At 39.2% G+C, this 72,089-nt stretch overlaps 3 protein-coding genes across 8 annotated transcripts in view; 1 reads left to right on the top strand and 2 right to left on the bottom strand.

Moving 5' to 3' along the window:
* Window positions 1-1,391: 1,391 nt before the first annotated feature.
* Window positions 1,392-6,497, bottom strand: LOC131243614 (protein SOSEKI 5). Of its 2 annotated transcripts, XM_058243097.1 has the most exons (5): window positions 6,330-6,497; window positions 5,989-6,215; window positions 5,611-5,680; window positions 4,675-5,535; window positions 1,392-1,798 (listed from the first exon to the last, which is right to left on the bottom strand). In XM_058243097.1, the coding sequence occupies exons 1-5, from the start codon at window positions 6,470-6,472 to the stop codon at window positions 1,645-1,647; spliced, it is 1,455 nt and encodes a 484-aa protein (XP_058099080.1). In that variant the 5' UTR covers window positions 6,473-6,497; the 3' UTR covers window positions 1,392-1,644. The 2 variants fall into 2 exon arrangements, with proteins under 2 accessions (XP_058099080.1, XP_058099079.1); XM_058243096.1 differs by having other exon boundaries at window positions 5,989-6,496.
* Window positions 6,498-31,905: 25,408 nt separating this feature from the next.
* Window positions 31,906-47,601, bottom strand: LOC131243612 (phragmoplastin interacting protein 1). Of its 3 annotated transcripts, XM_058243094.1 has the most exons (6): window positions 47,012-47,601; window positions 38,019-38,057; window positions 37,737-37,908; window positions 33,380-33,426; window positions 32,448-32,977; window positions 31,906-32,317 (listed from the first exon to the last, which is right to left on the bottom strand). In XM_058243094.1, the coding sequence occupies exons 1-5, from the start codon at window positions 47,491-47,493 to the stop codon at window positions 32,464-32,466; spliced, it is 1,254 nt and encodes a 417-aa protein (XP_058099077.1). In that variant the 5' UTR covers window positions 47,494-47,601; the 3' UTR covers window positions 31,906-32,317; window positions 32,448-32,463. The 3 variants fall into 3 exon arrangements, with proteins under 3 accessions (XP_058099077.1, XP_058099076.1, XP_058099078.1); XM_058243093.1 differs by having other exon boundaries at window positions 31,906-32,977; XM_058243095.1 differs by lacking the exon at window positions 38,019-38,057 and having other exon boundaries at window positions 31,906-32,977; window positions 47,012-47,600.
* Window positions 47,602-67,347: 19,746 nt separating this feature from the next.
* LOC131243611 (uncharacterized) overlaps window positions 67,348-72,089 on the top strand; it is an 8,449-nt gene continuing 3,707 nt past the window's right edge. For all 3 annotated transcript variants that reach the window (XM_058243091.1, XM_058243090.1, XM_058243092.1), the window contains exons 1-5: window positions 67,348-67,500; window positions 67,579-67,664; window positions 67,818-67,865; window positions 70,295-70,383; window positions 72,057-72,089. The exon at window positions 72,057-72,089 is cut by the window's right edge and continues 21 nt beyond it. In XM_058243091.1, coding sequence (XP_058099074.1) covers window positions 67,442-67,500; window positions 67,579-67,664; window positions 67,818-67,865; window positions 70,295-70,383; window positions 72,057-72,089 — 315 coding nt within the window. In that variant the 5' untranslated portion in view covers window positions 67,348-67,441. The remainder of the gene's footprint in view (window positions 67,501-67,578; window positions 67,665-67,817; window positions 67,866-70,294; window positions 70,384-72,056) is intronic.

Genomic DNA, 72,089 nt, shown 5'->3' with positions numbered 1-72,089 from the left:
GATGATGCCGTGCATCGTCCACTTCAATAACATTCAAAGACCGACATGCTTCCTTTGCCAAGGTCATGGACTCGCACTCCAAAAACCCACCGACTCGCTTTCATTTTCTTTAATCCAGACCCACCAAAAAGGTCAAAAGGTACACATAACGCCTAATTAGAGGTATCATTTAATACTACTCTGACGGAGAGTGATGTGCCATGCTCACGCAGACGGAAAGTGCAGGTTACCTCAAGGAACACCTCCGCAACAGTTTGACAGGCTGCAGATGTAGAAGAGCCCCAAAATCAGATTGATTAGAGGATCCCAGTCTCAAAGTAATGCACATTCGTTTGTTGAATCTGGACCGTTGATTTTATTTTTTTCAACCTCGATCATCCATCACATGTCCGCCAATCAGGCAGATTAAGACCAAATGTTCCGTGGACTTTCAGTGTCATGACCCATCTATAGTTGGGCCATTTTCTGGACGGTGTAATCAGCACGTGGGTAATGAAGCACACACTCCGTCAGCATCCCAGCATTTAGCTTTAGATGTGTATGATCGAGTGGGCCCCCACCCACAAAGTCTAAGTTCCTAGTTCAGATACAACCACAATATTATATGGGCAGAGTTCCAAAATCCATGAAAATCCGTGAAACCAACGCGCTTAAACTAGGAAATGGGAGTATGTGAATCACTAAAATAACCCAGAAGGGCCCTTTCTCGAAGGGAAGGAGACGCTCGATACGTTAAAAAAGCTCTCGTCACACGCCCATAAGAAAATTACATTCCGTATTTCCGTGTATGCAAGCATCACTCGGGAGAAGGAAAAACACTCATTTTTATCCCGCTCGCGATAACAACGTGCCGTGGACTGTAAGGCACCGCGCATTGTAGCACCGTGCATTTCTCCTACGCGCCTCGAATAGAAAACAGAGAAACGCTTTTGGACGATTCGCGCAAGGAGGGATTGAAGATGTGATCCAGGACATTCATCAGTCAGTGGGCGCCACATCAAGAAGGCCAGGGACGAATATAGGACTGGTACTGTAACACTGGCACGCTCATGAAGTGGGTCCACGTGTGTGCAAGAAAAAAAAAGAACGTCTGCATGCAACTAGTCGCGTATGGAGCCATTGTGTTGTGTGGTCCAACAGGGTTCGCCCAGCATGAAAATAGGTCAAACAAAAAAATCAGGCCAACCCAACAATCTGGTGGGCCCATGTGAGTTTGAAAGTTCACGGACCTGATCTATTGGATTGGCCTGATTATGAGGCGTCTAATGAAATTTCATAGTGTAATTACCCTAATGAGACTGTTTGGGTGCCATGCCACACCATGGTGGGCCCCACACTCTGCTAGTTGCATGATTTTCTCGTCTACAGGATAGAGTGTGAGAAAAACAGTTAAAAAATGACCAAGGGTTTGGATTGAAGGTACAATTCTATGCCATCTGATATTGGACCATCTAACTACGACGGGATAATGCAGGCGGTGGACCCCACACCTGATGACATAAATCGCCTCTTCAATCTCTCCTCGAGTGAATCGCTTCAACATTAATCATTGAAAAAACACCTGAAGAAAAGTTCTCTCCTTTTCTGTTTCTTAGCTTGGTTAGACGTGATTTTTTGGTCGTAATCTATCCAAAATACGGACTCTTATTTCACAGGTTCTCCGCTTGTTCTCTTACTCCCGGGAACGCTCCGTGAGATGGTATCGGTTTCTTTCTTCGCGGGCGTTTTCGGTTTCCTCGGTATGCATTTCGCACGGACGCCATCGATCTCCTTCTCGATCAAATCCAGCTTTGAGCACCTGCAATCAAAACTCCCAATGTAAATATTCCAATTCGTGGGGCCCACCGTAGATGGGGCATGACCCGAAAATTAATTTGATTGGATGATCATAACCTTGAACATTTGCGAGTTGACATTTGGGAATTAGCCGTGGCTCTTTTTTTTTTTCAACCGCTAATGTGATGGAATCCAATTGGACCATCGTGGTGGACCTACTATTTTCACAACTTGAAGTGATGAAGTGAGAAACATGTAACCATCTATAAAGTGGTTTTGTGCGTGTATGAATTAGTTATACTCGGCTAGAGCAGCAGGAGTATAAATATATCTCAATCTAAACTGCCTATCTTATGGGTCCACCATAGATGGCCCACGACCCAAACATCACAGCGAACGAAATGATCCCAATCAGCTAAATTATCGGCATCTAATGCACAATCGAGAAGGAAAGATATTATATGATCAGAATTCAACAGACAACTAGTTTATCAATCAGCTGTTAGCATAGTCGTCCAATCAATCTGATTTTGGATCTAGATACATCGGTGTAAAATGTCTGAGCGGACGCCCATGAATCATCGTACTAACAAACAACTCCGTCAAAGCAGTTGGTGGTCCCTACAGGTGACAGCTATTCTTCGGTGGAGAGTACACTGAAGCAAGAGCCGGACCCGGAAGAAGGGAGCGGATGAGGTGCGGCACTGACTATGGGCCCACCTTGATGTATGTTTGGTATATGGCGCCGTACATTCGTTTTTCAACATAATTTTAAGCTGTGAAACAAAAAAATTGAAGCAGATCCCAATCTCAGGTTGACCATTCTACAGGAAAATGTGATGATTGTCCATTAAAGCCTTTTGTCGGCCACAAAAGAATTGGATCAAGGTGATATTTTTTTTCCCTTCATCCATGTCTACGTGACCTTATCAACCGGTTGGATGGCAAATAAACATTTGGGTGGGCCCTAGGAAGTTTTTAGTGATGGACTTCAATCACCACTGTTTCTTGTAATGCGGTCCACCTGAGATCTGTATCAACTTCATTTTTGGCCACGCCCTAAAATAAGTGGAAAGACATTGTGGATATATTACATATACATCAAGGTGGCCCCACTCTGGGGGTCGCACCGTATTGGGAGACGCCAGTGCCGCACCTAATCCGCTCCCCAAGAAGAAGCATCACTACGAAAGACTCCGTAAACTGATGAGCCGTCCCTCGAGATGCTGGAGCCCACAACAGAAACGGATGGGTCCCATGGTTGCAATCAGAAGAGAGAATTAGGTTGAAGTGATGGATCCCACGATTGGGGTGGAGATAAGGCCAGTGTCATTATGTCCATGACTTCGGCGAGAACGTGACCTAGTGAGAGAGTGAAAAAAAAAACTAGGATTTTGACCCCAACGCAGCCCAGGACCTTTTTGGTGACGGAAATGGCTAAGCCATTGCGTGGCATTTTCTTAAAAAAGGGAAGAGTCGATGAATCACGGGGCCCTCGTGGTGCGTCTATGTCATCCAACCTGTCCAACAGGTCCAGCCCACCATGCTGATCATATGAACCAAAAACCAGGCCGAAACAACCTTTGGGTGGGCTTTATATATATATCATTCAAAGACCTCCAAAATCATGTGTGGCCCACCTGATTAGATCGGCCTGATGATTGTGTAGCATGCTCATTGTGATGGGATGCTCCTTTTGGACTGGATGGAGCCATTTCACTGTCCAGAAAGCACCTTTCCACTTTCTTTCTTTCAAAAAATAACAATAATAATAATAGAAAGTTAAACAATTGAAATCAGATTTCTTGAACTTTGCTGAAAAGTATCAGCTTCCTCAAATCCCGCATTACTGGACTTGATTGGTCGTAACGATGAAGGGGTGGATCTTATGCTCCACTGATATGCAACTCACCACATGGTACGGATTGCATTTCAATCTAAAATATGAGCAACATTGTAAAGCATGCTAGAAAATAAGACTGAATGGACAATCCGAACCGCCCAACTAGTAATCTCAAATGGACGGTTATAGAGAGATTGGCAGTATTCCAGAGTCAACGGAGGAAAGTGGATGCTCAGACTGTCCTATCAGTGTGACTTCCAGCTCACCACGCACCTTCCACAATGCAATGAGTTTGACGAGATTGACTACAGAAAAGCAAGGTCCACAAGCTAACGTAGCCTACATATTCGCACAGTATGGGCATTGTTTTCAACTACGAGAAGTGAGGGTCGTGGTCGGGAAATCCAGACTATTGGTCTGGTGTGTCCCACCGTTCGGATTGACAAAGCCCAAAAAATTTCGCAGAGACCAGTATCAGCAACTTCTTGATTTGAATGGGAAGGTTGTTATGATCCCACAAATTGAACGGTTATGATTTTCCTAATAACAAGATTTTTAAACCATGGTCCATCGACTATGGGCATAAACAGGTCAATCATCTGGACTAACAAACGATGGACCCCACCTGCGAGAATTAAAAAAATAAAAATGCATGTTGTGCTGAGATGCAGGCCGGGGTTGTATAGTTCCCTCACTGATGATAGGCCCACCATTGAAGGTCCAGATGGCAACAGTTAAAAGTGGACTTCCACCACTTCAATTTCAAAAAGGGCAAAGCTATTTGCTGCCGAGCATTTCACGCGCCAGCAAGATCAAGGCTGTTCATCATACGGGCCCACTGTAACTGTTTTAGCCCAAAAACGGAGCAAAGTCAAATCATCAAATGGGCCACATGTGTACGAAAAATACACGATCAGAAAGTTTTGATGAACGTCCCATTTTTATGCTAGCAAGCAATCACTGACGGGCCATCATGATGAACGTTCCTGATTTTGCCGCAATGAAGTGTGGGCCCGCGTACGGAGAAGAAAAAGCTGAAAGCAGAAGATCAGTACCTGTCCGCATTGTAAGACGACGAACGCTTCAAACCCGAAAATTCCGCGACACCGTCCTCACGCCCTTTCTTCGTCTCGATCAAGCTTCCACTAAAGTACTCCTTATCTTCTAATCTCAACCCTCCAAATCCGGGGTTCTCCATTAGCCCGTCCATCTCCTTCGAAACCACCCGATTCGGTGCTCCGCGCGGCAGCCTCCCTCTATAATGCGAGATCAACGAGAATCCGTGATCCTTCACCGAGATCGAACCGCACGAGATCAACTGCATCAGAACCGCAGAAGCCTTGACCTTCCCTCCTTGATTACTATTAAGCGTCCGATCGCGATCTACCTCTGCTTCCTCGATGCTGATCGGGGCGTTGAGCGCGCGGCGATCTGCTTTGATAAGCGACTCCAGCGTTTCTGGACTGGGGGATGATTGCGGAGGTGAGATCTCTTCTCTGCTTAGCTCCGTAGTCGGATTTTCTTCGACGGCAGGGATCTGTTCTTCTTCCTCTTGCTCTTGTTCTTCTCTGATAGCTCTTCTTCGCCTCCGCTTATCGTCCGTCTGCGTCGATGCATCAGCGGCCTTTCCGGCAATCTCAGCCGTCGATTCAGCCTTGTAGACTTTATATTCATTGAGATCAAGTGAGCTCCACGACTGGTTCCTCCTCCGAATGATCGGGAAATCCGAATCATCGGATTTCGGCAATTCCAGAGGCTTATCGGAATTGCTGGACGAGGAAACAGTATCTTGAGATCCGGAGCTCCGAGAAGCTTCCAGAAGCTCAGATCCTTTGAGGACATATTCCTGGCCGTGGGCTGGATAGATGAAATCGTTTTCAGAGAGATCGTGCCATACGAATCCGTTCTTGTAGCTCCTGTGAAGGTCATCAGAGATTAAGATCTGAATTTAACGAATCAATGGAGATCGAGATTGACAGATAGAAATTTACCGCTTCGATGACCACGAATACATGCTGGCCAAGCCTTTCCCTCGCAGAAAATTGAGGCGATTGAGAACATCTGAGAAATCAATTTAGAAGAATTAGAGATGGATTTTAATTTTTTTTTTTTTTTTCCTGAAAAATGAGCAAAACCATATGTATTTTTCTACCCAAAATCCCCTGATTTTTAAGTTCTAGACCAAAACCCATCTACAATGATGCTGAACTGATGAACTCTCCACATAACCATGTTCAGTACTGACCTAACTCCAAAAGACAGGGCTTTTGTAATTAGGGAGTTATCGGAATGAATTAACAGAGCAGGGAGGTAGTTCATGGTCCTGATACTGAAAACACGGGTGTTTTGGTAATTTCTTTGGTTTTTACCTCTGAGGTAGAGACCGTCGGTAGAAGAGAGAGGAACCTCCATGAAATGAGGATGTTCAAGATGGCCGTTCCTGCAGAGATAGTAAACGACTGCGACTTTCCTTTCGATCTTCTTCGGCTTTGGCTCCGTCCACACCTTCGTCCTTTCAGGACTCGTCTCTTCCCTTTCTTTCCATTTCTTCGTAAATGGAAGCTCTGTTCTTCCTTTGGAAGAAACCGCCATTTCTCTGCCGAAAGGATTTGAAAAGAAAATCTCAGAAAGAGATGGTGATAGTTGCAAGAGAGGAAAATCGGAGGGGAGTTTTTGGTAAAAGCAAATGGCTGGGATTGTAAATAGGTACCTGGTTTGAGGATTGCAATGAGAGGAAGATTCCAAGATCTCTGAGAGAGAGAGAGAGAGAGAGAGAGAGAGAGGAGTGGAATGGTATATATAGGGTTGTTGGGGGTTGAAGAGGGGAGAGGTGTGGAAGGAGGGAGAGCGCATTCAAATGGATGCTGCAGACAACAGCATACGAACAAAAATACGGTCATGAGATTTCTCGCAGTAGAAAATAAAAAAAATAAAATAAAAAAGTCTTCTCAGTACTAAATAAATGAGGTCTACCGACGGCAATCTCGCTCAATCTGCTCGCCCCTTTTGCCCCACAAAACGGTGATCGAGGCCGTTCATCTAGAATTTCTGGTAGTAGATGGTCATTGTCAGAAGTATCTCGCCGATCGGAGATCACGGGCGTTCAATCAGCTATTCTGGTACCCTACCCTTTCTCGTGCTTGATCGTTCCACGCCCTTAGTCGCATCCATGATGTGGACCCACATCGCTCTAGGTCCAGCCGATGTGAGGGACCCGGTTTGCCTAGTGACCACATAACTAGCCAGCTAGCTGGTGTGAAACAGTGAAAGCTATATAAGCCCCCCTGTTGTATGTATTGTACCCATGTCGTGTATTCATTTTGCCAGCTTGTTTTAAGACAAGGCACAAAAAATGACGTAGGTCCAATTTTTCAGGCGAACCACACTAGGAAATTAATGAGGTATGATCACCTACTCATAAAACTTTTTGGGTGCCACATTAGTTTTGTATTAAGTTAATATTTTAATGGCAACTAATTATTCAATAGGTGTTAGCAGGCATTGAATGGTGGAAATCCAATCAAAACTGTTAGCAGGCATTGGATCTAAGTGTATTAGTGTTTTAATGCATACATTTTTCTATAAATTAGGACCTTATGCTCCTTGTATGGAAAATTTCCCTACTTTGCAAGTGTTAGTTGTAGCGCCTTCTGAGATCGTCGGCAGAGCTTGTCAGACAAGGCTGAGCTTTGGGTCTATAGTTTAATGACATTTTGCGGTAGACCTTTCGAAATTGTGTGTTTGGGTGAGTTGGGTCTGCTTTCAATGCATAGGTTGAACTAATCTATATAATACCATGCTGGTTATAGAAACGAGACTTCGGCAGCAATTGTGCTTCAGGTTGTTTCCAAGTTGCCGAGCTGCTGCGTAGGTCCTGCTTGATCATCCGAACCTAGATGTCAGCCCGGGAATACTGTTCTGTTATGCTAGTCACGTTAGTTCAGTCCATTTTTACGCAACAGCAGTAAACATAAAATCCTTATTTATTACAAACAGAGGATCGGATTTCTTTGAGAGTTGTTTGGTGCACTCCAACAGGTCTGAACATCTTAGCCGGGCCTAATGATTTGTTTAGCCTCAGATAAGACGGGAATGCCCTCAACAATCATCCAGATGGTAAGATCCTTACCATTGGCATTTAACGTTCCCCATCCACGTAGGGTCCTTAAGATTAAGGGTCTGGATCAATGAATAATGATCCCTACCTGGATGAACTGGTGCACCAGGGACACTATTCATGTCCTGATGCATCAAGACCCTATAATTACTGCCGTATATAAGCCTCCCTCCGAAGGCTGATAATTACATGGAATTGATTCTTCCATCAATGTGACATTTTACGGCTGCAATCCAGATGGATGGCTCGGATCATCCGTCCGTGCAGCCAAGTTGCAGCCCCCGACGCGGATTGGGTACTACCCCTCCTGTCCCCAAGGTTGTGGCTCTGAGGGCCACCGTGATGTGTGAGGTTTATCACACCATTCATCCATTTTTGTTTTTTTCATATCAATTTAGTTCATGAGCCCAAAATGAGATAGATCCAAGGCTCAAGTGGACCACACCGTGGGTATTGAATATCTAATGTTGAAAATTTCTTGGGAGCCACAGCAGCTTAGGATCAAGCTGATATTTTTTGTGTCCTTCGTCCATGTCCATGGGACCTTATGAACAGGTTGAATGGCCCTTGGAAGGTTTCAACGGTGGCCAACATTATCACTTCTGCTTCTATAGTGTGGTTCACCTGAACCATTGATCTGTCTCATTTTTTGGATTATAGCCTAAAATGATATAGAAAAATTGATGTACAGTGTGGATGAAACTCATAAATCACACGGTGGCTCCTCAAAGCCCCAGCCCATGCGAGTTCGGGACAGGCGGGGTGTCCACGTGCTGCAGCCGGATAGGCGACGCAGTTGACTGTACAGCTAACCAACACACGCCTATGCAGCACGAGGAAAACGGACGCAAATTCCTTTGTGACCTGGAAGCGGATTGCGCACCAAGTAACTCAGTACTCTAAACTATGTGGGACCCAACATGATGTATGTATCTTATCTCTCACACGCGTGCGCATCGTTGCCACGTGTGAGGCATATCACTCAAGCCAGCTTACGGCAAGCGTCTGCCCATGCGGACTTCAAATCGTCTAAAACAACTAGTCCAAATCAAACGAAAAGAGGAAGGTCTCATGCTCTGCGTCTGCGGGAAAAAAGACTGACAGTACCCTTTTGATATCATGTTCATCCCTCGCAAAGGAGGGATATTTTTGTCTTTTCGGAGCTTGCGGGAATCTTATGGGTACGGAGTATTGATTATGGAATAAAGGGCAGCGAAGGACCGAGTTATTTGATAATCTGGCTGAGCATGACACTTGATACACAGTCACTTAGAAATTGTATACATAAAACTGTAATAATTCAAATTAAACCAACTAAATTGTGGAGATCACTTCTTCCAAGTTGTAGAAAATAAATCATATTTGTAAAAAAATACTAACCCTTGATCCATGGACACTAGTTTGTTGAAATAGGACCATGGAAACTTCTCAGTTTAACCGTCCAATAAAGTCCACCAATCTGATGGTCAGATCATCATATAAGATTTATTTTCTATTCATGAAAGGAAAAAACTTTGATCCATGATTTGGAAAGTTTTATTTTACTTATATGCCAAGAAGACAATTTCTAAGTGCGTGCGTATCATCAATCACACTGTGCCCGAGTATCGAAGTTTTTTCTCCTCAACCGCAGATATTGACTTTGGATAAGTCTCCAGATAATGGTTTAAGTGTTTCGGACCTATTGTTTAAGTAGTGGTGTCTAATCCTCCGCACATGTGGTGCACGTGCTCTGAAATCTTGGCCTACCAGACATGGAATCTATCCCAAAATTTGAAACGATGGACAGGTCCTAAACAATGATTTCGACCTCTTGCCATTGTAATTTATCTGCCCCATGCGAAAATTAAAGTTTGGATGGTGAGGATCATATAATCAGTGGGATCTTGACGGCCGGCGTTTGGATGGTTTGGATTACGTTGGATGAGACCCCGTGACTTAAAAAAGTGATAAACTATCATTTTTGACTTGCAGGCGACCTCTGACCATGGTGTACACCGACAGAGGTCGAAACCGAGCGGAAACGAATTGTGTGGCGTGCCATACACCACCGACCTAGGTGGTGTGTTGACGTTATCAAGTTTTGTGGGCCCACCACGAGGTATGTATTGTATCCAAACAGTCCGTTCATTTGGGGAGATTGTTATAAGACTTGAACCCAAAAATTGAGCAGATCTAAGGCTCCAGTGGACCACAATGCAGAAAGCACTGGGATTAAATGTCTATCATTGAAAGCTTTCAGGAGTTATAGAAGCTTTGGATCAATCTAATATTTGATTTTTTCCGTTCGTACAGGTCTTTGCGACCTTATGAATAGATTAGATGGCAGAGAAACATCATGTTGTGCCATAGAAATATTTTAACCGTGAGAATCTATCCCCACTGCTTGTCGTGGTATGGTTCACTTGAACTTTGGATATGACTCATTTTTAAGCTTATGGACTAAAATAATCCCGCCAAGTGAATGGAAGGTTTGGATATAATAAATACATCATGGTGGAGGTCAAAGAACTTTGATCCTCTTCAATGGTTACTACTTTCCAGTGCTCGAGTAACCGACTGTCTGACACCACATCAGGTGCACACACCACTGAGGTCAGTGGTGTGCAGCACACCACGCAATCCGCTTCAAGCCTAGCCATCTACACCCTACATAGACCCCATCGCGATTATCGGAACTGTTTATATTAATTGCGTCCCTGGATGACAGTGACTTGCTAACCGATGGCTTCCAGGAAAGCAGCGATTACATAGGACGTGTCATGATCCATTGGACATGAGAAAGGATTTACAGGATCCTCTTCATATACTCAGTTTTTCAGTTCTCACCAGTGGACCCCACGTTCAGTAACCTATATCATTGGTCTGTCGTCTACGAACCTGGATGGACTATTCCCTGATAATCTACTTGATGGAAACAATCCTGAACAGTTGATTTATGGCCTATAAATAAATGGTTAGTGGTATAAATACAAAAAAGGTCCACATTAAACTGAAAAAGGCTCTTAAGGCCCACTTTGACGCATGTGCCTTATATCCACACAGTCCATCCATTTTAACCGCTCATAATAGGGCATGCCCCCAGGAGAATGAAGCAAATCCAAATCTTAGGTGAACCATTTTTGACAGCCCATATTAGGACATGGTCCCAAAAAGTGAAGCAGATCAAGATCTTAGGTGGACCATGCCATAGGAAAATGTCACGATTGAATCCCCACCATTAAAAACTCTATGGGTCATTGGTAATGTTTATTTGCCATCCACCTTGTACAAGGTCGAGACCTGGACGAAGAGACTGCACAAATATCAACTTGATTCAAAACTTTTGTAGCTAATGGTAAGTTTTTCACAAATATTATGGTCCACCTGAGATACGGATTTGTTTCATTTTTTGGATTGTAAATTAAAATGAGTTTTCAGAACGGATGGACGGCGTGGATATAAGCACTCATGTCAAGGTGGGCCTCACGGTCAAGGATCCCACCCAAGCTGCGCTCGAAAACCCGAGTACACCTTGCGTAGCCTCGGGTAGAGGATTATAAAATTCTTCTACACATGTTGCCCGTCGTATATGTGACGATTCAAATCAGGGAGTTTGAGGCTTTTATGGACCGTCACAATTGACTAGACCGTTTCTCGTGCCCAATAATTGAAATTATTCGAAGATCCTAGCCGTTAGATTAATGGGTCTTTTAACTTATAATCAAATGGTCTTTTTGTTTTTAGTTTTTAAATAGTCTATTAGTTTATAATGATTCGAGTCTTTATTATCACAAATCGATGCGATTTTTGCAACGGTGCATTCTTTCGCTTGTTATGTAAAAATTACACGTGTGAGATATCGAGTGGAGCTAGACGACCATATTCATTTGTCTAATCCACACGAGGTTCACGTTAGTTATGTCGACCGCCGTTGATTGAAGGTGGTCTGTGCTTAGTAGGCTCTGGTTTCTGATTTCTGTTTCAAACAAGTGGGGCCAACGGTTCACTAATCCAAACCATTGATCTGTTTTAGCTCTCCCTGAGTAGACTATGTTCCAAAAATGACCTAAATTGAAAGATTTGACCAATGATTATTTGGACCTTTGTCGGTTGACTTTGGACCGTTGATGTATTGCTATTGACATTCTATTGTAGGCCACAAATCGAAAGGCTAGGATTTCGGGCATGGCCCATCCACAATGGGAAGCATGAGGATGATGATCTCGACTACCAGAACATGGCCCACTTGTAGATTTCATCATCAACCAACCAATACTGGGCAGCAGCGTAATTGAATTAGTACCTGGAGGAGTACCATTATCATACGGCGCTCATCAAACACACGGTTAGAAAATAATAAGAAAATTCTAGATACTCCCGGGGAGTATGATGGACGACACACACGCACTTAGAAATTGCACACGTGTCATAGTAGTAAGTCAAATTAAACTGTCCAAATCATGGTTCCCTATTTAGATGTATCATGAACACAAAAAGTTACAGTTAGGTGATTTTTTTGACAATGGGATCCGTAGACATTTACTGGACGGTTAAGAATGAAAAGTATCCAATTGTCTTATTCCTACAAACAAGTTTCCACGAATAAGAGGTCTACGACAGTTCAATCAATCTAATTTTGGGGCCGTTGCTAGGTTTGTTTTCAATTGTTCAGATGTGCCGGAATGGATATAACAACTCGATTGAAATTGATCTACTTTAACTCATGTAGATCAAACAAGAGGAAAAAAAGTCTCTAGGCTTGATATTAGATAAAACATTAATCAAGTTTATGAGCATAGATTTGGATTATAACTAAAGATTATGGTTAAGAATTACCACAATTTGATTATGATTACTTTTAGGATAAACTAAGATAAAATAAATTAATAGATTTAATTTGATTAGTTATTGTGTTGGATAGATTTTTTTATTCATATTACGTTCCTCTATTATTTATAGATTCCTGATGTAGCTTGTTTCTTCATATCCTTCTTCCATAACTACAACAATTATAAGAGTTCAAATGCCTTTTTAGATTTTTTTAATTCTTTAGATCTTTCTTTTAGTATGTTTCTCCTCACATTAGTTGTACTTTTGAATGCCTCTTAATTGCGTGCTTTACTTTTGTCAATCAAGGTTTTGTTTTGGTTGCTCCTGATCATATTTTATATCTTAAACAGCTTCGATCCCAAAGCTCACAATTCTTTTGACCATTTTAAAGATCTAGGAGCTTGGACATCTTGTAACTCCTTACATTGCTCTACCTGCAACATTTGGTCAAACTGCTTCAGGTATTTCTTCTTCAACCAAAGCTATTCTTGTAACACCCCGTACTTTTCAGTACTCGGGTGTTACCATAAGGACATAGGTTAGAGTAAACGAAAACTCAATTCGTTTGAACGCTCGCCGTCGTTCTAACTTGAGTTGGTAGTTAGGGGCAAAGATCAAGCCATCCAACTATTTATTTTTACGATGGACCATTACACCACTTAGAGAATTACACCACTTAGAGAACCGCATCAAATCTCATGAGGCTTAATTCTAGGAACCTAATTGGAATAAAACGCCAGACAATATCCTGTTGGGGTGATTGAGCTGTGAAAGAATCAATTTCAAGACTTAAGTAACAAGATTCATCATTCGTTAGGCTTCTAATCAGTATTTGGACGATCCATCCTTATAAATCACTTCAATAGACAGATTAGACCGTCCACTGACAATATCAAACTCCAAGGATCACTAATGTTCAGGTTTGGAATTGATCAGATCGTCACTTAAATATACTAATCAAGAATTGTGGCCCACACGATAATCCATTTACACAATTCAACTATTAAATGGGGATTTATACAATATATCTACTTTAGATAAACAATACAATACGTAGGGCCGTAGAGGAGTAATTCTGTGAGAATCTAACCATCGGATTATAATATCAAATATTTGATTGATCGTGGACGTCGACTAAACACAAAAGCCCATGTTTTGGGACCCATAGAATGTTAGATCATGAACATCGGGTTACTGGATTAATTATCAGTCCCTAAGACACTTTCTACCAATGTTGTTCAAATTTGGAATAGTCAGACCGTCGGATTGACTGGAATCGATTGGGTAGCTCGAATTGATGAAGTATGGCCCACCTAGGTCATGGATCTGCTTTATTCTTCGTATTGGGCCCTATTTTAAGCTGACAAAACAGATGAACGGGGCGGATTGAATCAAAAAATGTGTGGACCCTACTTTTGTGTGGAGTGTGTACACCATGTGTGTACCCGTGGAGCACCAGGCCACTGGCACGGTCAGACGAGCGCTGACCCGTGCCCGCTCGAAAGGCGAAAGGATTTCCCTCTTCCATCCTTTTTTGAAATTTCGTCTGCCAAGGATAGACGGACGGACAGAGTCCATTTTCGTGAATCATGGCCCCAACGAATGATCCAAACTGTCCATGTTGTAGAGGACCCAAACCCGTACAAACCTTGTCTAATTTCATGTGATTCCTCGCATGCGTGCGAGCACAAATGCCGGTGAAAATGAGCTATTTGTATTTCTTCTCTTTCCAAAAACGGAAAGCTCTACGCTGACAATCCGCGTGAGTCCATTCTCCTCCAATCTCGGTCATCCACGCGGCGTTATCTTAGGCATCCGATGCATTTCAAGCGGATTAGGGCCTCCTTCTTTGGTTATTGCAGCCGCACCTCCAAAGAAACTCGCCGTTTCCTTCTGAGCTCAAACCACCAGGAAAACCTCCACCGAGCTTCGTTTTAATCATATTCCAAGCTCCCATAGGCCTGTTTGCACCGTCCTTAGGCATCATTTTGAAGAAAGGTGCGGACGATCATGATCCACCATTAATGGCGGGTCGTCTTCCGTGCTGGAAACTCAGCCATTAGTTCCTGTCGCAGCCCCAAATCTCAGATCAGTTGATAGGTGGGCCATCCCTGCAGTATTCTATGCAGATCGGAGAAGAAAAGAAAAAGAAAGTGGAGAGAAAGAGGCAGCAGGAAAGAAAGAAGGAAGAAAAGGGAGAGCTTGTTCGAGACGTGCTGCCGCACTAGCTGACTCGGCCGAGCCAGTTCTAGTGCTGGTAGTTCCAGTCCCTGCCTAGCCTCGTCCAGGTCCTGGTGATCACATCCAGAAGGGAAAAAAAAAAAAAAAAAAAGAGAAAAAGGGAAGCAGAGAAAGAAGCAGGGGAAGAAAGGGCAGAGAGAGAGAGAGAGAGAGAGAGAGAGAGAGAGGGTGCCAGTAGCACCCTGACTCGCTGCCGAGTTCGAGCCGAGTCTGGGTCCGAGTTGGGTCTAGGCCCTGGTCCAGACGCTGCTGGACATTCCATCATATATATATATATATATATATATATAGGGAAAAGGTACTATGCGCTCGACCTCACTTTTAGCTCCCGTGAGGTCGAGTTGTGTGGGCCCCACCGTGATGCGTGTCGACCATCAACACCGTGCATTTGATGGGTACCCTCTAAATTATGGGATATCCCCAAAATCAGTCATATACGGAACTCAGGTGAGCCATACCATCTAAAATCATGTGAAACACCGTTAAAACATATAAAAGCACTGGTGGGGTCCACCTGAGTTTTGAATGTTGCTGAAACTTGGTTTGAACCCTCATGCAAGTGGGACACACATAATGGATGAGCTGGATTTGCAAACCACATCTCTGTGGGCCCAAAAAACTGATTATGAATGTTTTAATGGTACACGGCCCCTCTCCACTTCTGTATGTGGTGTGGCCCACAAAAGTCATAGATTGACTTGATTTTTGAGACCTAGGCCCATGATGGAATGGTGCATCTGACTGATGGGTTAGATGTTTGAAACGCATCACGGTGGGGCCCACACAGCTCGACCTCATGGGACGGACTCGTGAGGTCGAGCGCATATATATATATATATATATAAAAGAGGGGGAGATTAGAAGAAGAAGGGGAAGAAAAGAGAGGGAGTGGCTGAGAGAGAAAGAGAGAGAGGAAGGGGAACAAGAGAGAAAGAGAGTGGTTTTGGGTGGCTGCTGAGTCAACTCGACAGAATCCGAATTCGACTGGGTCGAGCCGGTCTAGGCCTTTGCTGGGCATCCCAGCATACAAAGGAAAGAAGGGAGTAAGAAAGGAAAAAGGGAAAAGGGGAGAAAGGAGAGTGAGTGGGCCAATCAGTCTACCCGATTGAAGCTCGCTCAACCCAAGTGGGTTGATCTAGGTTGAGGTGAGTTGTAACGCCCCGAATTTTGAGGGTCGAGCAAAGACTCAACTCTCGAGATCCATCGTATCACTTATGCAACCTATATAATGATGATTAAACAGTGTCCATATTAGTATATTAAACATGAATGAGATTACACTAAACCAGCATATCATACTCCAGAGAGAGATAAATTAAGCAAGCGGAAGACTGTGATAGATATATAAGGTATATGCGTGTTTCACAACCTCCAGAGTATGAGTGTGTTACTGGGTTGAATATATACATATTTTGTTCTAAAATATATAAAGTGACAAAATGTGAATGTCCGACTAGATTATATAGTCTCTGTAATCCCGTCGATCAATACATGGTCTACATAAACCCGCCTGATAGTTGCGCATAGGAGATCTCCTCCTCATCATCATAAAAGTCTGGCTCCGCCTCGTAAGCCATATCATCATCTGCAGCTAAAATAGAGTCTAGTTGGTGTTTTAAAACACCGTCCCAGAGTGGGAGTGAGTGATCAACTCAGTGGTATTATAAGGTAAAGGTTAACATGTTATTAATTCAGTCAAGCAGTAATGATAAAGCAATACAACAAACATTTCCTAACTACTCTAGTTAATGCAAGGATGATATGTGGTAATGATGCATGCCCTCGCCTGCACTTCCTCAGCGACACCATCTCACAGTCGCACATGCTACTCTTACGTGTCCTCATCGCCTAAGCACATGCAGTGCGATGCATGATCGTGTTAGCCGAGTACTTGATTAGCCCTATTCATAAGTAGATTCGGGAAGCTAAGGTACCTCCCTTTATATCATTTACCCAAACGATAATGCATCTAGGGTCGTCAATCCTAGTTAATCACATACGATAGACAGTTATAGGGCAACATCACCCCTAATTTAAAAGCAGTGGATAGGCAAGTTCACGAGTTTACACTCGAGGTCACTACGGGAGGCTTGTCACCATCCGTGTAGACCTATTTTATACTCGAGGTCACTACGAGAAGCTCGTCACCTAATCGTATGCCGACAGCTCGAATACAGTGTCCCATACCACCGTATTCGACTCACGAGTTTGGGTTGCTCACTGGTCACTACGGGGAGGCTCGTCACCCCAGCGTAGGCTGACAGCTCGACCACGGTGTCTCATACCACCATACTCGGCTCATGAGTCTTAGCGGATCGTGGTACCAAGGTTAAACGGGCTTTACATTGGTAAGTGGTACCTTATATTCAAGCAGTAGTGTCCATACATAATAAACACACATTAGGCCAATTGGGTTACTTGACAAGTTCGATTAGTACAAGCGCACGCTAAATTAATTGACATGGAGCGCATACGCACTCCTCGTGGCCTAACCACTGTCGATAATCACCATACGACTCGGATTCATCGAATGTATCCATTGTGGCAAGACTAGTTTGGCCACATGATCGGAAACTGTTACCGATTGCCTGAACTACGTATTAGTCCCAATCATACTCAAATATAATAGGCATTCATATATAATAGCCAAAATAACATTTAATAACTAATTCAAATATAAATCTCATTTGAATATTTTAGCAAACACATAATGAACATATTATCATACATATGTATTTCGTACATAAATCACGTAATTGAATTTAAATTACATGAAGAAATCCATTCATACAGCTAAGGTAGTTGAAAATCTCATCTCAACACTCTTAACAAATGTATTTCATTAACAATTACTCATTCAGACATTTTATCAAACACTTAGACTACACGTTTCAACATACATGAAATAAATTAGTTATAACATATATTAAGGCAAATCCTTTCACCAAGAAGTTGTCATACATATAACAATCACGTATTTTAGATTAATAGTCATGGTAAACACAAGTCATGATTTTACTTTCATTCAAACATTTCAACAAACACGTGGAATGCATTATATTTCAACATAGTTCATATATATGTAATACATAGAAAACATCGTATCTAAGTACATGTGGTAGCAATCAAGTCAATCATAAATCATTAACTGACATTGAAAGTTTTGAAAACCATAACCTAAACATTTATAGTCTGCACCTTTCGTCAGTTTGCTCGTTACGAACTTAGTTCGTATACTATGCTTCTGTTTACAGCACAACGGCTACCTAAATAACGAAATAGGTTAGCTATTTCGTCGATTCTACTATTTTAATCTTAAAACAAGATTAGGGGTTAGGATTTCTTACTTAAAACGAAGTTGAAACGAGTTGAGTAGTTAGACGTAAAGACGATTCGATGCGTGGAGTAGCAGAATAGAAGTATTGCAGCAAACTCCAAGGATCTCCCTTCGATCTCTATTCTTTTCTCTCCATTTCTATCTTCTCTCTCCTAGGGTTAGAGAAAATTCGTATGGGGTAGGAATAGGGTGGTTTAAGGTCTTTATATAGGCCCAGAATTGATGTCAATGGCCCTAGGGCCATGGTATACTTAGGTTATAGCCAAAGAGTGTCTGTTTAAGGCAAACAAGACTCATTTGGAGACCCGTTTCTCACCTAAGTCATGGAGTAAATTCCCTGACAACGGATGTATGACAGGACTGTGATTATGGTGTGATCTAACAAACAGATTGATCGTGAAGGACCTTAATCAGATCAACGGTCGTTCCTTGATCAGGGCCACAAGTATACTGACTTATGCAGGAAAATTTTTCTGATCCAAGGGTATAATTTGGTAAGAATCTGACGGTCTAAAGTCTTCAATTTCGCCCGTAAGTGAACAGTCCAATTCACTTAAGTTTAAGTTCATTTTCTAAGGATATTCGCATTTCTCACACACTTTGCTCAGGGCTCAAGTTGTGCATTTCTGGATACTATTTGGGTTCGATTCTTATGATGTTTGTTAAGCCCAATAAGGCGGTCATAACCTTATAGTTTCGCAGTCATCGGACTTTCGACGCGCAGTCCAGATCTGATATGAAGTTTCAATATATTCCCAGGAACAACTGGGTTTTGAGACTGATCTTAGGTTTTTAGGAAATGTTAAGTTAGTAATTCTAATAGTTTTGGGTCTTGTAGTTCGTATAGAAAGTGGTTCGAGCTAATTCGCCAATTAATTTAGTTTAGTACTTGATTAATTTTCGTTTAATTTCTATAGAATTGGATCCTTAGAGATTTCTGCCTAAGGTGGTACTCAGGTCTTTGTATAGATTTTTTCGAGACGTTACATGAGTCAACTCTTCTTATAATGATTAATCTTGGTTTAATGTAATTAAATATTTAATTAGTTTCTTAGTTGTAAGTATGTGAATAATGTTGGTACAGATCAATTTCGTGGAGAAGGATAGATCATTTTGAGCCAAGCTAGATCTAGGTTTACTTGGATTTTGGTAAGCGAGCACCACTTTATCTAGAATGCTCATTATAGCTAAATCGTCTTAGAATTTGAGATTTCATATTCTCGTATTTAAATTACGCTTTAGTTTACCTAGTTACGCCAATTTGAATATAACCTAGGTACGCATTAGGAACCTTAATCATTTGGGTGCATTTAGACCTGCTCTATCATAACCATTGACATGTGACATTTTAGGTTAATCGAGTGTCGTGGGTCCTTTGCTGATTTCCAACTAAGCAAGGAATAAATCTACGCTCTAAGGTGAGGACTCACCCTTTAAGCTTCCCACTTTAATTCACCAATCTGGGCACAAATGATACTTTAATTCCATGAATTTAGTACCTCTAAATTCTCTCATAGTTTACTTGTCTATTATATAATTTTGCCAATATGTTATGTGACTAAACCATGAAATGAACAACCGTTATGTCTCTTTAATGTTAGCAAACATGAATGAACTGGTTGCCACATGTTATCTCAAGTTGTAGGGTTTGTTAATTAATTAAATGAGGTCATTTGTGATTATCTTATGGACTGAATGGAACATGTTAGGGTCTTACCATCTTGCAGTCTATGGTTGCCTTACTTGGCTTGGATCGTATATTGCCTACATGGCTTGGATCGTTTAGTTGCCTTCGTGGCATTGATGGATTATTGATGCCCTCTTGTGGCTAGATGGTTACATTCATATATCTCGTTGCTTTCTATCCATCTTACGGTGTTCAGTTGTATCATGATTTCCGGGTGGAGCTGAAGTTCGTTTATCGATTTTCTAGCCATCTTGCGGTGTTCACGTACGACATGATTTTCAGGTGGTCTAGGGTTTGTATGTTATTTGTCTCTTCATCTTGCGATGTCAGTCATACCATGATTTTCGGGTGGAGTTGAAGTTCGCTTATCGATTTTCTAGCCATCTTGCGGAGTTCACGTACGATATGATTCCCGGGTGAAGTAGAGGTTTAAAGGCTGACTTTTTATTCACCTTATGGATTTCACTTGTACCATGATTTTTGGGTGGAGCTGAAGTTCGCTTATCGATTTTCTAGCCATCTTTCGGAGTTCACGTACAATGTGATTTTCAGGTGTAATAGAAAGTCGAATGGTTGATTATTTGATTATCTGGACATATTTCCTTGCATTGCGATTGCTTTTATACTTTACTTATTATGAGACTATGTTGATCGACATAATTTTTAAATGTATGCTCACGAATTGCCCTGTTTAATATATCTATCCTCATGACTTATAATTTATACTAGATTATGAATGATGAGTGTGCAATCTTAGAGGGTGCTCCTCACTGCGATAGCCATTACCGCTATTAAACTGTAACAGTTGATGTAGGTGTAGAGCGAGCTGATGTTGTTCATTGGATTGCTATAAAAGATCGGGTAGTTGAGGAGCTAGACGGGGTCCATGTGGCCCATATTGAGCTCCACCACTAGTTGATAGACTCTTGTTTTTGCTTACATGAACTTTGCTATTTGAGATTGTATAAGTCTTGTATGGGCGCTATATTTGGATTTTCATTATGGTTGGAATGTTTTATTACAATACATGGTTTACTTTAGCTTCATTGCTGTTAACTCTGATTAATGTTAAATGGTTTAAATTTACACTGAACTTTCGAGGTTAACACTCAGGTTTTTGGGAAATAGTCATATACTTAGCTCCTGAAAACACGGGGCGTTATAATTGTGGACTTTGAGAAGTATTACAAAACTAAATTCTAATGAGGTATCTCTATTGATAAATACTATTGGGAGATAGAAGAGGCGTATAAGAAATATAAAAATGCTCATTTTAATGAGACATTTAATAAATGCCAGTGTGAAAATGAAAGATGATCTTTCTCATAATGTTCGAACTATGGTCCTCTTTTGAAAAATTCATTATTGAAAGTTGACTCTTACAATGACCCAACATTTTGAGACGTTATATATCTTCGTTCACTTGGAATGAATTCCATGGCTAGGCTGAGTGATTCGATAGATTATGGAAGAAATTCCATGATAAAATAATTATCGGTCAAAGCCAAGTTCACGGTCAAAGTATAAAGCTCGAGAAGAGTTTGCGAAATCATGACAACGAGTGTTTTGTTAATATTGCGGACGTAGTTGTACCGGTCGACTAGGAAACTGAAGATGCTATTGAAATGAATAATTTAAAACCAGCTCCAGAGAAATTGCAGGATTCTCATATTCAGGTTTAAGATCCTCTAATATAAATAAATTTGAGGACAAAATAATATCCCGAATCTATTTTTATTAGTGGATTGATATATTCTCAAATACAGGTCGAACTCCTTAATTTACTTAAAAAGTTTGTCGATTACTTGGTTTGTGATTATTGTGAGTTGCCTTGATTAGATAGACATCTGGTTGAACATATGTTACTCATAAAGTAGGGATATTGGCCACGTAAGCAGCCACCTAGGTGACTGGCGGTTGAAGCAACATAAAAGATCAAGATGGAAATCGAGCGGCTTTTAAAAGAAAATTTTATTAAACCCATTAAATTTGCCGAATGGATTTCAAACATAATGTCAATTATCAAGAAGAATGGTAAGTTCATAATATGCATTGATTTTTGAAATTTAAATCAAGTCACACCAATAGACTGACAAGTAATTTGTAGTCCCACCATGACAAAAAATACAAAAAGAAAAACTCATAATCAATCACTAAGAGCAATTTCAAGAATGTACCTCTTGAAAGAACTGCATAATATTGGGGGTCCTTACTCTTGCTTGGGTGGTAGACTCTAGGAGTTTTAACTCCCGGTCAAGGGTTCGAGTACCCATAGGTGGTGAAATTCCACTAGCGTGAGTGTGTGGGGTGTGTGTGCGTGTGTAAAAAAAAAAATGCATAATATTGGATAAAACACAAATCTAATATATATGCACAAACTTACATTTAACTAAATATTATGGTTAAAATTTCTCGCTACTGGATTACTCTACTCTTAGGATATGTCAAGATAAAGTAACTTAATAAAATTTGCTTAATTGGTTATTATGTTGGATTGGATTTTTGTTTTTTATCTAATATGTTTCTATGCTATTTATAAATTACTCTTGTAGCTTGTTTCTTCGTCTACTTCGTACATTGCTGCAATGGTTCAGGAGTCAAAAAAGTTTTTATAAATTCTTCTTTTCTCTTGATCTTTCTCTTAATATGTCTCTCTTCACGATGGTTGTGCTTCTGAATGCCTCTTAGCTGCTTACTTTACTTTCGTTGTTAAAATTTAGTTTTAATTGTCTTTAGTCACCTTTTATATCTTAAATACTTTGACCTAAATTCTTGAATATCGGCTCCAATGCTCTGCCAACAATCCACTAACGTTTAGAATTAGACTTCAAAAAAACACTTCAAATCTTTAAAAAAAAATAAATAACATCCACTTACTATTTCTAGTAGGGACACATGTCACCCTTCCTTCATTGACTTTCCCATAGTAGCCAGAAATAGGGCAGAACAACCGTCACTTACACACCTTGTATTAGCTTGCATCAAGCGTCATATTCTACCAAGCACTTGGCTCATGCATGTTCGATTTCATGCTTGATTTTCTACAGGAGGCTAACGACCCATACACCTGCCCACAGTTACTGTACAAACTACAGACATGTGACTCAATCCAATTCGTTGTCCCCACCGGATGTGGCGCCCAGGAGCAGATCGATTGTACAATCCTGACATTTGATATAGATAATCGTTAGCTGAAATTGGACAGTTTGCTATTTCATTTTCACGGTGCGTTTGGTTGCCACTAATCTGACAGTTAGAATCACCCTTCAGGCATGATTTCAAATTTTCTACTCACTTGAATTGTGCTCTGCATTTGACAGTTCAGATTGGGGTAAGTTTGTGCCACGTGTAGTTTGCCCCATTTCTACTAGGTTTTTTACGGTAGCCGACTGCGTGGTGATCCTGCCAGCACCGAAATCCATGATGGCAAGACTCTGTGGGCCCATCGTAATGTATATGTTTTATCCACACCGTCCATTCGTTTTTTCAGATCATTTTAAGAAATAATCTCAAAATTGAAGCATTTCCAAAACCCAAATGGACCACACCAGAGGAAGCAGAGGGTATAGTGACATCCACCCGTTGAGACCTTCTTAAGATCCATAATGATGTTTATTTGTCATCTGACCTGTACATAAGGTCATACAGACCTTTCTGAAGGTAAAACACAAATATCTCCTTGATCCAAAACTCATGTGGCCCCTAAGAAGTTTTCAACGGTGGGTAGGTATTTAATCACCACTCTTTCATGCAGTATGGTCCACTTGAGCTCTCGATAATGTTCAATTTTGGGATGATGCCCTAAAATGAGCTGTCAAAAACGGATGGATGGTGTAGATAAAACACATACATCATGGTGGGCCCACAGTACGGATGTCGGTGTGGAATTGCAAGTGGCGACCTTTTTTTACTACGCTGAAGTCAGCTGAACTGACTTGTTTAACTGTAAAAATTGGAAATTTCTGCTTTGTTTTATCATCGGCTTTACAAAAATCCGCAACTTGTGTGGCAGTGTCTGTTAGGATTGCTTTGCAGCATTTGTATTTTTCCTCTTTTGATCTGAATCTCGTCCTTTTCTTCGATTATGACACGTGGTGGACTCAAGTCGGCTGGATTGGTTGGACGGTCAGAACTTCGTCTTTATGTCAATGGTCGGTAGTCCACATTATCGGCGGTAGTACAAGAGGCTTCACACCTATTATCAGCCTCGTGATATTGGAAACCTGCCCTGATTTACGGGCACACGTGCATTGTGTCGATGGCTATTTAAGACAGGGCCCGCAGCGTGGATTGTCGCATGTGACCGGATGAAACTCAGTATGAACTCTGTGGGGCCCACAAGTGATGTATGTATTTTATCCATACCGTTCATCTATTTTATGAGCTCATTTTAGGGTTTGAGTTAAAAAATTAAAACACATCTAGAGCTCGGTTGAACCACACCATGGGAAATAATGGGGACAATGATGCTAGCCGTTGAAATACTCCTAAAGCCTACAGTGATGTTTACAAGTTATCTAACCTGTTTATAAGATCATATAGACATGGATGAAGTTAAAAATACAAATATCAGCTTGATCCAAAACTTCAACAGTAGATGTTAAATTTCCATTGTTTTCAGTGGAGTGGTCCACTTAAACTTCGGATATGATTTAATTTTCGGCTAGTGCCTTAAAATGAACTAGAAAAATGAACGAACGGGGTGGATAAGACATAAACATGATGATGGGCTCCACAAAGTTTACTCAGTACACTACAGTGCACTGAGTTACTTAGTACGCAGTCCGCTCTCAATTGAGATGGGCAGGTGAGCCGTCCTTTCCCCATTCAACAAAAGAAAATACTGTCCCTAAATCTCACAGCCAGGTTTTTCTAATGTCTGCTAGCTCCAGAGTTCACGTGCATCGAGCGGTGCATAAGGTAGGTCCCACCATGAACATGACATGTCGGAAAAATAAGAAAGTTCCACTTAAATGATAGCCATGCATGTACATCGAAGGCCAATTTATTTTGCCAATTATCCCACTAATGTAAGTGTTAATAGTTAAGTCCAACATATCATTGGCTAAATTTATCTGATGCATAAAAGAAATTATAAACATTATACTTTTTATAGCTGTGAAAATCTTCAATCCGAGCCATGATATTAATATATTTTGATAATAATTTGACATTAAAATAATATACAAATGTCATTATTATAATTTTATAAAGAAAAAGGAATAAAGGATCATATATAAATATTGTTGGGAGATAAATAATTTATAACCATTGCACATTTCTTTTAAATTATTGTCATATTTGTTGGAAGATGTAAATGTACTTATATGTTTTGCTAATTTATCTAATAATATAAAGTAATTAAATTAACATTATTGTTTTACTATTACCAAACCAAACAGAGGCATGGCTAGTCAAATATAGAGGATTTAACAAATATTTAATTTGTAATCATTATACATTTGCATGTGATTATTATAAAAATCTCAATTCAATAATAATATTAATTTATTTTAATGATTATTTAATTTTAAAATAATGTATTCAATTTTACTATGGATAAATCAAACAATATTTTTTTTATAAAAAAAGCTATTATGATTAAATGTTATTACTGGCAGGAGACATGTAATTCATAGTTACTGTTCATTTTCTGTATATTATTATGGCAACTAGCAAAACAAACAGTCAAATATAGTTGGCAATGTTTTTAAGTTGTTCATCTGGCGAAGTTGATGAGTGAACCAACTTCGTTTCAATGGGGGCACCATATGTAAGTCACATGTCCCACACACTCGCCATGGCTCACTTGAGTAGACCCTTTGATCTTTGCAAGAGGCTATGTTTTAAATTGATGCAATCTTATGTTGTGTTTTTATAAATAAAATAATTTTTAAAGATAAAATATTTATTTTTTAAAAATAAATATATTATATATGAAAACTTTCTTTAAAATATTCATTGGATTTGTGGTAAGAGGACAAGGTCTCGCTATAAGAATTTGACTTCAAATCTCCACAAGGCTGGTGTGAAACTGTTCATGCACGTGAGTAGCATGGGTTGTAAGGCTATTTCGATGCTTTATCAGGTATACGTGCGCATCTTCGCAATGATCCTAAAGAGCCTAATCTTTCTTACACTCGGTTTGGATTCATTAGAGCCATGGTGCACTCAAGGAGTGAATAAGGGTGTAGTTGAATGTTAGACTCCTAAGTGTTTAAGGTTCAAGCCATAGTGTCGATTGAGTGTGCCTAACGCAACATTCATGGAGTATTAATGCTGCGTATTATCTACATGGTTACAATAGAATTAATCAAGATCTAAGAAATAGTTACATGTATTGCCATATAGCAACAACCTTTTGTTGTTATTAAACTATTGCTACATAAGAGAAATAAAAATAACTTAGGCAAGGAATGACAGGTGCTATTCATGGCAAAATATGATTGTTGTATTAATGAGTGTGGATGATATGAAAAAGCACAAAATGACTCTTTAGGAAGGGCACTAATATATATATATATATATATAACACATTATAGCTCATAGAGAACAAACTATTCTTAAATTAAATCATCCATAGTCATATACTTTTATCTCTACCCTCTTACAATTGCTGTTGTGATAATATTTTCGTAAGGCATGTCATTCTCAAAACCTATAAATCTGTAGATATACAAATTCCCGTATTATATTACATAACCGTGAGCTCATTGTATCTGAAAATAATGCCTTCCTTCTTAATATTTAGTGAGAGATTCAGAAATTGGCACACAATTTGTCTCAAATAACTTTTTAAGAACTCATGATGGTGCCACCTTTGGTGTGGAGCCCACCTTTAATGTATGTATTCTACATCCATGTGGCCCATCCGTTTTACCTTATGATATTAGGGCATAAGGAAAAAAATGAAATAGATCTAAATTTCAGGTGGACCATATCATAAGACACAGTGATAATTGACCATTAAAAACTCCTTGTGGACGACAAAAAGTCTTAGATCAATATAATATTTGTTTTTTTTTTTTTTCTATTTATCTAAGTTTGTGTGATCTCATTAACACCGTTGGGTGACAAATAAACATTAAGGAAACATTATTATAGATCCTACAAAGTTTTTAACAGTGGAGAGTTCAATTACCGCTGTTTCCTACAGTATGGTGCATCTGACTTTCCGTTTTGCTTCATTTTTTGGATCAAGCCTTTAAATAATCAGAAAAAACGGTTGGCCCGCATGGATGTAAAATACATATATCAAAGCGGACCCTACGGGGAGGGCCACACCATCTTGGGTGAGGCCGGGCGTACGTACAGATACAAATCTACGGTGGACCACACCACAAGAAACAGTGGTCATTCAACATCCATCATTAAAAACTTCCTAGGATCCGCCGTAATGTTGATTTCCCATCCACCTGAGATTTGTCACCCAAAAATAAGCTGGCAAGACGGATGGGCGGCGTGGATATAATAAAATAGGACCGTATGATAGTTTTCATTTTAACCGTCCAGTAAATATCTACCAATCTGATGGCAAGGTACTCAAATAACCGTAACTTTTAGGTGATGATACATCTAAACTGATAGCCATGGCAGTTTTAGTTTTGACTTGCATGCCACGTAAGCAAATTTTAAGTGACAGCGTATTATCCGTCCCCCACCCCCCAGAGTATCAGACATTCTGAAAAGCAAGAAAGGGACTGGTCCGCACTTCCTCTCGCGTACAACAGTAATCAGAGAGTACAATGTTACTGAAGTGCCAGTTAGGCCACAGCTCGCACCTAACCTTATCGAGGACAATGAAAGGCTCGTGCACCACTGATCACTATCTTCTTATTGGGCCACACGGATCTGTGGACCCACCATCAATCTGACCAGGGAAAGCGACAATCACCGTGACTAGGACGGCAATAATAGCAGAGGTGGTAACGGTATTGTGGGGTTTACTTCAACTGTGCATCAGATCCACTCCGTCCATCGTGTTCTCCCACTCATGATCACCGTAGAAACAAAAATTCAGGCGGACCCGAATGTTATTTGTCCAAAACGTGCGGAACATTGTAAATTCAAGTGGTGTAGCCCACATGGGTCCCCGAATGGTCTGATCCCTTCATCCTACTGGGTCTCGTCTAATGAATGGATTAGATCGCATGTATACAACATGGTGGGCCCTACAAACGGTGAGGAATGTTTTATTGGTTGAGTGTCCCCTTCCAACTATTCCTTGTGGTGTGCCCCACTTGAGATTGCGTTCATACTGATTTTTGGCAACATTGCCTAACATGTAGGTCGCGTCTAATGGACGGGTGGATCTGCTGCAAGGTCGATGTGGGCCCCGCAACAGCCCGCGACACATGAGCGCGCTTCATAACAGCATCAGATCAGACCGATCATCTATTGTTATTGTTCGCCAACGTTTTAGAAATGGTGGTGACTCTTCCATCGCCCACTAAGACAATCTAGACCAATCAAATCGCTGATCAAATTGATAATACAGTATAAACCATTCATTACAAAGCAAAGGATAGTACCCATCCGATTTTGGCCTTAGAATTTGGACGAATCACTATTTTAATTTCGTCCATCCATTTCGTGGCCATCAATTGATTGGTTATGATTGCTTGATCAGTGTGGTTTCTCGATATACACTCCATTCACAAATTTTCCTACAGTTTGGATGGCCTGGATGGCCGTATATGAGATCTGTACATGACGAGTACGAGTAACTACCATTTTCAAATGGTGGTGAACTAGCACAGGAGTCTTCGCGAAAAAAGCTACTATTGAGCTGGCCTGGGCCAGCCTAGCCCAGAATAACCTTCTTGAATTAAATGATTTTTAAAACCGTAGTTCCAAACCTTGCTGACTCAACTCGAAACTGGGACGAGTCATCTCGACTCGGTTAGATTTCAAGCTGAGACTATTGAAAACTCACACTTGAAATTGATACGACTAGATATTGGGAAGGCTAGCAAACTCACCTCAATAACTCGGTCTTCTCAACTCATTACAAGTTTTAAACAATAGTTCTAGAACTTGCTCACTTGACCTAAAACTCGGACGAGTCAACTCGACTCGGTTAGATGCGAGCCCGAGTCTCTTGGAAACTCACTCTTGAATCTGATTCCATGTATAGTCAGCTTGATTACTCAGCGGTCTCAACTCGTTACAAGTTCTAACCGTAGTTAACTTGGTCGAGTCAACCTGACTCAGTTAGAGTTTGACTAAGTCTCTTTGAAACTCACTCTTAGAATTAACTCAAGTTCGAAATCGAAATCATCAAGTCATCACGAGTTATAACTCGGCCTTCCTGACTTCGTTATGACTTTTAAATAATAATTCTAAAACTCACTGACATGACTGACACGACCTAAAACTTGTCTGAGTCGAATCAACTCAGATTTCAAGCCTGAGTATCTTGAAACTCGCTCTTGCGACTAACTCGGTCCGATATCAGAAAGACTCGTCAACTCAACTCAATGACTCAGTCAACTTACCTGGTTATGAGTTTAAAAAGTTGAAAACCAAAAGGGAGTCCTCACATGCAAGCTAACATCAAGGTAGACTAGTCATTTTCTTTCCTTCTCAGTGACATAGACATCAAAGAAAATCTAGGTGAATATAGGGCCAACGTTTGGTGGGCTCCCAATCCGGCACGTTACATACCTTCGACGACGTTGGGCCCAGCACATGGCAAGACTTTTAATGGACCACACCGGGCAAAAAAAAATTTTGAATAGTTCCACAGCCGGCCCGGTCGTTCCCCCGGGCTGCCGCTTGATACATTTCACCTGAAGTGGACCTTTTTGGAAAATTTTCCTTATTTCAGGGAGTTGTTGTGGTCCACCCGTGATAGACGGTAGGTAGGAGCCTTATCGTGACAGAGTGAGCAGGTAATGTAATCCAACGGTCTCATGGAGACTTGTCTAACCAGCTACGCCAATCCATTGACTCGTCTGCCATGCCGGGGCCCAGTGAATTGTATGAAAGACCATGGCAAACAAAGTCTAATATTTGAATAGCGTGCGACTCGTCTAAAGTCCTAGCTGTTACATCACCCACAGCCAGGCTAGGCTGCGACGGGTCTGTTGTTGCGCAGGAAGTAACCCTTCTGGAAAAATCTACTTGTGTGGTCCACCCGTGATAGACGGTGGGGACCATAACAAGACACTGCGAGCAGGTGATGCAATTTATGATCGTTCAAAGGTCTCTATTTTGAGACTTATCTAACTAGCTGGGCCAACCCATGTAAACTCGTTGGAAGCCGATTGCAACCTCCCAAGTTCTGTAGGTCCCACCATCCTTTTTGCATGATCATTTTAGGGCATGGCCCAAAAATGGGGCAGATCCAACGCTCAAGTGGACCACACAATGGAAGGCAGTGGGGATTGGATACCTACCATTGAAAACTTCTTGGGGGACATGAGTTTTGGATCAAGTTGATATTTGTGTTTTCCCTTTATCCAGGTCTGTGTGACCTTATGAACTAGGGGTGCACACACAACCGGTAGAACTAGTAAACCGATCAGAACCAACCAGACCAGTCCGATTCTGAAGTGCACTAGTGTTCTGAAAATCAAATAACCAGTTAATTCGGTTTGGTTCTCGGTAATCAGACCGTGGAACCAAACCTGGAACTGGAGCCCTTGGTCAATAAATATTTAAATTTTATTCTATTTTTTTAACATAAAAAAACTAGACCATTCATCAAATGGATCACAACCCGAATAGACATTGCAGCAAAATCATTTTGGGAACATGAAAGGTCATAAACCAAACCATCCGCGCAAATTTTCAGTAGAGGAGCTTGGGCTGGATTATAATTTATTTATTTATTATTATTATTTTTTTAAAAACCCCATGCAATTGGGCTAGATTATAAAAAGCCCAGAACCGTAGAACTGAACCAGAACCGAACTGGTTTTTATGGTCCAATAACAATCGGGTTCTAGGGTGTGAATGGTCTGGTTCCGGTTTCACCCAAAACCAGACCGAACCAAACAGTGCGCACCCCTAATATGAACAGGTTGGATGGCAAACAGAAATCATGGTGGGCTGTAAGAAGGTTTCAACAGTGGGTGTCATTGTCCCAGCTGCTTTCTGTGGTGTGGTCCATTTGAGCTTTGGATCTGCCTCATTTGTGGGCCCATGCCCTAAAATGATCTTGCTAAACGGATATAACACGTACATCATGGTGGGGTCTACAAAACTTGGTGAGGTCAAGCAGGGTCCACTTCCCTTACCCCCATCCAGGCCCACCTAGCTAACTCGAGTGCAGCTGGAAAACCTGTGATTCAGCAAGTGGTTCAAACGTTGCCACAGGCTATATTAACTCGGATACAAAAGGATGTTTTCTTAATGGTCTTTCTTAACACACACGGCCTGTTTGGGCACACCCTCAATTGGCGCTCTAAACAAAGTTGAAACTTTGAGCTAAATCCCAGTTTGCATTCTGCAATTGGATGCACTTTCACAAATCTGAGATAAGCACTAAAAGCCCCACTTGCTGGAAATCAATCCAATTAGTTTTTGGTAAGTAGTGGGGGAAAAAAAAAACCCTTTTTGCCGAAGTTGCATCCAAATAGGCCCTAGATATCTCCATAGAGAGGCCGATTTCCCTATTAGTAACTAATAGGGAACTTCCCAAATTTGCTTGGGCCGGTTAGTTTGGTAATCCAGGCCATGAAGCATGTGGCTCCCATCAGGGATGGACCATGCCCAAAAAATCCCCTCAATTGGACAACTCATGAGCTTTTGACCATTGGCATACATGGTTAAGAAGAAATACACAAAAATTTCTCCTTCGCAAGGATTTCAAATTGGGAGAATTGAAGGCATGGTCCATTCATGATGGGGATCATCCGATTCAATGGCTTGGATGGACACCACACAGTACAATAGAGAAGTTAGCTGTAACCAAACAGAGAACTGGGCCTCTCACCAAAATACATCATAAGGACGCGTTTGGGTGCGGTTGAGTGAGTTCTTACACATTTTTCTCCCAACAACTGCATCACTGCCGGACGAAAGCATACCACTGACTGGATTGAGCTTAAGATTGTGGCCCACTCAGGTGTCCAATAGACATGAAATTTCAGCAGAAAGGGCTTTCTATGATGTTAAGTTTGATGAATGGTTCAGATTTTGAATACATGGTGCATATAAACATGTCTTCGGTTTCCGAAAAGATGGGGTGCAACAACTAATAGATAGATGCCAATCTCTGCAAATGAAATGAGAAATGGAAAAAGGCTTGCATCCAAGAACAGTGAATCAGCTCTGACACACTAAGAAGAGAGGTTACAAAGGGCCCACCTCATTCTTTTACAGCTTGAACTGAGTTCCGTTGTAACTCAGCTTGAACTATGTAGAAACCCGCCGAGTCATACGAACATTGCACAAACTACTGCCTACCTCCGCTGCTGGCTGAATCCACCACAAGGGCCTACTGGCTCGCTTCCATTTCAAAAATTACCAAAAACCCCCATTGCATTAAGCCATTTACTATTTAAGAAAGATCAAAATTGGGGGATTTTGGTAATTTCATGGACCGCGAAAGTTACAAGCTCAGAACAAAAAGTTTCACAATTCTAAAGAATAATAAGAATGTGAAAAGATAAATGAAATTCCATACCGGATTGTTTCTGCATTCAACTTCCGCCACCTGAGTTCTCCACCTTGACAGCCTGCTTTTGAGGACACGACGACGACAAATGGCCCGCAACACCACACTCGTAGCATGTCCGCCTCTTTTTCTTGGCACTGCCAGTGCTCACCCCATCCTCCGCCTTCTTATTCTCACCAAATGACTCTGACCTTAACCGGGTCCCAGTTTCCTTCTTGGGGACAGCACACCTAATCCTCACTGGCCGTCCACATACCAACTTCTGGTCTAATGTTAAGGCTATGGTCAGAGAGGGACTGTCAGAGAAATCCACGTGGGCGTAGCCCCGGAACTCGCCAGTTGTTTTGTCTTCGCCGAAACGGATGGATGATATGTTGCAATCGGAGAAAAGCTGTCCCAAATCATCCTCAGTTATATCCCAGGATAAATTCCCCACGTAGATTCTGTTGTATCCATCCACGATCTCAGGCGAGAAATCTGATGATGGCTTGTGGGACCGGGTGGCCTTGTATGGTTGTATCTTTAGAAACAACCCACCCCTGAAAAGAATTTGTCATGATGCACATTTCATGGAGTTTCATAAAGTCATTCTTGCCATTAATGTTGCACATGTGTATGGTGATCAAGACTGTTGATTTGCTGGGCCATCATGTGTACAGGCAATAGATCCAAAAAGTAAGGCACTAGAATGGTAGCTAGCTAGGCCGGAGTTGGGAAAATAAATAATGGTGCGACTTCAACAAGCAAAATCAACAACGACCAGTGGCCAGAATCATCTAATCACTGTGATTGGGCAGTGGCCCATCCACATGGTGGCCTTCCGGCTTAATAGTCCTTAATTATTGTGGGGATCACTCCGTATAGAATTTCTAAGCATGTTTCTTACTTATGTGCACTGAAAGGAAGAGAGTGGATTAAAGAGCAACTGCTTATATACTCACATGTCAGCACCGTCAAGAGCTAAAGCTCTTTTAGCTGCAGCTTCAGTCTGCAAGAAGTTTAACAAATCAATAGCAATCAGAGCCGTTGCATCAGTTGCAAACTCAAAAGTGGCAAAATCAAAAGGAAAATTCAGTATCCATCAAACCACAAAATGCCTTGCTAGAGTGCTGCGACTCATCCACATCGCATACATGTGTGCCAACCCTCACCGTCCAAATCATGAGCCCGAATGTGGAAGGATAATAGCCCAGAAATCACAGTGATTGGAGCATCCAAATGTTCACATGGCGACCGTTAAATGGACAGTTCGAAAGAAGAAGGGTTAGCAGTCCCATTATACATGTTGAAATCAGGTAACGAGAATCATCTACCCAATGCAGTTTTCGATCATCTAACCAGTGTGATTGTAATCAACCTATGTAATAGCCTATTAGATAGCGATTGATTGTAATCAACTTATAGTCTATTAGATAGTGCTTGATTGTAATCAACTTATGTAATAGTCTATTAGATAGCGCTTGATTGTAATCAACTTATGTAATAGTCTATTACATTGCGTTGGTAGGAATTTTATTCATTGCCGGTCCCCAGCCTATATAAAGGAGGGGGGTTGTGTCAGTGCCAGAATCAAACTTACCAAACCTTCGAACATGAATCTGAACAATATGATGTTCCAAACTCACGCAAGGGCATTCCTTGTAAGCTACGTGCTGCATCGGAACTCGGGTGTAGTGAGAAATGGGCAAGGGTTGGCTACGGTGTCCCCGAAAAAGCAACACTGCATTGGCGCCTAGTTGCTGTGAGAAGTAGGCACAGGTTCCCGTGCCATTTTGGATGTGTGCTGGTAAAGAAGCTAGTTCAAGAGAATATGATTCGTCTTGCCTCATGGAATATAGAAACATTGACAGGTAAGAGTATGGAGTTAGTAGATACGATGAAACGAAAGAGAGTTAACATACCTTGTTTTTAGAAGACCAAGTGGAAAGGAGTTAAACCTAGAGAAATTGATGGATATAAGCATTGGTATATAGGAATGGGCAATAATAGAAATGGGGTTGGGATGGTGGTAGATAAAGATTTACAGGATAAAGTTGTAGATATTATGAGAGCAAGTGATATGATTTTATTAATAAAACTTGTGTTAAGAGAGGTGCCGTAAGTAGGGTCAGGGGATAGAATCAAGAGATAATTCTGAGAGGATATGGATGGACTGATGCAAGAAATTCTGAATGGAGAGATGATATTTGTAGGAGAGTCAAATGATCATGTGGGAAAAGAAAGTAGAGGATATAAGAGGGTATGTGGAGGATGTGCATTTGGGAGAAGAAATGAGATGGGAGAAGTTATCCTTGGCTATGGCATACATTCTAGCTCTAGCAAACACAGACTTTAAGAAGAGAGATTTTTATTTTATTTTATTTTATTTTATTTTATTTTTTATTTTTTTATTTTTAAGATGAATATTAATAACTTTCAAAAGTGGATCATACACAAGCCAAATAGATTTCTTTTTACTTAAGAAGATAGAACGATCAAATGTAAGGATTGCAAGGTGGAACATGGAGAGAATTTGACCATGCAACGTAGGTTAACGGTTATGGATGTTTACATTATGAGATGGAAGAAAGGAAATGAAATTAACAGGTGTCCAAAAACTAGGTGGCGGAATTTAAAAGAAAAGAAAATAATGTTATTCAGGAATAAATTGATGGAAGAAGGAAAGTGCAATGTCGAGGAAGAAGTAAAGGTTATGTGAAATGATATGGTTGAGTGCATGAGGAAAGTGGCAAAACATGTTTTAGGAGTATCTAATTCTAGAGAGGAAAACCAATCATATGAGGAAACTTAGTGGTGGAATGATGGTGTACAAAAAACTATTAATGAGAAGCGACATGTTTCAAAGCCTAGAAAAGGGATTAGAAATGCCAAAAAGATTGCTAAGAAAGTGGTAAGTGAAGCTAAATTTAAAGCTTACAATGATCTTTACAATAGATTGGGGGCAAGACGAGAAGGTGAGAAAGATGTCTTCAAACTTGCAAAAATGAGAGAGGGGTAGGGATCTAGATCATGTTAAGTCATTGAGAATGATGTCTAGAGGGTAATCAAGGACAATGAGATCAATAAATATTAAAAGGAGGAGACACTATTTTCAGAGACTTGTTAATGGCAATCACTCTGAGAGCATAAAGTAGAAGGAACCATAAACTCAAATAACATCAGAGTCCATAGATACTTTCATAGGATTAGGATATCTGAAATGAAAGAAGCTTTGAGAAAGATGAAAATAAAAAAGACCCTTAGACTAGATGCTATACCAATAGAGGTTTAGAAGTGTATAGGAGATATTGGGTTATTTTGCTTGACAAAGTTGTTCAACAAGATTGTAAGATCGAAAAAATACCAGACGAATGGAGGAAAAGTACCAGAAAACCTATTTATAAGAATAAAGGAAACACGGAATTGCGCTAACTATTGTGTGATTAAACTTATGAGCCATACTATGAAACTTTAAGAAAGAGTGATTGAGCAAAGACTAAGGCATGAGACGAATTATTAGAAAATCAGTTTGGTTTCACACCAGGAGGTCTACCACTGAAGCTATTTTACTACTTAGACAAGTGATGGAGAAACACAAGAAGAAAAGGAAGGATCTCCACATGGTCTTTATCAACTTAAAGATAGCTTAGGATAGGGTCCCTAGAGAGTTAATTTTATGAGTGTTAAGAGAGAATGAATTTCAAGAGGACATTGATATGATGAAGGATATGTGTCTGGGAGCAATAACAAATGTGAGGACCACTAGTGGAGAGATGAGTTCCCAACCACTATAGGCTTGCACTAGGGGTCGGCATTGAGTTTGTATCTTTTCGCATTGGTTATGGATGAGTTAACGAGGCATTTATAGGAAGAGATCCCATGGTGTATGTTGATTACAGATAACATAGTATTGATTGAGAAGACAAAGGAGGGTGTAAACGCAAAGCTAGATTTATGAAGATGTGCTTTAGACTCTAAAGGATTTAAAATTAATTCAACTAAAACTGAGCATATGGAGTGCAGTTTTAGTAATAAAAGCAGTGAGAATGAGGAATTAGTACATATTACTGACCAAGAAGTTTCCCAAAGTGACAACTTATATCCTGGGTTGATAATTTGTGAGTGGTGAGATTGAGAAGGATGTTGCCCATAACATTCAAGCGGGGTGGAAGAAATCGAGTTGTGCCTCTGGAGTTTCATGTGATTGTTGTGTAACATTCAAACCAAAAGGGAAATTTTATAGGATGGCTATAAGACTAGCCATGCTTTATGGGACAAAATGTTGGGTTGTTAAGGAATAACATGTCCATAAGATGAGTCTAGCTGAAATGTTGAGAAGGATGAGTGGCAAGACAAGGATGGAATTAGAAATGAATGCATTTGAGAGAATTTAAGAGTAGCACCAATTGGTAACAAGATAAGCGAAAGTAGATGTAGATGGTTTGGTCATGTGCAAGTGCAATGGTGACCAAGAACTGCTCCGGCTAGGAGTGAGTTTGTAGAAGGGAAGGACCAAAAGGACGGGGGTGGAGGTAGTAGGAAATGACTAAATGACCTATGGTCTAATTAAAGTTATGACCCTTGATAGAGTAGAATGGCAGAAAAGGATTCATGTAGCTGACCCCAAGCATAGATGATGATAATGATGGCCGATCCACAATGGGGTTCACGATCTGTATGGTTTGGATTGGCGTGCATGCATATGACATATAGTGGATGAGTTGCAGTGTGCAAGTTTTGTCATCTGGCACGGTACAGCCACAATAGTTATAGAAGATGCATGACATTCATCCAAGTACTATTTACCAGGGCATGTCACTAAGTCAATGCAAAACATTAGAAGCATTGTATGACACTGAGTACAGAATCTGACTAACAATGGCAATATGGCATTGATGTAGCTCGGTTGGGACATGCTATATTCTGCAAGTTTGATGCCATGAGTTCAATACCATCTTCCATGGAAAAGGCATTGATATTTAACACTCCAATATGGCATTTCTCTATTGGTGCCGCCGATGATGATCATGCACTTTTCCATTGCAGGTTGAAGCTAGCGGCAAATAGGTTTATTATTTTATTTATTTATTTGAGCAATTGAATCATTCATCTGGTGTGACTTCTGAGCTATGGCTAGTTCATGATGGGCCTGCCAGATGAGCAGTCTGGATAAATATACATTTTTGCCACGTCTCCATAGAGTGACACACGATATTTTGGTGAGCGTGTGTGCGTGAGAGAGAGAGAGAGAGAGAGAGAGAGAGAGAGAGAGAGAGAGAGAGAGAGAGTATTCAAGGTACGTCAACAGAAAAAACTAACCTTGAAATTAATCATAGCAATTCCCCTGAACTTCCCACTCTCTGGAAACGTCATGCAATCGACTTCGGTTATGCTGCCACAACTCTCGAAGAAGCTTCGTATATCGTCCTCAGTCGAGTAATAGGGAATCCCACCTACATAGACCTTCGTAGCAACATTCCCATTTTCTTGACTGCAAACAATGTGATGAATGTGAGAAACCTTGTCACTAGAAATTGAAAAAAGAAAAGGAAAAAACAAAAAAAAAAAAACTTAATTCTTCGTTTTGAATCCATTGATTACCAATGAGTATGACAACCAATAAACTTTGAATCTATATACCTATGCCATCAAGAAACATTATTAGAAAAGGAACTGTAGGAGACCACTGGAAAACATTAAGGGCCCTTTTGGCGTGTCATTCAGCTATGTGAATAGTGTTGCCTAGATAAGATTATTTAATGATGATAAAAGCTGTCATGACCAGTGTTCGAAGTATCGGTATCGCTTCAAGTTTCGCTGGCCAGAGATACAAAAACAATATCAATATCGCTGATAAATAGAAATGCGGGGAAACATGGGGAAAACAGTGGAATCTTCAACGAAACTTTAGGAGATGTTAAAAAGGTACATATTTACATATTTAGAAAAAAAAAATTTGTAAAAAGAATGCATACATAACAAGTTTCCATTTAATGGGGCCTTAAAAGCATGTGTTGTTGTAAGAAATCAGTCCAATTATCCCATCCAGCCTATTTAACCATCCAACCTTCCATCCAAACATCCATCAATATTGCAAAATATCAACAACACATAATATTTCACCAAGAAATCATCAACAGTTGGAAAGAAAACGAAAGATTGTGGTTTCAATATCGCGCATGTTGTGATATCGATAATATTGAGATATTATTAATATTATCAAGGACGAATTGAACACTACATACAACCATGTGCCTATGAAAAAAAAATTTCCAATAAACAAAATTCGGATGATATCAATACGTTGGTGATATTATTGAAATATCATCAATACACTTATGATACAAGCATTACTTAGAATTTACATAGTCAAAATTATTGGCGATACATCAGTGATATTGAAGCATTGACAATACAAGCGACACCTAGAATTTACATAGTTGAAAATATTGACGATTACATTAGCGATATTGATACGTTGGCGATACTTACCGATACACATTACTAATACCTGGAATTTCTGATACTAGCAGCCTTATCGGTATCGCTACCAGTGTTATCAGTATCGCTGAGCTGGAGATAAAGATAATATCAGAGATAATTCGAACATTGGTCATGATAATGGATATATTATGTTTGGCAGTAACACAATAACACTAGCTATTGTATAAGCACATGTGGATAGTGCAAAGTGTTTAGTAGCCTTTCTCACGTCACCACTTGTGTGAGAGGCTGAATGCAACGTTTCTATTATACTCATACATAGCTTATTCAACAATTTGGACGGTTTGGATTGTCTTATAATCATGACACATATACAATCCTTTTTTAGTGCATATTGAAGGTTACCAGGAGGTAAGGGCCATCCCAATAGGTTACAAGAGATACTCAGCCCCATTTCACTTAAATACGGAAGCTCGAATGGCCCCAAAATGGAAGGGGGCAGATATAGGGGTAGGTGTAGGGTAGGGAGGGGTATACCTACCACTGAAGTGGGGGAAATGATCTATGTTGTTAATATTCACACTGTCCATCAAATGCGCCACCCCATTTTTTGCCATGATCTAAAAAATCAGGTCAATCCGAAACTCAAATGGGCCAAAAATTAGGAACAATGTAACATCATGCTGTTTTGATCAGAAACGTGTTTCGGAGATTGGAGTATCTATGTTCTAAGAATAACAAAGAAACTTAGATGAAGAATGCTCGTCATCAATAATTTTATTAATCTAAGTTCTTATTAGTTACATTCCTTACATTGCCCTAATTCTAAAACAAAATACAATTAACAGTACAACTTCAAACAAAATACAATCCGAAACTCAAATGGGCCAAAAATTAGGAACAATGTAACATCATGCTGTTTTGATCAGAAACGTGTTTCGGAGATTGGAATATCTATGTTCTAAGAATAACAAAGAAACTTAAATGAAAGAATGCTCGTCATCAATAATTTTATTAATCTAAGTTCTTATTAGTTACATTCCTTACATTGCCCTAATTCTAAAACAAAATACAATTAACAGTACAACTTCAAACAAAATACAATCCGAAACTCAAATGGGCCAAAAATTAGGAACAATGTAACATCATGCTGTTTTGATCAGAAACGTGTTTCGGAGATTGGAATATCTATGTTCTAAGAATAACAAAGAAACTTAAATGAAAGAATGCTCGTCATCAATAATTTTATTAATCTAAGTTCTTATTAGTTACATTCCTTACATTGCCCTAATTCTAAAACAAAATACAATTAACAGTACAACTTCAAACAAAATACAATCCGAAACTCAAAAGGGCCAAAAATTAGGAACAATGTAACATCATGCTGTTTTGATCAGAAACGTGTTTCGGAGATTGGAACATCTATGTTCTAAGAATAACAAAGAAACTTGAATGAAAGAATGCACGTCATCAATAATTTTATTAATCTAAGTTCTTATTAGTTACATTCCTTACATTGCCCTAATTCTAAAACAAAATACAATTAACAGTACAACTTCAAACAAAATACAATCCGAAACTCAAATGGGCCAAAAATTAGGAACAATGTAACATCATGCTGTTTTGATCAGAAACGTGTTTCGGAGATTGGAATATCTATGTTCTAAGAATAACAAAGAAACTTAAATGAAAGAATGTTCGTCATCAATAATTTTATTAATCTAAGTTCTTATTAGTTACATTCCTTACATTGCCCTAATTCTAAAACAAAATACAATTAACAGTACAACTTCAAATAACAATTGAAAACAACAATTCTGATAGCATTTCGACCATGTGGAGTGCCCATCGAAATGACAGAAGAGTTATGATGGTTTGAAACCCTTGATTCATGCTGATACACGAGCCATGAGACTTGAATTGATAATCCATAGCCTTGATTATGTGGACAACAACAACTTTGTTGAAGAATTTGCGTGGGATCACTGTTGCGTGAGGATCACTGTTGCGCGGTCGCGCAACACAACCCTGTTGCACGGTCGCACAATGGGCTCAATTCCTATTACTTCTCCTTTCTCATTCTTCTTCGGAGACTTCTCGATACATGAATTCTGCAATTCTTCTACTCCAGGAGCTCTTGAATGTTTCAAGTATCCAAATGAGCAGGGTGAGGGGGTATTTATAAGCATTTGCACGTGTGAAGTCCCCAATCCGCGCAACATATCATCGTTGTGAGGTTGCATTCATCTCTCACATTGCGCGGTCGCGAAATGCATATTACACTCTTCATAAAGATGGTCTATTGCGCGGTCACGCAACAGCTCCAGAATCATTTCCTTTTGCTTAGCCGCGCAAATACATACTCTGTCCCTGGCTTCTTTCTTCTGTTGCACAGTCGCGCAACACTTCCTTGTTGCGTGGTCGCACAACTGATTTTTTATTCCTCAACACATGCCTAGCTAAATTCATTAGTAGGCCCACCTTAGTTTTATAATGGCCTGATTATTGGAGTGCATCTTCATCTAGGTAGGACACATCAAATGAATGGATTTGATATCATATACAAACTACGGCTGGCCACCCAAATGGTAGGCATCTCCATCCCAACTGTTACCCATGGTGTGGCCCACTTGAGTTTTGGATGAGGCTAAATTGTTGGATCCATGGTTAACAAGAGGTAGCGCACTTGATGGACGGTGTGGATCTGCATCTAATGGACATAACCTCCTCCACAGGGCAACATGAGGTGTTCTAAAATGAACCTTATCAAAATAATTGGATTCCGTCAGAATCCAGTTGTCAATTGTCATCATATTACAACAATTAACATTAGAGGAAAGAGGAAAGAGGAAATAAAATAGGGCTAAAATATGAGATATTTGAGTCTTTGTAGATCTTTCATAGGACATTAATATATTAGGGGATTTTTAATAAAATATATTAATATCTTTTGGGCGATCTTAATAAGTTAGAGATAAGACTAAGGGAATAAAAAGTAGGGAGAAGAAGATGGAATTAGGTCCATATGTGTAGTATTTTTGGGTTTTTCCTAATTTAAATAATTAAGTCTTCATACATCTCTTCATAGATGTCGTATGGTGATGAAGATGGAATAAAAAAGAGTGAGTTCATTATTCTCTTGCAAAGAGAGAAACTAACGCATGACAACTAGCCACTTGCTTTAAAAGCTTGAACTAATAGAGTGTGGTGAATCAATCCCTTTATCTCGTAGCCTGAGTCAGGCCCTTGGTCGAACCCCCCTCATGGGCCCTACTTCGCATGGGTCCTGCCACACACAAGCCACCCGCCTCACATGGGCCACCCACCTCGAGTATACCCCCACTTCACACAGGCCACCCCATTCGAGCCTGGTGTGAAAATGCCCCTACATTAATCACCTTCGGTGAGGAGTCTCAAACACGAGACCTCCCGCTCTGGTACCACTTTTGATGCAGGACAACTAACCACTTGCTCTAAAAGCTCGAATTAATAAAGTGTAGCGAATCAATCCATTTATCCCATAGCCTAGGTCACGCCCTCGACCGAACCTCCCTTATGGGCCCCACTTCACATGGTCTTGCCTCACACGGGCTGCCCACCCCGAGTGTGCCCCCGCTTCACATAAGCCACCCCACTCGAGCCCGGTGTGAAAATGCCCATACATTAGAAACCTTTTGAATTGTAGTGTGGGCAAAACTCATTCTTTTCCTCTTCTTATTTTCTTTCCACCATCCGGCATCATTTCGTCTAAATTAAGCATGAAGGACAATGAAGAATTCACAGCACTCTTCTGTGTAGGCTCATCTTGAAGGAAGCACATAGTGCATAATGGTCCCCAATGTCTTAGGCCAAAATATTTTGTACCAAACATAAAGTTCTCTAAAGGCCTATTTGGTTTTCCAATTTCCTATGAAATGCAAAGTGAATGAGTCATCAGTATCATTCCAGGTGTTTGTTAAATAGGAATTATGGCTCGTAAATTAAGAGTCAAATACACTCGTAGAGCAAGTAAATTGTAATTGTTACATTTTCACATTATAAAACTACCATTTTTATAGTGATTTGTGGGTGAAACAAACAATGTAGCAAAATCATCATTGTAGTCAAATGTAAGTGATATCACCACACAATTACAAGAGTAAATAATCATTACGCTTTTACAGCCATTTACCGTTGTAATTGGAAAACCAAACAGGCCCTAAGAAGTTCACCAAAAGAGTTGCTGCAATATGAAGACATCAAATGTCCTTGGTGTATGAGAAGCTGGATTGACCATATCCCTTGCTATCTCAGTTAATGCAGAAATTTTGCACTATTGGAGTTAGAAGTTATGGAAACAAATTGAGTAATAGTTACACGATAATATGCATGATGCATCGATAATGCTAATAAGTAATAACCTTATAGTATAATTCTTTTGCCTTTTGACTCAAGAATGTATTTTGATGGGTTCTGTTAATGAACTGATACGGTCTGCCAAACAGAGCTTACCAACCAAATTAAAACACTAAAGAAAGAAACATGGGTTTTAACAATTGAACCATTCCAATCACAAGGATTGTGCCAAACAACATAGAATGAAATAACAGGCTTCACCACGCGGACTTTCAACAACGAGAGATAAACAGTCGATCAACTGCAAATATGCATTTGAACAACACAAAGAAACAATACAAGCATCTCATAACCCCAAAATGATGGACATCGAACCTTTCAAATCTCAAAGATTTCACAAAGAGGTAATATATAACGCTCAACCAAGACCAACAGTGCTTTTCTGTCTTTTTCTTTCTTTCTTTCTTTTTTACTTTTTAATTTTTTGACCCAGCAACATTACAACAGGACCTCAAATCCTCGACTTATGTCTACCTAATCATTTTGATTTGGTGGGCCCATAGTGGGATGCTCCATGCCCTAAAGACCTAGATATTCAACAAACTTGGACAACTACAACCAATGGCCCACATTTAAGGGGGGCAAATTGGACAGTTAGGATCATTTGATCGAGGAGATTATTTGGGTATCTCACAGCCACTTTTGGCACCCATCATATGAACAATTTGGATCAAAAGATGGCCCCACATGTAAAGTTTGTTAGGCCGAACAATTGATGGGTTTCAATTATCCATCAACTTAAAATTCAGCACTTGAATTGTATGTTTGGGATCTGTTTGGATTGTGAGAAAAGAAAACAGTAATAATTATCTAATGATTATTTATTTTGTGTTGTTTGGATAGCAAATAAAATGTGGATTACACACAACAATCATTAGACTTTTCCATAGGATTTTCTGGCAAAAAAGAAACTAGTTGACCGTTGTGAGAGGAATATGAGATTTCCACTTGTTATCCAAACAAGACCCCCTATAAATGGAACCTATAGGAACCCATTTTAATAGTGCACTTGGAAATAACAATTAAATAATTATTACATTTTTTTTTCTTTTCTTTTCCTACAATTCAAATGGATCCTAAAATCAAACGATATTGGCAATCAATTAATCTATATCTAATGTAGGACGGTGGAAGGAAAATGAGAAGAGAAGAATGGATTTTGCACACATTACAATTCAATGGGTTGATACTTGATTTTATAGGGTTTTGCTCCCTCTACAAGAGAATACTTTCTCCCAAAACGCACTCTTTATATATATATATATATATATATATATATATTCCAATCTCCATTGCTATACGACAACTACAAAGACATACATATAAACTCAATTATTCTAAATTAAGAAAGGAACAAGAAATATCACATATATGGACCTAAATCTTATTAAGATCTCCAAGATCTCCATGAGATAATGTTATTCTTATTGTTTAGTTGTTTATCTCTTTTTCTCTCTCATGCTTATCTACTTTTAATCTTATTAAGATCTCCAAGATATTAATATCCTTATTGAAGATTCCATAAGATAATGTTGTTCTTCACTATTTCGAGTTGTATGGTTGTTTAGTTGTTTTCCTATTTTGTTTGTTTTTGTTTCTGTGTCTTTTTGTTTCTTTGTTGTTATTCTATTTTGTTGTTGCTTATGTAGTTTGCTTTCAATTTCTTTTCTGTTTTCTTTTTGCCATTTCTGAATCTTAATAAAATTTTCAATCTTCAAAAAAGGAAAAAATATATTAGTAAATACTATTAAAGATCTTCTAAGACAAGTCTCTCAAAATAGAAAACCACCAATAACTTAATATCCCTTAAAAGATTCCTTTAAAATCATCATCACCAGCAACAACATCATCTAAGCCTTATCCCAACTAATTGAGTTGGCTGCATGAATCCTGTTCCACCATACTACTCTATCAAGGGCCAAAACTTCAACTGGAACATTGGCATCAAGTCTTTTCTTACTACTTTCACCTACATCCTTTTGGGCCTTTGCCTTGCGCTTTTAGCTTTCAACTTGTACCACCTCAGTCCTTCTATCCAGCACAGTTCTTAGTCTCCATTGCACATGACTAAACCACCGGGTGCAACTCGGTTATCAAGTTAATGAAATCGTCACTCCCAAATCACAAGGAAATGGACAAAAGTACACCTACAAGAATATTTGAGTAAAGAGGGAGAAATAACTTTATTGATATCAAACTTTTTCTCTTACAATACTTTAGAAAACTCACAACTAGAAAATTTGGAATGCCTACCTCCTCCACCACCCCCTCTTATAGACCCTAAAGATCATCTTTAATGAAAACCCCTAACTATTAGATTAATTTCAAATCAATTTCCTTTAATTTCCAATTAATCTAATTTACCTAAGATGACAACAAGCCTAATGATAGTAAAAGCAAACCTTGGAAATTATCCTCAAAAGCTTTAATCACATCTTTAAATCAGCCCCCACGTCTTCTACGGATAGTAAATTGCAGTTCATGATATGTATACCCTAAATATATCAACAAACAGTCCAAAATAAGCACATACTGGGTCCTGTGGTGGGCCATGGGTCTACATCATTGACGGGCCCTGCGGTGGGCCATGGGCCTACATCACCATCCAAGCATACTTCCCCTCATCTTATTATCTATTGTTGCTACTCCTAAGTTTCCTCGAATGCATTCATTTCTATATCCTATCCTTCCCCATCTTGCCACTCATCCATCTCAACATCCTCATTGAAGCCATACTCATCTTATGAACATGTTGCTCCTTAACTACCCAACATTCTATCCCATAAAGTATGGCTGGTTTTATACCTATCCCATAAAACTTCCCTTTCAGTTTGAATGGTACAGGACGATCACATAAAACTCCTGAGGCACATCTCCATTTCTTCCACCCAGCTCGAATTCTATGGGCAGCATCCTTCTCAATCTCCTCACTCTCATAAATTATTGACCCAAGATATTGAAGTGGTCACTTTGGGCAACTTCCTGGCTTGCAATCTTAAATACTTCCTCATTTCCACTGCTATAGTTATTAAATTTGCTCTCCATATACTCTGTTTTAGTCCAAATTTTTTTAAATCCCATAGATCCTAAAGCATCCCTTCAAAATCTTTACTAAATAAAGACTTCAAAGAATCAATCTAGAATCACACAAAGGATCCCTACCTCTTAAAAATCTCTAAGTACGACTCAACATGTGGGGGCCACTGGACGGGCCATAGGTACCCACAAATTGGGTTTTTCGGGACCACATGTTCATCACACGCTTCTTATGATTATTCATGCTTGTATTACTATCTAACTGACCAATCGAAAACTGCTAACATTTGGCTGGTAGTAAATGGTTTAAGTTGTAAATGACTTACTAGAAAATCATTTACAGTCTGTAAATGATTTACCATTTACAGAGTTTGGATAGCCTGTAAATGGTTTATATCTTGTGTATCACACCTGGAATGTTTAGGGAAGTAATTCATTAAAAAAAAAAAAAAAAAAAAAACATTCAAATGGCATATCAGAGAGAGAGAGAGAGAGAGAGAGAGAGAGAGAGAGAGAGGAGTCTTCTTTTGTTACAGCATCCAAACAACCCCTAAAACAAGAACATGAGTTACAGCATTTTCCCTAATCCAATCATCAGACTAAAAGAGAAAAAAGAAAGAAAAAAAAAAGGTCTTAAATACAATCACTTCAAATCACAAAGACCAAACCAAACAGCTGAAATTGAAATAAATAAATAAATAAAAGTAACACTGCATTACCTTGCATCGATAATCGACGAATCCGTCGCCCCTTCCTTACTTTCTCCACCGCCATTGTCAATCGCCTTCTTATTCTTATTCTTCTTTTTCTTCTTCTCTTTCTTTTTCCCCTTTTTCTCCTTCTCCGGTTTCTTCTCTACCGCTAGCCTGTCACCTCCATCCCCTCTCTCCACGGTTGATTCATCTCCACCCTCCATCCTCTTCCTCTTCTTCTTCTTCTCCTTCTTCTCATTCAAACCAACCTCCTTATTCTCTTTCTGGGCATCCTTACTTCCTTCAACAGGCTTCGAATCCCCCAAAGACGGATGCTTCTTCCTTCTAATCTCTCTCTTTGAGAATCTGGGCTTTTGGGTTGCAGAGTCCAGGAGCTGTTTGAGGGTCTGAGGCTGCAGATGTGCATCTTTGGGTGCTTCTGATGCTGTAAGAGACTCGACCACAGCGGCTCTGAGCTTTTGCTTGAGCTTCTTGTTGGATAAAACCATCTTGCGATTGTAGTTGCAGAAATGGAGAGCCAGAGGTGTCTTCTTTTGTTCGTGTGAAGTAGGGATGAAAGTTGGGCGGGTTCAACCCGACCGACCGGTGACCCACCCGACATTAGATTGGGCTTCGGGCAGGATGTATAGGCTTTGGTCTCGGGCTTGGCAATGCAAACACCGACCCGACGAAACTTGGGTTGGGTCCGGGTTGAGATCTTGGGTTGCTAAGTTCTTTATAAATTAATTATAATTAAGTGCAGGTCATTTGCGTTCAATGCACGGAAAATTTCGATACCATTGGTTTTCATTGGTCCACATCATTTCTAATGACTCAAGTTAATAAGATATGCTGGGTTTCTCTCTCCCAAATAAATTGCTTGATACACAATATATGTTTTAAAGGAGTAGTTGTCCAGTATTTTAGTTTGTTTGTTTAGAAAAAATAAATTTCTTTATAATAAATAACTATATATATATATATAGGTACAAAAAATAATACTTGAAAATATAATAGACTAGTGTAATAGTGAAAATATTAGCATATATCTACCCGATCAATTCGGCCAACCTGACCGTGCCGCTTGGGTTGGGCTTAGATTGAGAATTCCCCAACCGGGGTTGAGGTTGGGTCAGGGCTGAGGTATAGGAACCTTGGGTTAGGGCTAGGGTTGAGCACCAACCCTGACCATGGGGGCCACATCTATGTATTTTTTGTATATCTACACCGTCCATCCTTTTTGTCAAATCATTTTTGTGCATGATTTCAAAAATTAGGCAGATCAAAATCTCAGTTGAACCACACAATAGAAATTAAATTCCCACCATTAAAAACTTCTTGGGGCCACAAAAGTTTTGGATCAAGCTGCTATATGTGTTTTCCCTTCGTCCAGAAGTTTTTAATGGTGGGGTTCAATCACCAACGTTTTCCTATGGTGTGGTCCACCTGAGATTTGTTCTACCTCAATTTTGAGACCCTTTTCTAAAATGAGCCAGAAAAACCGGATGGACGGGCATGGATATACAACACATGCATGGAGGTAGGCCCCACGGTCAGGGCCTCACCCACTAAGCCGTTGCCCCTGCCTCCGTCCTTCATTGTAAAATTAACCAATTTTGCTTCTTACCCTCGCTTTGGAGGGACCTGAATCGGACGGCTAAGATCAGCTGAGCATGCATTTTGAGCCATATTCCATCGATGGAAAGAGAAACTAGATGGACGACCCTGGTTGATAAATCAACTACGAAGAAAAAGGCTCTGCGCTATTCCGGTCCTTCCAGGCTCACACGTTTCATATCGCTTGTGATGAGCGATGATCTCACCCATCAAACATCTCATCACATGGTGGGCTAGAAGAGTGGGCCAGCAGAATCTTACCAAGGCCTGAGAGGCAGTAAATGGGCCGGATCTGTGGTTGGTCTCGCCCCGATTTTGAACTACTTGGGCCGGGCCTTCGGGCCTGCCCTGCGACACTTTGATTCTTGGTGGCCCTGGTTACTAAATGGGCCAACCATATCTAGCCCAAACCTGGCCAGCGACTCATTACCTTTAGGCCAAGGCCAACCGATGACCTGACCGTTATAATTGTAAGGGGTTGGGCTCAACCAAACTGACCTGACCCAACACAACCAGCCCAGGTTTAGGAATGAGAAAAAAGGTAAAGGCATGGCAGCCCTACCCAGATTAGATTATGCATATGATGTAGAGCGGGTCGCGGACAGTTTCATCGCCAAGATGGATCAGAAAAGGCCCGGCCGACGACAAAAGTGATCCGGACCGTTGGACCTTAGATCGGGCGTATCTCACAAACTGGAATGAGTTATCAGGTGTAAAATATATAATTTTGGGGTAGAACGAGCTACTTTAGCCAACCAACCCGCTACGCCAAGTCGTGCAACCCAGATTTGCAAAATACCCCTGAATTGATGGTCGTTTTCCTGTTTTAATTTCGTTTTTACTATAAATAGTAAGTTTTAGTTTGATTATAACTCTTTATTCGTTGGGCTTTAGGAATTGTGTCGAACGTGAAAAGAGCTTAGAATAATTAGGAGAACGGTTTGGTGAAGCCAAATAAGACACTTACTATTTTTGGCTGAAAACCTTGCGCACTAATAGACATCACAGCCGTCTATAAATAATAAGTTTACTATTTATAGTAAGTCGCGGATTCTAGGAGTTTTAGTTGTAATTTGATTCTAATTTCTTTTCCATTGCTTGGTACTCCTATTTAAAGGGTTGTGAATTTGTTTTTATTAATTAATTAATCAATTTTGAATTTATTAGAATTTATTTTTATTTTCGGCTTTCTTTCCTCGTGGATTCGAGAAGTCTCTGTGAGGAGTCCAGAGAAGCTCTGTGGATTCGGAGTAGTTATCCTCTTGAGGAAGACTGTGATCGACCTCATCACGTTCATCCCTGCGTCAGCATCCATATTAATTTTTTTTAAGTCTCCAACCCGCCGGGTTGGATCATCTAGCCCAACTTATTGATTATCTACTTTGGGTTGGGTAAGGTTCAAACCGAGCCCGACCCATTTACTTAGACAGGTCACATTTTAGAACCCCAGTCCACCCACCACCCATTTAGCTTGGTCTAGGCCCTCTCAGAAGCAGGTTAGGATCATTGGATCCGCATAATTCTTCAGCGTGGCTTACCCGTAGTTGTATGAATAAATGAATGGTCCATATCAATGATGTGTCATGGCAATGGCCCATATTCACCTGAAAAAGGCTCTTAATGTTAGTTGGTGATGGGACCACACCGTCTAAGAGGAGCCAACATACAAATGGTCTCATACTCAGAATGAAGAAGATGTGTGCACCGTGCAAATGCGTGGGACCACATAAAAGGATGTTTTGTAAGTGGGAGATGATAAATATGGCAGAGCAATCTTTACACAGGACACGTGGAAGGGTGATGCATTAATCAGGCCCACCCATACTAGCACTGGGTGATGCATTAATCAGGCCCACCCATACTAGCACTAGGACTAGGATGCGGTAAAGTTTGGAAAATCAAACTCATTAGAACACTCTTAATAGCCAGATTTCTCGTGCTAAATTTAGTGTTGTGGTTGATTCCATGACAAGTGAGTATGGCACGAAAGTCTAACTTCCTTTCCCACAAATCCCTTGTCCCTCGATGTTATGTAGCCCTAGGGCATAGGATTAGTAGTGTAGGACTTACCCACTTCCCCTCCGCCTTCTTTTTTTTTTCTTTTTTTTTATATTGCTTGCTTCTTTTTCTGGCATGCACATCTCAGTTAGTCATGCTTTCATTAAGACTGCTGACTAATGAAATGATGATTAGAATAACATATTTGTAAAATATACGATATATACATATGAAGTTGGGTTAAAGCTAAAATGACTTGACCCTAGACCCAAACCAAATGTCATGTATAAGACATGTATATATCTGCAGAGCTTGTGATATCACTTATCATGTCAAGTCACAAGTCTATTTGACTTTAAATGGATGAGATGTCAAGTGAATAAGTTTTGGACAATCTTAACCGTCCAAAATTGAGTGTGATTTGTACATCGATCTGCTTGATAGTTCTCATCAAATTGTTTATCAGCGTCAGATCATACTCCGACTAACTTTGTCTTGGCCCCGATTATGAACTAGAGCCTGGATCAAATTGCTCAACGGTCTAAAATACATTGATCAAGTAGGCCATAGACAGTGCCACCTGATTTGTACGTGCATGTCCACACCATCCCCATCCCTAACGTGGGGCATTAAAGTGTATGTATACTTTTTTAATAAAAATCAATCATAATTATATATAAATTAGGAAAAAATATGATTATTTTAGAGAAAGGTTTAAATTTTGAGACATTTTCAAAATTTGAAATTTACTAATTTTTCTATATAGGAACATAGATCCAATTTTAGTACACCGTCGAAACAATTGTTTCATGACCGTTTGTCTATTTCTTCTCATCCCTATCCATCTCCTTTTTAACACACTGTCCAAACAACTGTTTACAACTTTTTCATTACATATGTACGATCATGTAACTCTTCATAAAATAATTAAACTAAAATTATAAAACATATCCAAAATCGAAAAAACAACACCATAAATCATCAGGCCACTAATTTCACAAGAAACTCCATGAATTTAACATACATCGCCAATGACACAGCAAACTGAACAGCTCGAATCTTCCAAGCTATATGTTCAATTGCACTCAAATTTGACATTAACTTTACCAAGTATGAGTTTTATAGTTTGGTTGTGTCACAACTAGCACTACCTTTTGACATGATTAAAAAAAAAAAAAGTAAATGCCTCAAGAGATTTAAAAGCAAGTCATGCAAGCATCCTAATCATTCCAGTTGTAAGTCAACTAAAGTCTCATTTGAGAGTCTAAGGTTAAAAATTGTGCAGATTGATAAATCACCCCATGCTTGCAAAGTTCATCTAGCATATCTGTGGAACAACTTAGACACTCTACTATTTTTATCAAACATTGAGCAATGTCTCATGACAAGTGAAAAGTAAATAGATTCAAACTTCTTGCATACATTTACCACAATGGAAGCTGCAAATAGAAAAGGGAAGAGAGAGGGTTTAATGGGGATAGCAGGAAAAACTTTTGTTTAAAATTTAATTTCTTTTTAAAGCCAACATGCCAGGCCTGGTGTATGGACTTTTGGACAACTAAGTCCAAGCCCTGCCTGCTTGAGAAACCAACTCGAGTTTTAAGACTAAGTCTGAACTTGTTCCTGATAACTGAGTCTTCAGTATGTCGATTTCAGATATATCATGACTGGCCATCAACATATCATCAACATACAATACTAGGATGATGAATTTGTCATCACTCACTATCTTGTAATAGGCATAGTAATTGTCTTCACTCTTGGTAAATTTCTGATTCTACACGAAAGAATCAAATTTTTTATACTACTGCCTAGGCGACTGTTTCAGGCCGTATAACAACTTCATTTACCTACAAACTTTGTTCTCTGCCCCTTTAACTTCGTAGCCTTCTGGTTGCTTTATGTAGATCTTCTCTTCCAACTCCCCGTGCATGAATGCAATCTTGACATCCATTTGTTCTAGCTCGAGATCATATTAAGCAATCAACGCTAACATGAGTATGATAAATACTTGCTTAACCACCGGCGCGAATATCTTTGTGAAGTCGATTCCTTCTCTTTGAGCATAACCATTCGCTACCAGTCTTGCTTTGTATCTATCATGTTTCCTTTTGAATAACCACTTGTATCCGATCATTTTTTGACCCACTGGAAGCTCCATTAGCTCTCATATATGGTTTTTGTACAACGAGTCCATCTCATAGTTTATAGCCGCCTTTTACTTTTCTGCATCAGGCTCATCAAGAGCATCCTGAATAGTAAGCGAGTCTCCCTCATCTGTAACGAGGGCATATGCGATATTAGAGTCATCCATATATCTTGTCTGTAATATACAATCACGCTGTAGGCTTCTTCTCACATGTGACAGTTCCACCTGCTCTTGTATCTCTATCTACGCACCTGTCTCTGTCTGAGTATCATTTGTGTCAATCTGGACATTTATGATCAACCTTTCTGGTTCTTTTTTCTCCTCTTGATCATTCTCGTGGAATATGAAGCTTTTATCGAATATGACGTCACAGCTAGTTATGACCTTGCGTGTGACATTGTCGTATAACCCGTAACATTTCACACCAACACCATAGCCAACAAAAATGTATTTTTTGGCACTATGGTATAGCTTATCTCCCTCAACTTATAGTACATGAGAGTAAGCTTCACAACCAAATACGCGCAAATCTGAGTAGTCAATCTCATGACCACTCCATATTTCCTCTGTGATCTTACATTCAATTGTTGTGGAAGATGACCAGTTCACCAAATAGCAAGCCATGTTAATGGCCTCAGTCCATAAGTCATTGCCCAACGCGGCATTACTTAGCATGCATCGGGCCCTCTCCAAAAGAGTCTGATTCATCCGTTCTGTCACACCATTTTGTTCGGGGCGTGTGGCGCACTGTGTTGTGCCTAATGATCCCTTCATCCTTGCGATATTCATTAAACTTAGTCGAAGTAAATTATCTACCATTGTCTGTCCTTAAAACCTTTATTTTTCACCCTTATTGTTTTTCCACCATTTCTTTCCATTGTTTAAATATGGTGAAAACTTTGAATTTACGTTTCATGAAGTAAACCCAAACTTTTCAAGAGTAGTTGTCAATAAATGAAATAAACCATGATGACCCCTAATGGAAACCTCTAGTAATGGCCCACATATGTCAGAGTGCACATAATCAATTGCACTCCCTTACATATATGTTTTCCAGATTTAAAAAATAATTTAGATTGTTTACCATATATACAATGCTCGTATATATCTAAATCAGAATTCTTAAAAGCTGGAGAATTAAACAACGATCAGATATTACCTTCATGCCCTGCTCGCTCATGTGGCTCAGACGAGCATGTCACATACGTGTAGACGTGAAATCTGCAATAGTCGATGCCGCTCCACCTGTTGAAGTGCTTCCAATTAACCTATAAAAGTTTGTGTGCCTTTGTGCTCTCAAAGCCATGAGTGCCCCTTTTGAAACTTTAAGGACACCATTAAGACCAGTGAACTTGCACCCTATATTCTCGAGTGCACCGAGCGAAATCAAACTCCTTTTCAAATCAGGAACGTGCCTGACATCAGTTAAGGTACACTCTTGATGCACACTGTACCAATAGTCACAACATTATGGACATTGTCATTACCCATAAAGACTTGTCCACCGTCGCACTCTCTGTAATTGGCGAACCAACTCTGATGAGTAGTCATGTGATATGATGCCCTTGTGTCAAGGATCCACTCGTCTTTACGATAATCGTACAAGTGTCCAATCATAGATGCAGATAACACATCACATGTACTTGTCTTTTCATTAAATGTAACAATATTAGCATCCTTGGAAGAAGCCTTTGAGTTTTTTTTTTTTTTTGCTTTAAAATTTGTACAATCCCTCTTCATGTGTCTAGTTAATAACATACTGGAGGTCGAACTCAGTCTGTGGATGTGTGTGAAAACACCCCCTTTTGGCTTGTTTAGTCATTAAGGAATTCATTTCCTAGTTTTTTATATTTCACATGTAAACCTAAAATTTTTAAATTCCGTTGGCTTGACATTTTGAACATTTCAGGAAAAATCTTAGAGAAAGTTAAATTTCTATTTATCGGTGGTGTTTCCTCTAGATTAAGAATAAAATATTGATACTTGGTAGTGTATAATCATCTATACACATTAGAAATGGACCGTTAGCTAGGAATTACAGCGTACAATCATCAAGGTCGATCATGTGGTCGATTTGCATGAGAATTTGTTGGTGAAGAACTTTGCTCATGTGTTGTGCGTTGATATTCAAGAGAATCTTATGGGGTCATTTGACACCCTAGATTTAGAGGTAAATGGATGTATTTCAAATCTAAGTAGTTACATTTTGTTTTTAACAAATTTAGATTTAGAAGTAAATGCAATCAGAGGTATTTCAAATACACTTTTTTTTTTTAATGTGTTTTGAAATCTCAGCAAAATGAGATAATCCAAATGAAATGCTTTTTCAGCTCATTTTTAAAGGCATAAGATCAACAATATTAGTATTGGGCTACTAATCCAGTACATGTAACATGTTGGTGATACTCAAAACAATTCGATTATTGTTTGCATCAATATAATAATCCGAACCATCCAAATGTTGGACATCCAATTAGATGGTTAGAAAACGTCAGCGAGTCGCTTGTTTGTGATCCTTTTGTTTGTGGATCACACAAGGCTTAAAATTTACTCATTGTTAGCTAAAGTATATATTTCAATAAGCTTATTACAATCATTCTATCAAATATCACATCTATATACCCATTTGGGATGAGAGCTAATTTACTTAATTAAATCCAAGTCTTGTGAATATACTGGAGAATTAAAATGCATTTCAAATACAAGCTCCCAAACGGTATTCCAACGGAAACAAGGGTGGGGGGCAACTATCAATATATACATAACTTGAGTATAATTTGTTTAGACAAGATGAGGATAACGCTAAGCATCAACCGAGACTTACAACGTGTAGTACCCACTAACACCTTTTCTTTTTTTTCTTTTTAGTTCACACATAGAGTAGACACAATCATTGCCAACATCCTAGCCTTTTTCTTAGCATTTAAGCCCTGGCTGAGGATATAGGTTATCTTTTTGCCTACCATACACTGACCTCAAAAAAAGAAGAAGACGATGTGGTTAAAGATTTATCACCAATCCATCTAGTGAGCAGATGATCCTATTTATGTGCTAGTAAAAGCGGGCCTACCTTCCCTGATATATGACCCTGATTTTTGCTTAATGTTCCACAATGGCACACGTCCTTATACAACATAAGAGTCCAACCCATCTAGTGAGCAGATGATCCTATTTATGTGCTAGTAAAAGCGGGCCTACCTTCCCTGATATATGACCCTGATTTTTGCTTAATGTTCCACAATGGCACACGTCCTTATATATTCTTCATATTCATATTCACACTACATGTGACCCTGATTTCTACTTCGTGCTCCACATTGGCACACATCCTTGTGTATTTTTCACATTCCTGTTTACACAGTGTCAATGGCTCTAGTGGATCTGTTTAATATACTGAGCAGATTGTAGTCACTGTGTCAATCCACAACTGGCACAAATGTACCTCAATGCAGATCTTCCATGTTCTAGGCTTACCATGGATTGACCATGAGGCTCCCCAGATGGTCACCATCAAATGTACAACTAAAACAGAAAGGTTAACCACTCAATTTTAAAACTCAATCAATCTACGGTTATAATTCTCCAATTAATCTATTAAACCATAGTAGCAGGGTTGATCAGATTTGAAACATTGAAACATTCATCCACTTGAAAACATACTCCATAACAAATCAAGAAAAGATAAACTAAATCAAATGATCCTAAGTAATTCATTTGAATCGGACTTCCACATGGAAATGACATCCTCCGTTCATTTGAAAAATGGATGATTTCAAATATTCCACGTACTCAACAAACTTGGCGATCAGAACGCTTTCCAATGATGACTGATTTCTCCCACTTGAGGCATCTTCCAACGAGCAACCTCACCCATGAAGTGAAGACGTAGTCCATGTTAGTCCAACCTAATTCCAATTTCATCAAATTCTCGAAATAAGGACACCACTGTGAGAATATGTCAACCCATTCACTATTCAATCTATATCTTAAAGAAAGATGGCGTAATTGAAGTATCATTTCATCAAATGTCTCAAGAGGTAAAACAATATCATCCGGAAACTTGACATCCCAAATGCGGAAGCTTATAGGTCCACCCGACATGCATACCAAGCCGAGTTTATCGTCTACCAAAAGGTCATAAGCAAAACAGGTGTATGCAAGTTCCGAAGTTTTGAAAGCTATGTCGTTGATGAGTAGTAAGCCTATACAATCTTCAATGTCAACTTTTCTCAAGTGTTTGTGTCAAACACCCCGACATTATCTATGAAATAACTCTTCAAATACAAGTTCTCTACGTTACCAACCATTTTTATTTCAAGATCAAATTTCGTAAATTCAATACGTAAATTTTGTATTGTGGGGATAGCCAGACTCGCATAATCTGACCCTGTGACTTTCAAGGAATTGAGTAAAAGACTCTCCAATCCAAATCTAAGGCTGAAATGGTGAGACATGCAAAGGACAGGGTATGTAGGCGTTTAAATACATGAATAATGGATGTAACATTTGGAGAATGATAGGCCACAAACAAGAATTTCAATTTATTAGAGTTGCAGTCTCGCATGATGTTGACATATTTCTTCTAAACACCGTACAACAGATAACGCAATCTCTCTCTGGTATGTGAGAGCCATGACGTCACTGAATCTGCAGTGAATCCAGCATAATTGACATCCATAACAATCGACAGGGACAGTAACCCCTTAGTTTGACGTGCGACCTGATCTATATACATCTCAAGTTGATGAGGATGAAGCGAACGGTAACCTGCCCAGTTGTAGTAAATGAAGTGAAGGGAATGGTGGCCACAGAAGGCTTGTTGTCATCTCCGACAAGTAACACAAGCCATTACCACATCCCGTGCATCTTCCACTCAGGTTAATAGGTGTTGAATTATGTCTAATGAAAAATCCTTCATACCTGAATAGACGTTGAACCAATGCAAAGCAATTAACGACTAGGAAATAAATCATATGTTGCGTAAATAGAAGTTGAATAAGTTTAATAGCAAGATAAACCTTCCAAACTTAACAATAAAATTCTTCCATCAAGTTATATTTCCATGCAATCCAACCATATCTAATTCAAAAAAAGAAGAAAAAGAAGAAGAAAAATGAGGAACAAGAAGAAAGAATAGCCAGAAATTCACCCAAAATCTGACAATATTGAGACCTAATTACAATAATAAGGGGGTGAAACCCCTGCTAGCAAGATCAAACACTAACTGATTAGATTTTCCATTGATTGAGAGGGAAAATGAAATATTTAGCCCACCGATCAGGGGTTTAATATATCTAAAGATATAATCTGAAGCTCAAGGATAGGCCTTGTCCCCTTTAGCCCAAGAGCAAAGGTCTCTGTGGGGCACCTCAACCGAGATGGACACCCGCTGAAACTGATTTTGGATGATACGGACTGCTTCCCTAAGGGCAAGAGTAATGGCTTATGGTACAGAATCTGCTATGGCTTGACCTTATTAAGCCCTCATCACAAAGCCCACCTTGTCCAAGAGGAAACCATCCACACCAGAGAGATCATCATCCACCCTAAGAACTATTACAAAGAGAGGGAATGACGAAAGGATTCTACCTCTATCTCCAATGGGGCCCCTTTCTTAGACTCCTAGCTGACCGGTGAATCTGACAGTATATTCATGGTCACACATGCAACACTAAAGGGAGATAAAACAAAATGCCACACTGTCAACACCAAAGAGAGGCAACACAAAATGTCACACTGTCAACACCAAAGAGAGACAACACAAAAGGCCACACTGTCAACACCACAACTCAAACTTGGCTTGAGGCAGGCCAACCCTAATCCTCTTTTATATATAATGAAGATTTTAAAAGCAAAAATTAAAATCATATGCATACTTTTTATTTATGTTATCCTATCATTTAAAGAATCATAATTTAAAAACTCACCTCAACTTAATATCTAGCCGATTCGATCGAGAAGACTCTAATACTCAACGAAGTCTTTGTTTGACTCGACTCGGCATTTTATACATTAATTAATCAATATTTAAGACTAATGAATGCTTAGAGCGGGAAAAATATTTAAAATTGATAAATTAAAAAAGTCAATATTGGTAGGTGAGTTGGTGGTATTATTTGATATTCTTACTTGAAGATGAATGTTTAAAAGACACTCATTCAAAAATTTTATTGTACAGAAAGTCAAGTCGTGTTGAGTTGCATCGAGTTAGACTAGTCTTCAAGCCAACTTATCATGTGTTGTCAAAACTTAACTAAGTAATTCTCTTCGGTAAGTTTTATAAAAATTTCGCTTGAATCTAATCAAGTTTTAGAACTATATGAAGAATTCGAATATTACTCTTTCGCACTGGAAGTCATCATTTATCTATTGAAAATTGAGGTGAAATGAGAGCCACTTCAAGGATCATGCCCTCTCTCTCTCTTTCTACTCCTATAAGATAGGATTTGTTTATAAGGGAATGAATGTTCCCTGGGGAACACCAATGCCCTACACTGTTAGAAATCAATGTACTAATTATCTATACACTTAAATTGATCAAATCCCTCCACTAAGTAGTGGCATTATCGATCAAAATCTCATGTTAGCCTAGATGTGGACCAAAAAATCTCAACCACCGGGTATCCGTCAAGCACAATTACATAATTTTTAATAGTTAAAACAAAATATCAATATTTAAAAACCTTTAATTAAGTATTTAAATTGTTAAGCATCAGGCCTACCTAGAAACCACTTAATGGACATTATAATCATTAAGATCTGGGCTACAAATAAGTCTCAAGGTCACTAGTTGATCCCACATTCAAACATATGGGGTTCGATCTTATATCATATCATAATGCATACAATCAATCACACTTGCATGATAGTCACTATTGTAAACTCGTATGGTAAGTCAAAGCACATGAATCTAAGACCATGAAGTTTTAAAATTACCTTAAAGCTAGCATATGATCAAGTTAATATGATCTTAGCAAGATGAGTTTTTTGAACTAGAGACTTGATCTAATCTTCCAATGCAAGTGTTTAGTTGGGCCTAAACACAAGAACTCATATTCGAGAACAATCACACTGCCACGTAGGTAATGCACAGGTACTAACTCATCGTTGAGCCTTATGGTAACGATCTTCTATCCTAATACATCGTTGATTTTCTCTTATAAAATGGCTAATTTACCTTTCGCAGATTGTTTAATTTTACTACTATGGTCTTGGAATAATTCTCCCTTGACAAGTGGCAATTATTTTCAAGCTCATATTCTCTAAAATAAATGGAAGAAACCTTGTCTTTAACTCATAAATTCAGAGATAACTAAGGTTTTCTACGCATCTAATTAAGGGATCCATGATACGACAAAATACACTAGATCATCAATATATATGATTTTAACAATTATCGTTGTTTTTCCAAGACACAATACCAACACAACACATGTTTCAAAGTGACATGTGTGTGTTCGATCTAATTCATCCATCGGATAAGCACAACTACGTTATGGTCTTTTTTCTTTTCCTTTTTTTTTTTTTTTTTTCTGAACCCAACACAAAACCTAGATTTAAATTAGCCAAATTCAATAAAATTCAGATTTAAATATTGAAGAAGTACATGCCCTAAACCAGTAAGACTTGAACCTAGTTAACCTGAGTATGAAAAATATTATAGGACCTAGCCCGTTTATATTACTAATTTCTCGACCATAGGATTCAAACTTATTATAGATGGACACAACTTAAAAATTACATTGAATGGATGATAATGTCTTTTTTATTATCAACATATGAGAGTTAATATATGAAGATAATTAATGTTCGAAGTTCAACAACAAATATTAAAATTTTGTAGATATGATTTATCTAAAGTGCCGATATGTTTTGAATAGTTTTATCTAAGGTATGAGTATATATGCCACATGTTTGTAGATTCATTATCAATATTTGTTTTGATAAATATTCGAATTATTTTATCTTTGACTATTGAATCAACTAATGACATATTCAACTATAGTTTGCTTCTTAACATATGTGTGTGTGTATGTGTGTGTGTGTGTGTGTGTGTGTGTGTGTGTGTGTGTGTTGGGGGATCGTGGAAGCACACATAGATGAATCTAGGATAGTAATCCAATAGTACCAAGCAAGCACAAAGAAAACATATAGATTTTAACATGGAAAAAAACTTATTCGGGAAAAAAACCACGACACAAAGCGATAGATGATCACTATGAAAGAAGAAATTACAAAGAGAACGCTTACTCGATTTGAGAAACCTCGAATCTCACCCTTGCTACACCCATTTGAAACCCTATGATGATTTAGAAACCCTTAGAATACTTGAAGTCCCTCCCTATTTTGATTGTACTCCAATATATAGGCTTTAGAGGCGGCACAAATAAGAAACAAAATTCCGCAAAAACGCAACTCTGCGTGATCAGTTCGATGTCATTGAACGCCCTTTGATGTCATCGAACGGCCTTCGATGTCATCGAAACTTATCCTTCGATGGCATTGAACTAATACTCAAACTGTCCAGAGACAAAATCCAAGTTTTCGAAATATCTCGATTACATTGAGCCATGTTCGATGTCATCGAAGGTGCAATCGAACACCCTTTGATGGCATTGAAAAAAAAATGCTCACATAGGTCAGTAACCAACTGGAAAAATTTGAAAAATTTCGATGAGATCGAGCACTGTTCGATATCATCGAAGGTGACATCGAATAGTCTGTCAATGGCATCAACAGGTCTAATAACATACTCGATTTAAGACATCTATTACAATATATATATATATATATATATATATATATATATATATATATATATAGAGAGAGAGAGAGAGAGAGAGAGAGAGAGAGAGAGAGAGAGAGAGAGAGAGAGAGATTGTATTTGATCATTTTTCTCCATAGAAATACTATATAATGTTGGGCTATAGTTTTTTAAGTTTGTAGACACCATTTTATGATATTTTTTTTATATGGAAAGTTTCTTAAGTTCACCATATAAAAGTTATTAACACTTGAATATGGGAGGCAAATGCATCGCTTAGTGACCAAATGCTATGCAAAATTCATCTTCATCCTTACATGCGCCACATATGGAATATAGTAGTTTTTCTCCCTCTAGAGGATCATTATAATTATGGTTCATGTGCCTTAAATGCAACTATCAAAGTCGTTTAGCACTATAAACAATTCATAACCCTAAACAACGATGAATGGATTATCTTAATTGGTTAATTGGTGGATATTATGGATGATTGACACTAAATAGCAACCTTCCAAATTTCATCAAAAGATACTAATTACAAGATAAAATCACTCAATTGGCTTGATTTACTTGATATGCTCCATCAATAATGCACAAAGTATAGATGGTTTGGATTTGAGTAAATGTGTGGCTAGCCTACGATTATTGAGTGTAGATATATAATTATTGTATCATGCTAGTGTATTATAAGACACAATGGCTTTATAGTATAAAAGTGTGAGAGGCAGTTTAAAACTTATAAATGTAAAACATATTGTTACTATAATCAAATTGTCAAGAAAATGGGCCCCACTATATATTGTTTATAAATGAAAATCACACTAAAATGATTACCTAACTAGTTGATTAGCAAATATCTAATGAATGACCAAAAAAAAAAATAAAAAAAAATTCTAATTTACTATACAAATTACCATAAATTAAAGGTTTGGATAATCTATTGAATTCAATCTTACATTTATGTTAGATGTATAATGGGTTTCATGATTTGGACAATTTAAATTGGATTATTCTCCATCTAAAATTTGGCCAGAGTTTTGGGCAGTCTTAATTGCCATACAGTAATGCCATGCATACAACTGAAAGGTTGAATTTATTAGTAGGTATATTAATGAAAGCAAGTATATTGGCTTTTTGGTCTTTATATCTTGAAAAATTAATACTGCTAGTTCGCTAAGCTTTATTAATTTTTAAAGAATTTTAGTGCATAGACCATTTATACGTAATTGGATGTAGTGGGCCTATGGTCTTGATTATAAGATATGCTTCCAACTAAAAACTTTACATTGCAAATAATCAATGGAGAATGCAAACTGTGAGTCCTGCCATATACCACGTTGCACATGATATGGTGGTACATGTGTGAGTGAGATTTTCCGTCATATTGGTTACACTATTTAGATGTTTTGTGTCATCATCAACATGTTTTAAGTCTTTGAGCCGCAATGTACAGACTGTATGGATGGATAAACAAATTGTTCATTTGCTTTACATGCTATAGCCTGCTTGATGAGTAAAAAACATGGTATATTGTGCAAAAGGTCAAGGTAATTTGGCCCCACCTAGTGGAAAGCTAAGATCTATGACGTATGCTCAACTATAATGGCATAGATGAATTCATGAAAAAAAGAATAAGAAAATAAAAGTAACTTATTTACTGGCATGCAAAACCATTTCCTACTAATGTTAGACCGTGGGCATAAACCATGCAAAAGTTGATCCCTATCAAGAAGATTATTTATTTTCCAAATCAAGTTGATTCAATCATTAGATGGTCAAAACTTTATATTTTTGCAAACTATCATTGATAAGTCGGGCCCATATAATGAGTAAATTTACCTTATTTTCTTTACTTAATATAATATTCAGTTTTATGTGGATTTTTTTAAAATAATTGTACCAATGCCAAGTTTGCTTGTTGATATCACTCAAACTTCTCATTCCAATCGAACAGTATAATCTTTCCATGGCAAGCATATGTTTTTTACTTATCCATTGACAATGTATCTCTCAATTTTTTTCCACTCCTCTTCTTCACTTTACAAAACATAACATCAGACATTACTGCATTTGATTTTGTCAATTAATAATGAGTAAGATATTGATTAGCATCATTAAAAATGTTTAACTTACATAATTAAAAATATTTAACTTACTTTTTAATATGCAGTTGAAATCATTTAATATTTGATTGTAGTGTTAATTCTACTTCTCTTCAACAATTATTCCTTTTACTCAATTTACTCCAACATCTCAAATAATCATACAATAGTCTTAAAAAATTTCATGAAAAACTCCGTATCTATATACTCAGGTGAGTTAAAAAAACGTTAAATATCAATTGAATTTTAAAATATTAGAACTTGGATTTAATCAGAATAAACTTTTGTATTTGAGTACCGAGATAAATAGTTGTTATCCACGCACCATATCATCATATATGAATGATTTAATGTGTCATGAAAATTGAACCAGCAATGCTAACTAGCAGTGCTTAAATCATGTATTTGAAATGAGAAAAAAAATGTAGTAAAAAAGTATCTTAAACTGAGCCGTTTATGTTGTGGGCCAAATGTAGATGGCTTATAAACCTTTTTTTTTTTCTTCCGTTAAATAAAGTATGTAATTGGCAGATATTTAATTGACCATTGAAATGATATTAGCCAACTGTTTGAATTTGCATATGATTCTCCATTAATGATAGGCTAGGATCATTTCACTAATATGATTTTGGGATGACTTCCTATTCCCAGTGGGTCCCAGTATTTGGAAGGCTACTTTGGGTTAATTTCTTCCAATTACAATTCATGAGTGTTGGGACCATTGACCCAAGGCTCTGCGGATCAGATGCAACCACCGGACTCAGCTGAGTTGTTGTGGCCCTGACCATGGGGCCCACCTCAATGTATGTGTTGTCTATCCGTCTATCCATGCCGTCCTTCCATTTTGCCAGCTCATTGTAGAACAACTTCCATCACACGTTTCACACGTGTCAGAGGTCTGCGCTTTGCATCGGGGGCACACGTTTAGATCTCCTGGTTTATAAAGCATGTTGTTTTATCCTCGGGTGATCAAAAGAAATCACGGCTAAACAAATTTCTAGCCGTCCATTTGTTTAATGCATTGTGGTCCACCTGACGAGTTAAACTGCCATAATTTTTTGGGTAGAAGATATAAATAATGTGGCCCTACTAATGAAAAGCACAGATCTTGGACACGTGCACCATGTTTGCATGTACGATTGATTGCATGTTTATAAGAGTTACTGTAGACCCTTGACCTCGGCTTTGTACGGATACTCGGCTTTTCGATCCTGATAGTGGGATTCTCGGTTCATTAATCCAGACCATTGGTCTGTTGAATCCAACCGTGGATGGGATCATGGGCCAAAAAGATCCCATATATAAAGACCCTATCTTCTAACATTGGGACTTTTTAGTTGAACGTGAACCGTTAATGTGTTTCTCTTCCTAAATGCCTATTTCCAAGATAAAAAATAAAATGTTAGCTTGGTCCTGTCAAGAAGTCACTGGGGCAAGGTAAAAATAAGGCTAGTTCATTCATCGGATAGGCCAAACGTGCACGTGAACAGGAACCTTTAGCCAATTTCATTCAACCGTCTATAAACTGTGTACGTGTATGGCCCACCTAGTCAGAAGAGCAGATTGATTTGTAACAATAGGAGTCTAGATGGCAGGATCCACATGATCATTGGATTAGATCTTACTCATGTGTGCCAGGTTGGGAAATGTGAGAGGCAAGTACATAAAATGTCTATCCGGTCAGCAGGCAGACAAGGAAACTGAGCAATTATTTAGGGCTGTACACGAGTCGGGCTAGCTTGCTAGATTTGTATCGAAGAAGCTGGACTCACATTGGCTCAAAGTTGGATTCAGAACGAGTTGAGTTGGTTTTTGGAGTTCGATATGAGCTTGCCCGAGCTTGACTCGGCTCGGATCAAACCTCAACTTGAACCGACTTGTATCGAATCAGATTGGCAACTCGGGTATTTTGCTATGGATGTTGCTTGTCAAGTGTCTAATGAAATGACTCAATGAAGTGTTGGGGATAAAAGAATAGATATGTTGTGTGTTTGATTTTGACTCTGCATGCTGGGTGTTTGATTTTGATGTTGCATGTTGGGTGTTTGATGAAATATTTGTAAAATATTATTAGTATTTTGCATTCTATAAAAAATTTAAGATGCATTACAGGTATTTGAGAAGATGATGCAGAGGTCTCAATTCCGGTCGAACTAGCTCAACTCCATATACAAGCCTATGGTCTCCATCCTACTCCCATCCCCATTGTTCCTCTTGGTGCGGCCCACCTGAGTTGTGGATTTAAATGATTTTTTTTCATTAAAGTCTATATTTAGGGAGAAATCTGATGGATGGAATAGATTTTACAAATACAACTGCTGGCCTCACAGAACTTGAGTGTCTTATTGTGTCTGCAAAAAGATTGTTGGAAAGGATTCCGGCCCTATATATACAAAAGTTGTTTAATTGTTTTGTGAAATAATTACTAAAGGAGACGGTGTCTTTTAGGGTAATTATTTGTGAAAAACTGTGAAGATGTAAGGTAATTTTTAAGGTACGGATGGACAAAAATACCCTCAAGCTCAAGTAAGAAGAAGGTGAAAAAGGGTGTTATTTTAGTTTCGAATAGGTTGTCCGTACAAGTTGGGTTTATATTGGTTATCTATTCGTGGACTGTGGAGGCTGGTAAGGTAGGTAAAAGGTAGTGTCTACTGGAAAAAAAACTACCATTATCTTCTAAGAGAATGCTCAGCTCCGCGTCAGTTCTACCGTAACTATTGAGAATTTTTTCAGAACACGTCTTCTGTGGTGTGATATCAAAATCTAAACTGTCCATGTGATGTATTGAAACTAAAAGCCCGACTTTCACTACGATTCAAAGCTTTGGTGGCCATTTCAAAACTTTGATGTGCATGCTGACCCGTGCATATGTGCACCTTTGCACACATGTCATGGGCCTAAAATCTGAACGGTCCATGTGATGTGACACCCCATGAAACTCTTAAGAGCTAATTTTCACATTGAGCCAAAACTCTGTTGGCTATAGAAAAGATAGATACAAATTAAGGGAGGAAATTGTTTTCTTTAGCAATGGCCCACCAAAGTTTTGGATCAAGGTAAAAGTTGGGCACTAGGAGGTTTCATAGGGTGATGAATCACATGGACCGTTTAGATTTTGGAATAACAACAAGTGTGTGATGAGTTATCAAAAAGTTCTCACGATAACTCGTTAGAACTGGTGCGCAGCTGAGTATAGTGTATGTTATGTATCTCACTGAGATCACTGGTTAGATAAAGGGCTCTTCATGTAAAGCATCTAAAGGTGGCCCAACTACCCGAACGGCCTGGATCAAACGCGGTGAAACAGAATCCGCAGGCATTCATGAGCGAGCATCAAAGCATTTCTTAAGGGGGAGTTATTTGATACTCTATATCAAAGCTTAATAAGCAGGCACTCATAAATTTTCATGTGGCATAAACATTAACTCAAATCAAACCGACCAAAATTTATAAAGCACTCGATTTTAGTTATAAACTCAAGATCAGATTGATAGTACGATCGTAACCTCTGAATCATGGACACTTGTCTGTTGCAATAGGACCATGGGCTATTTTTCATCTTCACCGTCCGATTAATGCCACCAATCCGATATTCGGATAATCGAATAAGCTTAATTTTTGGATCATAGTTTGGACAGTTTAATTTGAATTACTTATATTTCATGTGTCTAATTTCTAAGTAATTACGAAGTGCCTGCGTATCATTCATCACACTCCGCCAGAGTATAAAACTCTTTCTCTTTCTCAAGCTACAAAATCAGGAACTGGCTTCCTCAACCACGGCCTGTACATTTTTCGAGGATAGAAATTCGAAGCAATTGCCGAAAATGCCCCACCCTTCCAACCTCTATCTCTTCGCTTACAACTCTCTTCAAGCTTTCGGATGGTAATTCTAGTAATTTTACTCTCTCGTCCTATACCCCTGCCCATTTCTCTCTCTAAATTCCTTTCTTAAATTTTCCAGGATGCTTTCTCTCTCTAGAATTCTAAGCAGTTTCATCTCCACCAACTCAATCAACGGTGCATACGCCTCTGCTGGAGACATCATCTGTAAAGATGCTTTCATTCTCTCTCTACATTTCAAACTCGTTTCAGTTTATTACGAGAACTAATCACCTACACGCGCATGTACGGTTCTCTTTGATTAGTAGGGAATGGATTTTGCTATTTTTACTCTTTTGCCATTTTCTGTTTCTTTTGAAGGTTTGCTGCAAACAGCGTCGTTTCTGGAAGTTATCCACTCTGCCATTGGTAGGTTTCGGGGTTCTCATTCTCAGTAACCCGGTTTCGTAGCCCGCGGGAGTACCCGAAATTGTAGCCCGCGGGAGATATGCCCCCGTCTGTCCTTGCAGCTGGACCATACAGCCGATGGGAACCACCGGCGATTTGCCACCACGCATTCCGCTCGGAGGATCCTCAGATACGGCCTTTTCTTTTCTATTATTTATTTGTCGGCTGTGTTGGGGCTCACAGGATATCCGATCGGCGGGGTTCTCACATGGTGAGGCATCCGATCTTTGGATAGACCGGATTTACGGTTTCGATCAACGAGGGAAGGTCTCATGGCGGTGGAAGTCCCGTGGACTACGATTTGTGGTACTCGAGCGGGGTACCTGCCTTATTGGGGGCATTTATTATGGAGAGCGGTTCACCATTGCTAGCCAAACACGATCACCATTGCTGACTCTAACCCATCCACCGACAACATCATCATCACCTTAAAACTGTTTGCATCCTTCTAATCCCACTCAATGCAACCGGCAAAACACGCCCTAAAAAATCAGGCAGTTGCCATCACCAGGTGGGCCATACCACACCAATTAATGTCGGATCCACCTGTTTTTTGTGTCGTCCCATTTCAATGGTGGGGCGATCCTCTCGAAGGGCTGGATGCCATTCATTGAATTGTTGTTGCCGATCTTCCAAACTAGGAAGTCTTTTTCCCAATCTATCCCAGATGGAGGATAGGAGGAGATCCAAACATGTTAGCCTTGGAATAGGGCTATTGCCGACGCAAGAACCGCCCACCAAGTGGACCCCACACGCGTCATGTGTGTGGCATGGAGGAGAGAGAAATGCCCCATCTCACACACCTCTCGTCTTCTCTCTCTGGCTCTCTATGATGACGCCCTTGGGAGCTTGGGCATCCAAGGCTCTCTCTTCATCAACCCTATTCCCCTGAGATATGATTTATTTATAAGGAGGAAGCTAGAGTTCCAGGGGAGACACCAGTTATGATACTCCGCCACGCTATAGACTTCAATATATGCTCTATTGCGTCAAAAGTTTGTGACCTTGTATTAACCATGCACCACAATCGACTAAATTTCTCCACTCATTGTAGCCATCATTCTTAGCCAATATCCCATGCCGGCCTAAGGTATGAGTCGCCAGATCTTAACCATTGGATTTTCATCAAGTTTGGTTTAAAACAAATCAACGATGAAAATTAAAAGCTAGTAGTTGAAAGCCTTTGATTAACCAATAGAAAACCTTTGATGCGTTGGCCAGCCTTTGAAACACTTATTGAATGGGTCAAACCATAAGATTAACCCACAAGTAATGTCCTGGGCAAACCAAATGGATTCCTTGTTGAATCGTGTGAGCTTTGACGGACCTTGATGTATGCGCCCAACCACACCCACTTTTACTGGCCATGAGATGACCGCTGAAAATGAGCCAAGGCACATTATTACCAGGCCCTGTTTCCCACACATCCTCATGTTTGGGGATTCGTCGGAGCAAGTGCACCAATTATTCGATCTAGTCCGAGTATGATGAGTCTTCCAGTCTATAGAGAGTTGTCCTCGATACTACCTATGTGAATGCCCAATAGGTCCAAACTAGGAGCCTATATTCATGGCACACTCACACTCTTGTGTGGGGCGGGGGCCAAGGCACACGACTCATTGTCGTGTCTGATGGTGGGGACATTCCATCCTGACTCGTCGTCAGTTCCCTCACACAAGATGACTGAAATAAACCTCTCCCTTGGCTAGCGGCCATCGTGTCCAAACTCGAGTTCCCAAGGACAAACAGAAGAATTCCTTTCTATAATCCATATGATTTTCATGTTCCACACACATTAATGAGGCTAATGAATGAATGTATTATATAATAAACCAAGAATGCAACATTGGTTTTCCAAGGCACACTCCCAACACCAACTCATTCCTTCAATTTGTAGGGGGCAAATGATCAGTTCTCTTAAATAATTATTTTTCTTATCTCCCCCATTAAATGCATGCAACATCAGAAAAAGCCCTGTACCACAAGGACTGGTGTAGGCACCTGTGTGGAATGCTCCTTTTTTTCCCCCCCTCCAACATGTCAGTTGTGTAGAATATCCGACCTGTCCAAAAGGTGGGCTCCACAATGAAGATCCATTGGGGTGGAAATGTTATCAATCAGCTGAGTGGGTGGGCCACACCTGTATACTGATTCAGTTCATTGGATGTCCATTGATTTCTACGGTGTAGCACACCTGATAAGTGGACCACCATGATTGTTGCCCCGGGTGATGTTTATGGTGGGCTCACATTTTGCCCTGCTCAGATGTTCTTTGTAGGTGAGACATTTGCAGGAAAGAAAAATGTGTATATGAAAGGTCACATGTGATGTTGCCTGGGATTTTATTTTATTTTAAAATATTTAATTTGATTTTCTTTTTCAAATTTGAGGTATTGTTCCAAGTGGGGTGCTGCTATCTCTGATGCAATGGGGAGGACGGACACATTTCTTGCTTGCGATCGTTCGCAAGATTGTTGAGGTTCTCTCTGAACGAATATTGAAAAGAAAAAAGACAAATGTGTCAATTTACATTGAAATTATATGATTTATTTATTTGCTTATTCTAATGTATGTGTCGGCATGCTTTGATATGGCAAGTTGCTATAATTATATTGTGATTGGGTCGGGTGTGTTTAATCCTTTTTTCTTTTTCTTTTTTTTTTAAAAATGGAAAAATCTTGTAAATAGGGTTTGGATGCACTAATGAACTGAATTGCAATAATTAGTTCTATGAAGTGGAAATGACCCAACTTGAAAGTAAGGTAATTGCTATTTAGAGCTTAATCCCTCAGAATTAATGCCAAGGATGGTAACTACAATTTGGTGATTGGATCAATGACTGCAATCCATTTTGGTAGTTCCTCCAAACGTACCCAAAAGGAATACAACTGCAATTTGAGGGGTACTTCCTCATCATGTATGCTATGAGAATTCCAATTTGGTCATTTCCCCTTATTTTAACTAGTTATCTGAATTCAATTAGGTATTGCATCCAAAGGCATTGTTTAGCTTTACTGGTGGGCTTATGTATTTGATAATAGAGTGATTTTTCCAACATTGATTAACAAATTGAAAATTTTGAAAGTACAATGTTAATCATTGAAATCTTATGTTTCTGGGTATTGTTGGATGGATCTGTGCATGCCTTAACGTTTCTGTGGGAGAATTCTTTGTTCTTCTAGTCAATGCACTACCGGATAGCTAAGTGTGGGATCTACGTTGTGTCGATTCATTCATTTCTTATATGATATCTTAATAGAGAAATGCTGTAGTGCTCATAGAGCATTAATGTTGCTCCTGGTGGCTGTGGGACACTTAAGTCTAATCTATTGTTCTAGACCGTTCATTAGGTCCAAAACATATTTCATGGCCTACCATATTAACATCACACCAATCAGACAAATATTAACCATTCGATCAGTGGCTTTTAACATGGACAATCAAGGTCATTTGCAAAAAATTAGGTCCCACCAACAATTTGATCCATCTATTTCTTAGGACCCATCACGGATTGCTTATGATTCCGAAGAATCACTTTGTTAGGCAACTGTAACCATCTCATCCATGGCTTACAAAAAGGATGCTATAGAAGATAAGGCTAAATCAAGGATTGATTAGTTAATTTGATCAGTGCAATTTTTGCATGATAGCCCATGAATTGTGTTCTGGATTCAATGGACAGTTCACATGGATTTTGATTGGACTGTCCAAGTGAACTGATGCAACTAGGATCACTATAAGTTATATTTCTCTGAGAGTATTGGAGCATCCCTCATCTTAATAATTCTTAAGCACTGTTTGGCAGATGCTGAAAAATGAGTTTAGAAATCGGTTGATCTCATTTTAGTTAACAGCAATGATGTATTAGAGATCTTGATTTCTAATACATAATTACTGTTAGCATGAATTCATTATGCATTAGAGATTAAGATATCTAATACATAATTATTATTAACTAAATTGTGATTAACTCATTTCTAGGCATCTACCAAACACTATCAGATGTTTTAACACCCCATAAACAGAAGTCTAGAAGCCCTTCCCATGCCCTTTTTTATTTTTGCCCCATTTTGTTTCTTTCAATTAGCCATCAAATGCTAGGTTGTGGGGCATCTAATTGTTTTATTTCCATGATATATTTTTCTTCTATAGGTTCAAGAGCTCCCTTCAGTCTTCATAACTTTC

This window comes from Magnolia sinica, chromosome 4 (assembly GCF_029962835.1).
Source record: "Magnolia sinica isolate HGM2019 chromosome 4, MsV1, whole genome shotgun sequence".
Lineage (NCBI taxonomy): Eukaryota > Viridiplantae > Streptophyta > Magnoliopsida > Magnoliales > Magnoliaceae > Magnolia > Magnolia sinica.
Note: the sequence above shows the minus strand (reverse complement) of the source record. Positions and strands in the feature narration are given on the sequence as shown.

Excerpts from the sequence above, each read along its gene's own strand:
- LOC131243614 (XM_058243096.1), bottom strand. The coding sequence starts at position 6,472 with ATGCGCTCTCCCTCCTTCCACACCTCTCCCCTCTTCAACCCCCAACAA. Across the intron at positions 5,536-5,610 it reads TATTCGTGGTCATCGAAGCG|GAGCTACAAGAACGGATTCG; the intron begins GTAAATTTCTAT and ends TGACCTTCACAG. Across the intron at positions 1,799-4,674 it reads TCGTCTTACAATGCGGACAG|GTGCTCAAAGCTGGATTTGA; the intron begins GTACTGATCTTC and ends TTTTGATTGCAG.
- LOC131243612 (XM_058243093.1), bottom strand. The coding sequence starts at position 47,493 with ATGGTTTTATCCAACAAGAAGCTCAAGCAAAAGCTCAGAGCCGCTGTG. Across the intron at positions 38,058-47,011 it reads TCGTCGATTATCGATGCAAG|GTATATAGATTCAAAGTTTA; the intron begins GTAATGCAGTGT and ends TTGATGGCATAG. Across the intron at positions 33,427-37,736 it reads TTGCTATGATTAATTTCAAG|ACTGAAGCTGCAGCTAAAAG; the intron begins GTTAGTTTTTTC and ends AACTTCTTGCAG.